At 49.5% G+C, this 55,013-nt stretch overlaps 1 protein-coding gene across 1 annotated transcript; it reads left to right on the top strand.

Moving 5' to 3' along the window:
- The first annotated feature begins 2,030 nt into the window (after nucleotides 1-2,030).
- On the top strand, nucleotides 2,031-51,256 carry Hk2 (hexokinase 2). The gene is made up of 18 exons (XM_021188778.2): nucleotides 2,031-2,569; nucleotides 17,299-17,461; nucleotides 27,985-28,133; nucleotides 32,480-32,599; nucleotides 33,329-33,424; nucleotides 33,994-34,093; nucleotides 34,289-34,472; nucleotides 36,949-37,104; nucleotides 38,464-38,697; nucleotides 40,155-40,459; nucleotides 41,561-41,709; nucleotides 41,944-42,063; nucleotides 43,916-44,011; nucleotides 45,184-45,283; nucleotides 45,395-45,578; nucleotides 46,557-46,712; nucleotides 47,302-47,535; nucleotides 48,919-51,256. The coding sequence occupies exons 1-18, from the start codon at nucleotides 2,507-2,509 to the stop codon at nucleotides 49,061-49,063; spliced, it is 2,754 nt and encodes a 917-aa protein (XP_021044437.1). The 5' UTR covers nucleotides 2,031-2,506; the 3' UTR covers nucleotides 49,064-51,256.
- The last annotated feature ends 3,757 nt before the right edge of the window (nucleotides 51,257-55,013 follow it).

Below are 55,013 nucleotides of genomic sequence, written 5' to 3'. Positions count from 1 at the left end.
CTCCTCCTCCTCCTCCTCCTCTTCCTCCTTCTTTTCTAGACAGCGTTTCGTTAAGTATCCCTACCAAGTCTACTTGCTTGGTAAACCAGTCTGTCCTCCAACTCAAAGATTTGCCTGCCTCTGCCTCCCAAGTGCTATGACTAAAGGCATGTGCCACCAAGTCCAGCCTTAAAAATTATTTCTAATAGTCATTCTTAGGAGTTTGGATTTTATTTGAAGAAATACAATGGTTTTAAGACACCCCCCCCAAAAAAGACAGTCTGGTATATATCTATCAACCAATCTAATTTTATCTCCTATCTATCTATCTATCTATCCAGTGTCTCAAGCTATTCAAGTTGGCTTTGAACTCCTGACTCTTCTGCCTCCACCTCTGAATCACTGGTACTACAAGTGTGTGCCACTACATGAAGCACTGGTTTGTATTTTAAACAAGTCTGAATGAACTTGAGTGAACGAAGGGTCACAGTGGTCAAGCTAGAGGTACCCAAAAATGACAGCTAAGTGACATTACACAGGCTTTGGTGTAGTCATCGGTGGCCTGGCCACGAGGGTCTGGTCTCTTTGATTTGCTAAGTTAGACTAACTGTTCACCGATGGTGTGAATAGATGTAAGAGCAGGGAGAAAACCATGGATGGTGACATCATTTGTGGAGACAATTGGTAAAGGAAAAAAAAAAAAAAAAAACCTGGGAAGTTCAGCCTAGTACATGTTAAGTGTGAGATGCTAGTCACCTCCACAGGAATGACAAATGACAGCTGGCTAAGAAAGCCAAAAGCCCTGGGGGAAGCCCTTGCTTGTCGATTAGGTTTGTGAGTTACCTGTGTGCGGATGGTGTAACTCCTAGCGATGGCTCTAGGAAGGCTCACCCAGAACCACATCAGAGGAAGTGGTAGCAGCTCAGCTGAGCCTTTTTGGGGCTGGGGTGAACCTCAGTTGGCAGAGTGCTTTTCTAGCGTGTACGAAGTCCCATGTTAGATCCCCAGTAGTGGTACATGCCACTCCGGAGGTAGAGAGAGGGCTTGGGGAGTGAGATTATTTGGAAATGGTAGGCTTTGTCTTCCTTCCATGTAACTTTTCAACTCCAGGCTTCCCATTCTCCACCATCACCAACCTGTCATCTGAGATGCTATTTCAATATTGATGGTGTCTACTCCTAAATGTACACTTACGATCTGGTGTCAGGTATGAGCTGAGGTCGAGGTGGGCTCTTCTCAGCACCTATAAATCATTTCACATCACTAGGGCCTAGGATCAAGCAGTTACACGTGCACTTTCTCCTCCCACCTATCAGTCCCAGCTACCGACAAAGTTTCTCTCCAGCCTTTTACTTTCCTGGCTTCCAGAAAGGCTGGGTAATATACCGGAGTGGGGGCATTTCAGAGTAAGACGTGTTCCTGTCTTCATCTACCATTTGTTAGGGATGTGACCTTGGACAAAACTCATTAACAGCACAGTGCCTAGTTCCCTAATCTGTAAAACGGTGTTAGTAAAATCCATATGCAATTGGTGTGATGATTAAGAAGGGCTGACTTTTGTAATGGCTTCGCTTCGGGAATCCGCTGACTCGTTGAGCTACAATTAAGATGAGAATCACTGTGTTTCAGACTTGTGACAGGGCAGTGGCAGCCCCTCACATGATCCCCAGATCCCAGATTATGGCGTGTGCTGCTACGATCACTTGTCTTTCCAGACGCCCAACGTCTCTTGGGTCCGCGATCACGCGCCCCCCACCCGAAGCTGAGCCTGACGCAGCGGTGGCTCATGCGCCCTGGAGTCCCGGGCTCTAGCCACGGAACACACGTCCCAACTCTGGCGCCCAGCTCCGCCCCTAGCCTCGGGCGGGTCTCTCCCGCCGCCTGCTTGGGTGCTGGAACAGCCGCGCCCGCGGGCTCTGGGCGCTGATTGGCTGTGGACCGCGGGCGGGCAGCCTGAGAGCGCACACACCCTCTTCCTGCAGCCAATGAGCGCATCCACGTCACTGTCCAGGGCAGTCCTAAGAGCCGGCAGCCCCTCAATAAGCCACATTGTTGCACCAACTCCAGCGCTGGAGTCTCAGGACACCACAGGCTACGCGGAGTTATTCTGCTTAGGAGATCCGAGGGCAGGAGCATCACGCCAGTGACTCTGATAGGTGCGATCGCCAGATTGGAACAGAACTGTCATTTTTTTCCGAAGTTGAGCCTTAGTGACCCAGTGAGTGAAGTTAGCGACGGGACGCTAAGCAGCTAGACCGGTCGGCAGGAGTGAGACTTAGGTGCCTTCTAGTAGTTGTGATTAAAAAAAATTGAAAAAAAAAAAAAAGAAAAAAGAAACCTGTTTCTGTAAACTCGAGGCCCTCAGCTGGTGAGCCATCGTGGTTAAGCTTCTTTGTGTGGCTCCTGGAGTCTTCGATCCCAGCCGGACACCCGGGCCTGGTTTCAAAGCGGTCGGACTGCCCTGCCTGCTCTATCGGTAGCGCTCGAGCCTCGGTTTCTCTACTCGGCCCCGACTCGCCGCGGCAGGATGATCGCCTCGCATATGATCGCCTGCTTATTCACGGAGCTCAACCAAAACCAAGTGCAGAAGGTAAGTCGGCACCGGCAGGAGCTGCTGGCTTGCTTCGTACCAAGTTATGTGCTCTCGGGAATCTGGAGCACGCAGAGGACCTGCTTCCTCCTCCTTCGGGGCTGGGGACGTGGAACCAGTCTGGGTAGCTGGGAAAGTCCTGAGCGCGAGAAGCCACGTCTGCTAGGCACCCTCGTGGCCCGGCCGCTCACCATCCATAGTCCCACCTACCCGGGACCTGCGCGCACCCTCCCCACCCTTAGAACCCCTAATTTCTGGATGGGACGGCCGCCCTGCACGTAGTCTGAGACTGCTGCGCCCACGTGGGAGGAGCCCCCTTCTGCAGCCCGAGTTCCGGCAGGAGCACGTGGGGGAGAATCCTGCGTAGGGGAGGAGGCGGGGTGGAAGCGTGTGGCAGCTGGGGCCCGGCCCTCTTGAACTTAAGGATGCGTTGGAGAGGCCATCGGTTCCTCGTGGCGCTCCTTGGAGGTGGATCGGGGGTGGGGTGGGGGAGAGAGCCACCCAGGAAGGAGCGGGAAAGGGCGCAGAAAGACTAGCCTGCCGCGCCCCCTCCCCGGAACTGAACTGCCCGGAACTGAGGCTCGAAAGGGGCGCCCCCTCGCAGCAGACCTTCCTGGGGACCGCCCCGCCTCTCGTCCCCGTAGCTGGCTTCCGAGTTGGGGGCGGATTTTGGATAGTATGTTCTGATTTGGAACTAAGTTACACGGAGTAGACTCATCTTCCCACCCCACGATTCCCAGAGTTCTTTTTTCTTTTATTTGTCTTTTGTTTTGTTTTCTTGGTCTCTGAAAATGAACCTTTAGTCGCTCTGACCCTCCTGAGCCCACCTCACTCTGCCTTCCCGGAAAACTCGAGTTTTCTAAGCGCGCCATTTACATAAGAAAGAGCCTCCGGCCCTGCTTGGAGCCTCACTCTCCCCTTCGGGCTAGGGAGGTGGGGGGGTGGACGGGAGCCAGGCCCGGAGTGCTCTAACTCCCAGGAGAATTGAGTTTCTAAAATACCCAGGATTACAGGATTGGTTCCTGTCCTGGGCCCTAGTCCAGGATTTAAGAGAGGGAATGGTCTAGTATGGGGCGGGGGCCGAGGGTGGCTGCTGTCCAGAGGTTTGTGTTAGAGCTCAGTTACACATTTGAAATTATGGTGTCTCATGGGAACAGATTTTAGGGAAAGTGCTTTGACCACGTTCCAGGCCCCCAACCCCTTCTCATGGTCCTGACTGCGTTGGAGAGGATGATAGGTTGCTTTTGATGTATCCAGGGCCCTGGCAGATGAACCTCAGATTTGAGAGAGGCACCTGATTAATTTGAGTTTCTCCGTTGGCTTTCTCTAATATCTTGGGACGCGGCCCTTCGCTTTAATTCGGTTTGTTTAGAAATTTGCCTTTAGGCGAATGGAGCCTTGCAGGCTCCATTGGGGCTTATCTATTGATTCGACCATCTCTTGACAATTCCTAAAACACAAAGTGGAGGAAGAGTGAATTTTCCTCTTGGACATCTGAATTCTTTTTATGAACTTTCTCTCCGGTGATGGAACTGTGGAAGCACGACAGACACCCCTAGGGACATGCGGTAGAGTCGTCTGTTCCCAGGAGTGGAAAGGGAATTAACCAGAGCATCTGGAAGTGAGTTCTAACTTCTGTCTTGTGGTTCATTCGCCATAGGACCCAGAGCCTCTTGGGAGGCCTATTCCTACAAGATGCAGGTGACTGTGCCCATCCCATTTTATGGTGACTGACTGGGCACCACAAAGTGAACCTTTTGTTCCTTTACGTTTTTTTCTTTACACTCCCAACCCCAGGACACTTGGATGTACTTCCTCTAAGTTACCAATAGGGGCAGAACTGAATCAGGCTTGTAACTTAAAAAACCAGGTGTCACAGGAGGGATTTAGACTCCCAGTTTAGACTCCCTGATCTGGCTTAGGTGTGCAAAGCTGTTTGATCCCCCTGAAGTTTGAGAAGAGACGCAGGGTATATTGGGAGTGTCTCTGAGCTGAGGAAGAATTAGATGATGAAACTCTGGTTTAGAAATGCTTGGTATAATTTGTTTTTGGTTTGAAACAAGGTCCCTCTACAGAGTCAGGTTGATTGTTCAATAACTCGCTGTGTAGCTCGGACAGTGTAGACCAGATCACAGAGATTTGCCTACCACCCTCCATCTCTCACTATCCCTGGCGGGGCTGGACACTTACCTGTAGACCAGGGTGGTTTTGAACTCAGAGATGCACTTTCCTCTGCCTCTGCAGTAAAGGCATGGCCACCGTGCCTGGTTTCTGATTGGGACTTTTCTGGAACCCCTCTGAGATTATCTTATTCCCCGGCTAGCACTTGGAAGTTGTAGGGAGTAACCAGCTACAGCTAGCCTCACTTGGCATCCTCTTTGAGCAAGTGCAGTATCTGCTCGATTTTGCTCATTGCTATTGTGTAATTCAATGGAGAGCACCTGCTCTGACGGCAAGAGTCCTGTTCCAGGTTCCAGACAAGGTTAGCTCATGAATATTCAAATAACTTCCCAAGATAAGTGCGTTTGTTTTGAGTGTTCTTTATTGTATTGGCAAGGAACTGAGGTCACGATTAAGTTGTCCAAGATCACTTAAGGTTATTTTTGTAAGAACACCAGGATGGCTTTTGCTCCTTGGTAAGGACAAATTGTTCTTGAACGCACACGCTTGCCTGCCTCTGGGGAGCATTAGGGCTGTGCAGTGTTCACTCACGGTGCTGGGAACCCTTTCACCCAGTGGTGTAGGCATGTAGCCGGCTTCCAGCTCGGCTTGAGCAATGGCGTCGGTGCCACCGGAGCCCTGGATTCGTTTTTATCATCATTCTTCTGACAGCTACGACCCTGTCAGTTGGTCTGTGGGCTCCTTGCAGACACCCAAAGAGTCTCCCAAGTTCTAGTCTTGGAGCCAGACTGGAATATTCCAGGAGCCTTCTTCTACACTCCTGTCTGCTATCCCTCATTCCAGCTTCATTTTTCTTGCAACTTTCTTGCAATTTGAAACTTTCTCTTCTCAGAGATGTAAGCTACCAGTCCTCCTCTGCCAGGCAGATTCACCCTGCTAGGTCTTGGGTTCTTCGTAGCCCTGAACATGGAGTCTGGCTTTCCTCTGTGTACCGCTTGCATCTGCCTGCCTCTTCATCGTGCTTCTATCTGACTGGCTCTGCAGGTCCCAAGGACTGGGTTAGAGATGGCGTTACAAAGTTTTCCCAACCTTGGAGCTTCAGATATTTTGTGCTAGAAAAATTTTGTGAGTGAGGGGCTATTGTAGTCTACAATAATATTTACAGTAAATAATTCTGCTTACCTTTTTCCTGTTTGAGACACATAGCTCAGGCTGACCTCCAACTCTATACACAGAGGATGACCTTGAAATCTTGATCTTCCAGCCTCAGCCCACATGGAGCCTTCTGATTTATGTGGTGTTAGAATCAAACGCATGGCTTTGTGTATGATGGGCAAGGACTTTACCAACTGAGCCATGGCCCCAGCTCCTCTTCCTCTTTGTATTATATACCTGGCTTGCCTAAAACTGCTATGTAGACCAGGTTGGTCTGGAACTCAGAGATCCACATATTTCTGCCTCTTGGGTACTAGGGTTAAAGATGTGCACAACCACACCCTCTTCGCTCTTTTCTTCCTTCCTTTCTTTTTTTTCCCTCCTACCCCCCTTTTTTGAGGTTGTGAGACCACAGCCTTCTGCAGAAGGTCCTAATATGAGACCACACCTTCTGCAGAAGGTCCTACCAGTCTCACCGGGCGGGACCAACTAGAAAGCTATGGGCGGTGCCCTTGTTCCTGGGAGCCATGGGGAAGATTGGTGCTCTCCTGGGAGTTTTCTACACCAGGTAGACATCATTCAAGCTGGGGGTGGGGGGTGGGGGAAGGGCTGGTGCTACCTTCCCGGGGACAGAGGCAGCTGTTTTTGGGAGAGGTTGCAAGATGGAGTCCAGAGTAAGCCTTGGCAGTTTGGGCCAATTAGGAAACGTTCTTTCACTTGTGTTCTTTTTGGGGGAAGTGACACCCATACTCAAAGGTCTTGACTTGACTGTCAGTTGGGGCACCCCAGGTTGAAGCATCTTCTCTTTCAGGGAACCCCGTACCTACCTTGAAGTTACTTTCCCAGGAGCAAAAGGGCAGAGGATGCCCAGGGCAGGTGGTAAGCTCTGGGATCTGGCTTTGCCTCCGGTGCTGGCTTCCCACTGGGGACTTAGAGGTGGGCTCACCACACTATGAAAGCTGTGGCTGCCCTGGATTCATGGTCCTCCTTAGGGACCAGAGGTGGCTGTCATGCCTTCATTCTTTTGGTTCAGTAGGATGGGGTCTCCCAGAACTACAGCAGGGCATTTTGCCCCTCATATTCAGACTGTGGGCTATTGAGTGTTCCTTCTTACTGACCTTGGGGAGCCCCATATTACTCATAATGCTGTAGTTAGTCTCCACCTTTACGTTTCCTTATTAATTTTTGAGGTGCCAAGGATTAAATTTCAGGGTCCTAGGCAAGTGCTCTATCACTGAACTTCATCTCCAGCCCCCCTGCTTTGTGTGTGTGTGTGTGTGTGTGTGTGTGTGTGTGTGCGTGATCTCATACTGTAGTCCAGGCTGAGCTGGAACTCACTATATAGCCCAAGTTAATCCCAAACTCATGACAATCAGTTTTCTGATATTATAGTGCTGGGTGTGACCCACCCCATCCTTCCTAGCCCTTGTATGCCTTGAATAGGTTTCATCTTCTTTGGTTAGGATTCGAGAGTTTTGGCCTGAAGAGCAGAGAATCTCATTTTATGGGTGGCCATAATTACTTAGTGCTTCTGTCTCCAGATCTCAGGACATTCCTTTCTTGAAACTTCATCTTGGAGCCTATCCCAGAAGTCCTTGGAGTAAGGGACCCACCCACCCACCTTTTCCCTCATGGTCTGTTACCCAGCATCCCTGCCTGTCTGTGGAGATTTGGTTGGGGGCAGTCCATGTTCTTAAAAGCCCTTCTACCCAACTTTTCCTTTTAGCATCTTTATTGCCTGATAAAGGAAGGGATAAAGGCAGATAAAACACCTGACTACTCTAATGGGGGTTCAGTGAGGGCACCTGAGGGTAATTTCCTTTCCCAGCTGAGAGGTTCCTTCCTACTGACTCCCCGAGTTTTTCCCGGCTCAGTGCTTTATACAAAGCCATCGAGACTCACCTGCTCCTTTCCCCTATAAAGCTCTTTATTGGAAGGAGGGTTGGGACAAGGTCTTACACTATAGCCCAGGCTGGCCTGGAACTCACTATGTGATTCAGGCACGCAATCCTTCTGCCTCAGCCTCCCTCTGGAGACCTGGGCTATTTTATGTGTGAGCACTGTGCTTGCTTTCCAGGGAAGATCTTATAGATAGACGCCATTTGTCCTTAGTAGAAGTTGGCATGTCAGACACAGCGCACTGGAATATCCCAGGCCACCGTCTAGCTTTACTGCAGAGGAGATACGGTTATGTCATTCAGGTGAAGACACCAGGTCAGTACCTTGCCCAAGGGCAAGGCAGAACTTCCACCCAGGCAGGCAGCCTCGCTCGAGAGCCAGGGACAACTGGAGATGGTTGGCTGTTTTATCAGGTTATGAGTCAGGTGTTAGTTGGAAAGGGACCTTTGGGATGATATCCAAGCCCTTTTATGGAGAAGACACCAGCTGCTGGGTACTAGGAGACAGGTCTAAACTCTCCCAAATCCCCGAATCTGGAACTCGGCTTCCCAGTCACTGCCCAGTTTCCTTCGGTGACCTCCTTGTGTGTTGGTTCCTTTAGAACAAAGTCCTGACTTGCTTTGTGGGCTGTCATGGTGGGCCCCCTTTGAGGGTAAAAGCAAACACTATGCATAATCTTGCCATTTCCACGGGTCGGCCAAAGGTGGTCTTGGGCATGTGGGCATGTCTGGGTGTCTTGCTTGGGTTGGGTGGGAGTTCTGGGTTGTACTTGGAGCAGAGAGACAGACCTAGAGAGATTTGACCCAGCAGGTGGACAGCGGCCACTGACGGGAATGAGAGGGGGATGCTGCCTACTATGGGGTCAGGAAGCTGCGCGGTAGATTGTCCCTGGCCTGGGGCTGTCTAGAGAGGGTGAAGTGTGACCCAGAGGACCAAGCATGGTTGGTAGATGAACATGGAGGAAATGGTGTCAGGAAACAGTGAGGAGTGGCCTGAAGAGCAGGGTCAGTCTGAAGTAGCTAGCTCTTCATTTTCCTAATGTCATAGTCCCACGCTGGTAACCGTAGCCAAGCCTTGCATACCAGCTCATGAGTACTGAGAGCTGCTGTGGTCTCCTGGATCTAGTGAGAATGAGGGACAGATGTCTGGTTAGCCTGGAGCTGAGATGTCTGCGCATTCACCTTTACTGCAGCATCTACTCACAGAAGACGAGCATCCCATATATGTATATATATATATATATATATATATATATATATACACACACACACACACACACACACACACCACTTCCCCCTTTGCTTTTCTCCCTCCAGCCCCTTTGTACCTCCCCTTGCTTTCTTTCAGATTCATGGCTTTTTTTTTTCTTATACATGAATTTTCTTTTATATATTTATATATCCATGCAAATATATGTGTGTGTAAGTGTGTATATGTGTGTCTATAGAGATATACATATATTCCCCCAATGCACAAATACAACATGCTCAGTCTGTATAATGATGTTGTCTGTATGTGTTTTCAGGGCTGATCATGTGGCATTGGATAACCATTTGGTGCGCTTTTCCTGGGGAAGTTAATATCTCCCACGCTTCAGCGTTCCCCAGTTGCTCTAATTCTTCTAGGGCTGAGACCTTGAACTCCACCTCCGGCCTATCATTTCTTAAGATGATTTAATATACACGGTTTTGTTTTTTTTTTAAAAAAAGAAGTTAAATGTGCCACCCACTCGAAATACTAGCCCTTGGGTGACCAGCGCATGGGAATTGCCTTTGGTTTGGGGGTAGCCTGGGCTACAGTCTCAAAACCCAGGCAAGCAAAAAGTGGTCGTAGCAAGAGGAACTACTGCTGTGTGTCACCTCGGGTTTGTAAGCATTTCTTGACTTACCTGCCTCTTGCTACGGACTGAGCTTCCTGTTGGCAGAGTCCGCCGTCTCCTTTACCCTGGTGTCTTCTGTGCCCAGCCCTGGCACACTTGGTCTGCTGTAATCAGCCCATGCGTAAATGGACCAAGCTAGTGTCAGATACACCTGGGACCCGTTGTTTGTTGCAGCGATGCCTCCCTCCAGGATGAAATATCTAAACTGGGACTGGCGGGCCCAGGCTGGGTATCCCCAGTGCCCATCTCCTGGCTCCTGGCAAGTGCTGCCACCTGGTCTGTCTCCTTCCACGTGGTTGGTGAGAGTAAGAACTGGCCGAACAGGAAGGCCTGTGACTCACAACGGGGCCACAGGATCTTGGAGGAGTGGCCCGCATGCTCCCTACTCTTCCACATTCACTGTACTGCTTCGGGCTCATGACCAGGCCTCACATCAGAGCTGGGGTCTCCCCAAGATGGCAGGGCTGCTCCAGCAAAGATCCTCCTCTTCCCCGTCTGAGGAAAGCGTTCAGCAGATCTGTTATTTTCCATCGGCTGCGTTTAGAAAGCAGGGGATGCAGGTAACGCTTTCAGCGTCTTCCCTGGCTTATCCCTTCCTCCTCGATTAGACACCCGTCTTCCCTCGACAACGGCATGGCATGCATTTGCGGTTCCCTGCACACACAGCCTTGGCCTGGCCGGGAGGAGCCTGAGAGCATTGTAATTAATGAGGACATGGATACCATTTGCCAGCTTTCCTGGGGGGACACACCTGTGCCCCAGGTTGGGGTGCCTAGTGGACTGACCACCTGAGGATGTGGGCCTTGCCAGGGACTAGGCTTGTGGTCTGGGGAAGCTTCTCCAAGCTGTGGTTTCCTTGTCAAAGCCTGGTGATAAAACATTGCCAAAGGAATAATGCAACAAACAAACAAACAAACAAACAAAACAAAAACCAAAAAAACCCAAGTGTGTGTGTGTGTGTGTGTGTGTGTGTGTGTATCTATATACACATATATGGAATTCCTTTGAAACTATGCAGCAAACCTGTGTCAGCACATGGTCAGTGGAAGGCTGTATGTGTATGTGTGTGTGTGTGTGTGTGTGTGTGTGTGTGTGTGTGTGTAGGTTTAAAGTAGGGCACCCCCCTCCTAACTGTCCTCTTGACCACTCCAGTCTCCTGGATGCTTTGACTGTGCCTAGCAGGTAGGCTAGGGACAAGTCCTTCGGTTTCTCCTACTGTCTTATACAGAGTCTTTCTATGTAGCCCAGGCTGGCCCTGAACTTCAGCTCTTCCTGCCTGAGCCTTCTGAGTCCTGGGATTACAGATATGTGCCATATAAAACAGTATCGATTATATATAAAATTAATGTACACAGCATGTATATATTTTACATTTTCTTTATCGTGTGTGTGTGTGTGTGTGTGTGTGTGTGTATGTGTGTATGCGTGTATGCATGCGTGATGTGGTGCATACTTGGAAGTCAGGACACCTTACTATATGGGTTCCTGGGGTCATACTCTGGCCATTCGGCATGGCAGCAAGCTCCTTTATCCACTAAAGCCATCTTATAGGCATGGTGTGTTTTAAATTTTTTTTGTACTATACTGGGGATCGAACCTAGGACTCTGAGATTGACTGCCATTGTAGCCCGTGCTGCCAGCCTCAGTCTCCCAGCTTTCTAAACTGAAGTACGATACACATGTGAAACTAAATACATCTGGATAACGCCTCCATCTGTCCAGATCACCAGAGCCACCCCATCGACTGGCACCCCTTCCCCACCCCAAAAGGGCTATCACTGTCTTTTTTATTCTTTGTTTGTTTTTTGTTTTGTATTCTTTGTTTTTGTTTTTTTTTCTCGAGACAGGGTTTCTCTGTGTAGCCCTGGCTGTCCTGGAGCTCACTCTGTAGACCAGGCTGGCCTCGAACTCAGAAATCCGCCTGCCTCTGCCTCCCAAGTGCTGGGATTAAAGGCGTGCACCACCACTGCCCGGCTGTCTTTTTTATTCTTAGGCAAGCTTTTCAGTATAGCCCAGGCTTACCTAAGCAAGGATGACCTTAAAGCCTGATTCTCTTGCCTCCTCCACCTCTTAAGTGCCAGGATTCCAGGCGTGCACCACTGAACACTGAACCTGGGACCGTCATGACTTGTATCAACACCACAGACCTGCTTTTGGATTCATGCAAATGGACTCCCAGGGTGGGTTGTTCCATCCTGAGCCTGCTTCTTTCAGGGATCATCTTGTGACATACATCTGTGTCTGTGTAGGTGGTGGCATGTTCTCATGCTGTGTGATAGATACTGCTTCATATCCCTTTGTCGTTGATCTCAAACAAGCAAGACCAAGCCACTTGCAAAAGGGAGGGCCTATCCTAACTGTCCTGTAGGAGGCCAGGCTGGAGCTGAGGCCCGAGATAGCTGATGTAGTTGTTTCTTCAGGATGAGCCTAAGTGATAAGAAGTCAGGTAGGCCTTGAATTTGAAGTGGTCCTCTAGAACCGCTGGAGGAAAAAAAATGTTCTAGATATTAATGGAAATAGCCAAGGACAGAAGAGTGGAGGGGGGTGGGGGTGGGGCATCAACTGTATTTCTGGGTCCCTTCATGCCTTTGCTCTGATATATTGAAGCTGGTGCAGTCACTTAACCCGTTTGATCACCTCAAGTCTCTACCAGGAAGGGATGCCCTTAGAGGATTTGGTGACTTGGGTCGGCTTTGGTAAAAGGATTTCTTGACCAAAGAGGCATCAGCAGGAGTTGAGTGCAGAACTTTGAGCTTCTTGACAATCCAGGCAAAGGGACGGGGCCCTTCAGGAATCGGGTTTTCATCTCACATACCAGAAAATATGGTGACTCTGGCAGACAAATGTCCTGACACCAGGGATTGAGTGGCCGAGGGGAGATCTGTCAACAATGTGGCTGATTTAAAATGCTCCAGCGATCTTTGCGTTTCTTCCTTCCCAAGATTTCTGTTTTGTTTTGAGGAGACCCGCTAGGTAGCCAAGGCTGGCCTTGAACTTGTAATTCTCCTGGCTCAGCCTCCTTGGTGCTGGTATTCTAGATGTGAAGCGCCCTGCCTGCTCCAGGCCTCCTCCTCCGTTGGTGTGGCTCTGGAGGGACATGAGTAATTTAAAGGTTAGATGATACCAGCTTCCCTTTTGGATGGGGTTTCTTTTCTTTAGAGTTTGTCCTGGCTCCACCTCTAACTCTGGAGGAAGAGTCACGTCGGGCTGCTGTCGTGGGAGAAATGAAACTGACCCATATTGCCCAATGAGGAGGAAGTTCTAATCTCTTTAGCCTTGCTGCACAGCTATCAGTTAGAAGTGCTATCTCTAACACGCCCTTGCCTTGGGTAACCTGGCAACCCTTTCTTCCCTGACCCCAGCCAGCTTTGCTCAGGCCTGCCTGTGACTTCCCCATCAGCAAGGAAGCCTTCTGTTTTCCGCCTCCTATTTAGATAGAGACCTAAAGGGAAGCACCTCCTCCTCCCCTCTGTCCTCCCCCCTGTCCCCCCAACCTGTCTGTCAACACAGAAGGAGAAGGGGACAGTCTGGGGGAACAAGTTCTGCTATTTTAAACCTTGAGTTTGGTTAAGCAGTGGTGAGAATTGCCTTTGGCCCTCTCAGCGTGCCACTTGGCAGAGGTTTCTTGAAGAGGAAAGGGCAGAAGGAAAGGGGACAGTCGGGGAGCTTTATGCTTGGCACCTCCATTCTGTCTTAGCTGTGGGGGACTCTGCACCCCATTTTATAGTGAAAATGCTGTCACACGTCTCAATGTTATAGGATCTGTGCTGTGCAGACAGGATTGGCCTGAATCCTGGTGCCAACTACTTAAATCTCTTCCCAGAAAGTGCCAGCTTTGTCTCTCCAAGTACCGCAAGTCTGGGTCCAATCGACATTGGTTATTTCACACTTGGCCTGCTGTCCCAACTGCTGGCTCTTTTCCTGTGTGTACATGCGTGTGTACATGTATGTGGAAGCCACGGGGCATTATTGTTACTTGTAATCCATTTTTAAATTTTTTTTTTTTAACAGACAATCTCTCATGGGTTTGGAACTTTCCAAATAGGCTGTCTGTCTGTCTGTCTGCATCCACCTCCAGTGCTGGGATTCCGAGTGTATATATTATGCTTGGCTTCTTCTGTGTATAGGTGTTTCATCTGTGAATGTCTGCATCATGTGCATGCCTGGTGCACAGGAGCGCAGAGGAGGGTGTTGGATGCTCTGGGACTCGAGTTACCATGTTCTGAAGTACCATAAGGATGCTGGGAATTGAACCCTGGTCCTCTGGGACAATAAGCAGTACTCTTAACCACTGAGCCATCTCTCTAGCTAACATCCCCTGGCTGTTTAGAATATGGGTTCTTGGGGGTGGAATTCAGGTCCTCTCTTTGAGAGGCGAGCACTTTTTCTGGTGGAGTTATCCCTGCTCCCCCCCCCCCCCATTGCCTGCTCCTCTTTTGAAAAGGCAAGTTCTTACTCTCCAGCCTAGGCTGGCCTAGAACTTACTCTGCAGCTGGGGCTAGCTTCCAGCTTGCTGCAGGTTTCCCCGCTTTAGTTTCCTGGGTGCTGGGATTGCACGCTTGAGCCAATAAGACTTGGCAGAATAGAAGAAAATGACCTAAAGCAACACTGACTAGAAGAACCTGTCCAGCCATGGTCACTTACTGACACTGCAGGAACCTGCCCACGAGAAGGGAGGGGATATTGGAACCCTCAACTCTAGGGTGTCCATTCGGTCAGCCTGGAACGAATGTTTCGAGCCTGGGCCATCCTCAAACTTTCAATGTAGCCAAGGATGACCTGGAATTCTGTTCCTCCTGCCTATGCCTCCCAAGTGCAGAGATCTCAGGCTGGCACCACCTGCACTTATGACTTCTTTAATAATAATAATAATAATAATAATAATAATAATAATAATTTTTATATACTTTGATCATGTTTCTTCCTCAACTCTTCCCAGATCATCCCCAACTCCTTACCCATCTTGTTTTCTCTCTCCCGAACAAAATCAAAATAAAAAAACCAACCAAACTAATATAAGTTTTTTTTTTTTTAAATTAACCCTTCCTGCCCCTCCCCCCCCCAAGCTTCTGAGAGCGTCTCACGTGATTCTGGATTGCAGCCAAGTCTGGGAACTCTTATCTCAAGTGGCAGGATGGAGACCAAGCAGACGTTATCAGAGACGGATTTAGCTGTGATTGAAGACAGGGCTCTAAACTGACCCAGAGTGGGACTGAGGGACTGAGGGACACAGCGGGCTGGGGGCAGACTCGAAAGCACTCAGTGCGAGGTTAGGGAACTCTTGGGGTAAAAGAGACACAGTCTAACGACTGGTCAGCCTACTAGGGCGCTCCTGTCTAAGGATGTGTTTTGACTGGTTGGAGTGTCACTGCTGTGTGTAAGACTAAAATCTAGGCGGGGGATGGGGGGCAGACCTTCCATGATGCCGGGTGGATGTGCATTTCTTCCCTGTGGCTGTGTGCTGGGGGAACGAGTGGAAAGATTCTGGAAACTGCGTTCACTTCTAGAGGCTGCACCTAGTTTCCCATTTCCATTTCTCTTGGTTGCCATTTATCCAGTGCCGGGCACCTGTCAAGCAATGAATGGGCACCCATGGCATGCTTAGGAAGTTGTGGCACTAGGATCTCTAACCCAAAAGACAACGGCCATCAAGTCAGGTGGGGCCTGAAGTGAAGCTATGCTAAAAATGTTTACCTACTGTTAATGGCTACATTGCCCTTATCATTTTTATCTGCTACTGAAGGGTATTCTCTGCTGAGCAAAGGGTAACGGGCCTCCAAAAAAGAGTGGCCTTTTAACTTCTTTCTTGGAGTTAAGAACCAGAACAATTAGCAATTAAAGCCTCAAAGATGGCGCTGGGGACAGCTCGGTTGGTAAAGCACTTCCCCTGCAAGCAGAGAGATTGCTGGGGAATTTGCTCTTCTGTAGACTTTGGAAGCGGCCGGGGGGACTCATCACCAGGCAGTGCAGGCTTTCCTCTGCCTCTTGGGCATTTCATCTCCCTCCTTGGCAAATGGTGGAGAAGAGGTGTCTGGGAGATTTCTGGATCTCTCATCTCCTTGGAATTAGTAAGGGCTCTAATTGAACATTTGTGGCAAGTCCAGAAAAGGATCAACTGCCCCTTTGACCTGCCAGGCCAACTGTTTGTGACTGTGTTGGAGGGACTGTGACATTCTCTCCCTTCTGGGAAGTCAGCTCCTAAGCAGCCCCAAGTCACAAATATGACACGTTTCTCCTAGCTGTGGTGATCAGGAAGTTAGGGTTAAAATGCCAGTTGGGCGGGTTTATCAGAGTACAACTAAGTTGGGAGGCCAGTAGCTTTATTTCCAAATTGTGGACTAGGTATGGGACAAGAAAAAGCTTGAGTCTTTGGGCTAGCCGGGAGGCCTAAGTGTTTTCTTCGGGAGGGCCAGGGCAGGTGCTGGAGACCGGTCTTCAGGGCTGGCAGGATGGGATGTACCTATAGATTCAGGGTTCTCAATGCTAGGGAGGACAGCTTGGACTTACACCAGAGAAAGAATGTCACAGAGACCAGAGACCTATGGTTAGGAGGTGGGCAGAGGCTAGCGTATGTGAGGCTTAGGATGTTTAATGGTTGTCTTAGTCACTGTTCTATTGCGATGAGGAAACCATGACCAAGGCAACTCTTACAAAGGAAAGCATTTCATTGGGGACTTGCTTATAGTTTCAGAGGGTTAGTCCATGATCATCATGGTGTGAATCAGACAGGCCTGGCACTGGAACGGGAGGGAGGGAGGGAGGGAGGGAGGGAGGGAGGGGAGAGACTGGGCCTGGTGTGGACTTTTGAAGCCTCAAAGCCCACCCCCAGTGACAGAATTCCTCCTATAATACCTCACCTGCTCCCACAGGGCTGCACTCCCTAATCTTCCACCCCCTGGTGACTAAGCGGTCCCCTGTATGACCCTAAGAGGACCATTCTTATTCAAACTACCAGAGTGGGAAACAACAGATTTTAAACACAGGAATCCTAGAGTAGGGTGGAAGTTGGGAAATGGATAGAAGAGTTAAAAATAGAACGGGGGATTGTGTAAAATGTGGGGAGGAGGTGATGGCTGCTGGCCCTGGGGTGAGGGTGACCTCACTGAGAGAACTGGTCATGTCAGGTGAAGGCCAGTTTAGGCAACAAGAGAAGAGGGAGGCCATGAGCCTCTGTTATGGGATGCTTCTGGGTGTTTTAATTTAACTTTGAAAATCTATTCCCCACTGTCTTCTTCCAGTTCTCTATTCTCTAGTAATTAACGTAAACATCGGTTTGTTTGTTTTTTGGTATGTCAGCCTCATGTAACCTAAATTGGACTCACCTGTCAGAGGGATGGCTTTGAACTGATCCTGCCTTTGCCTCCAAAGGACTAGAATTTAGGGGTGCACCAGGCCTGGCAGGTCTTGTTGGGTTGTCTTGTTTCCTGAACTGCTGGGGTTCAGATAATCCCGGACGTGGTAGGAAGTGCTCCAGCACAGGGACGTTCAACTGTCGGCTCAAGAGAGCACAGACAGACACAGGGTCTTACAGTGTTGCCCAGGCTGCCTTAGAACTTGCAATCCTCCTTGCCTCAGCCGCCCGAGTGCTTGGGTTACAAGCCTGACTAGAGCTTTTTGAAAGGCTGGGTTGCATTTAATAACATAGAACCTATTCTTGTCCCCTGCCCCCTTTCAGGTCGACCAGTATCTCTACCACATGCGTCTCTCAGATGAGACCCTTCTGGAGATCTCTAGGCGGTTCCGGAAGGAGATGGAGAAGGGGCTCGGAGCTACCACGCACCCCACAGCAGCTGTGAAGATGCTGCCCACCTTTGTGAGGTCAACTCCGGATGGGACAGGTACTGTGTGTGTGTGTGTGTGTGTGTGTGTGTGTGTGTGTGTGTGAGAGAGAGAGAGAGAGAGAGAGAGAGAGAGAGAGAGAGAGAGAGAGAGAGAGACTGCCCCAAGGATCTCTGAACTGAAAGTCCACTGAGACATAGAACTAATCTCGGTCAAGGCCTCTTGCAAGGTTGAACCCTTAGTCAACACAAGCTGATGCAATCACTGGGAGATGGATGGAAGGCTATGGAATCGGAGGGGACGGCCGTCTGACCGCTTGGACAGCCAGCGTCAAAACTCTTCTTTGTCAGCCAGCCTTCCCTGGGTACCGCTGACAGCCATTTGTTTTCTGCTCTTGTGCTGAGCAGAGCTTTTTGGCTCGGTTTCGGTTTCCCAGTCCCACACAAATAGCACATGGTGGTGGTTAACCATGTCGACCATGGTTGATGGGCACAATCTGTAGGCATCAGTGCCATTCATAGTGTTTCGATTGTTTCATGGGCTCCGTTGAAAAGTCCTATAAGTTAAACTAAACTGGAAAGGATGTGAAGAGCCATTGTGTCTATTCCGGTAACACTTCTTTAAAATATTCATTTTATTCTTATGTGTGTGAGTGTTTTGCCTGCATGTATATCTGTACACCACATAGGTATCTGCCGGAAGAGGCCAGAAGGCACCAGATCCCCTGGAACAGATGGTTGTGAGCTGCCCTGTGGGCGCTGGGAATTGAGTCCAGGTCCTCTGGAAGAGCAGCCATTATTACTCTTCCCTGCTGAGCCGTCTCTCCAGCCCCTAAGACTAAAGCAAGAAGCTGTTGGTTGAGGTTTGTTTAATCTCCTATTTGGATAGTCTCTCTTATGGTGCCACCAAGCAATAGATTGATATTGGAAAGAGTGTTATCCGACTTTTGGGGGAAGACAGACATCCAGCCTTCCTGGTGCCCAAATTGCAGACAGCTGCAGAGTCTCCTCCCGACAGCATTTGCTAGTGTTTATGTAGCCTTGGGGAGAGGCTTTTGAATTTGTGGCCTCCTGGTCTTCCTTAAATGAGGACTAAATCCCAGAAAGCCTTTTACGTGGGCCTGAAATGAGGCGCATCCTTTCGCTCATATGGTGGAGGTGATGGAAGTGTCTGAGGGCATAAACAGAATCTCCACACCCACATGAGTTCATCAGCACTTGGGTACCTGGGAGACATAGTCACGGCCTAGTGGGGTGGGGTGGGATGGGGTGGGGGTTTTGATGGACAGCGGACACTCAAAGCAAGTGCCTGGAGGTAGAGGTGCGACCTGGCATTGGCAGAACCTACCCATTTGCCACCGCGACAATCATGTTCTAGATTGGCATTTGTGGGGTCCATAACAGTGGGGATACTAGTGTGAAGTCTTTATCTGGGGGAGCAGGGGAGAGAGTGAGCTCAGGCCAGTGGAAGATTCAAGAAGCAGACTCTGAGAGCCTGAAGGAGGGACTGAGCAGCTGGCCAGGGTCTGTGGAAGGCGGGTCTGTGTTGGGACCTGACCTTGGGTCCCTGCATGCCCTTGAGGAACGAATACCTTTTGAGAGTCTCTGGGATCTGGTTTAACAAGACTTTGTACAATTCCTAAAGTAAGAATATTTGTTGACGCCTTGTGACCTGCTTGGCCCAGCACTGAGCATGTGTCCTTGTTCATGAGTGTGTGTGTTCCCAGACCTTCAAAGAGTCTCCTGAAGTGGGGAGAGGGGACCCCGTGAGTTCTGCTGTGCCCTCTAGAATGGCTCATTTACCGTCCTCTGTCCCATTCTGACTGGAAGCCACATCACATCTATGTTTCAGTGTGATATTCTGGTAAATGTATCAACTTCTGAAGGGCAGCCTGTTATCTCGCTAAGTATGCACCTCAAATGTTGAAAAAGTGCATTGTGGGAGCCCTGGGCACCTAACTACCTAGTAAGCTTAAAAGATTTATTTATGTTTTTATGTGTGAGTATGTTTTTGCTTGCATGCCTATATGCTGTGTGTATCTAGGAGCCCTGAGAGGTCAGAAGAGGGCGTTGGGTTCACTTGAACTGGAGTTACAGACTGTGAGCCACACAGTGGGTACTGAGAATCGAACCTGAGTCCTCTATAAATAAGAGCAGTAAGACCTTGTAATTGCTGAGCCACATCTAGCTCCAATTCATTTACTTAAAACTTGTTTACATTTTGAGGTATATGTTTATGTTTATTTTCTTGTGTGTGTATGTGTGTACTTCAATGAATCTGGAGGCCAACTTGCTGGAGTAGCTCCTTCCTTCTACCATGTGAGTCCTGGGAGGTAGAACTCAGCTTGTCCGGTTTCGCAGCAAGTACATTTCCTCAGGCTCCTCACCAGCCCCTAAAAAGAGATTTTTATCCTCCTTTTTTAAAATATGAAGCTTGGATGGTCAAATAATTTGCCCAAGTTCACACAACTGATGATAGGCTGAGTCAGGAGCTAAACATGAATCTGCCAAAATCACCAGGTGTGCGAGTGTGAGCATGTGCATGCCTACGGCTGTGTGTGCGTGCAGCTCTGGGTGGTATAGGTTGTGTGACAGACAGGTGACAAGCGGTGTGTATGACAGTTCGACTCTACACCTTCTAAGTTCCCATATTCCCAGCAGTGTTTACAGTGCCTCCATCCTGGAAATGTACCTTTGCCTGAAGGAGTCCTGCACGGCCCCTTACATACATGAGCATACTTAAGTACAGATCTCACAACATGATGAGTCAGGAGAAGACACTGGATACAAATGAAACTCCAAGCGTCCTTGCACTAGGTCATTGAAACAGAAACTAGACCGTGTGTATCAGACAACAGACAGTTCTGTGCTAAAGCCCTCTTAGGGTCTCAGTGGTAGACACCTACAGAACAGGAGAGTCAGTTTACAGAGAACAGTCCCCTAGCAAGCAGGCGGCGAGACTTCAACTTTGGGGCTGGTCCGAGCGAGCCAGTGCCCAGCCCTGAAGCACACCACCAACGGCATGTTTTATTTTCCACGTACCTCCCACACGACTAGCACAATGCCTTCATTCTTCTTTTGGGAACTCTGATTAGGTTTGATCCACAAAGTCCTCTCCTAGGTTCAGCCATCTGTGAGGCTGTGGTGTGCCAAGCTCCCGTGGCCTGCCTTTGAAGAGTGAGAATTGTCCTTAGGGAGATAAAGCTTACGCAGATGACACAATTAGAGCGTGATCCTGGGCCCTATAATGCAAGCATGAGGTGTGATAAAGGGAACCCAGCTCCATGATAGGCTGGCTGGTTGTGTGCAAGCTGCCAAAGTCCCTTATCTTGGTTGCTGTGTATTTTACCAACATCCATGCGGCGGAGGCCTGAGTGAACCGCAGCACACAAGCGAGTTAATAAGGGGGTTTATGATGTGCTGACGACCTAAGCCGAGATTGTACTGATGCCCTCTATAGTGGGCGGCATTTACGTATGTTGGGTCAGACACCTGAGTGTTGTTGTATTGATTTTTTTTTTTTTTTTTTTTAAAGATAAGAGCCTCACACAGCTCGTGCAGTCCCCAGAGGCCACTGGCAATAAATAATTCTGTAGGGCAGATACGGGCAGGCCCCTTTCTAGGGGCACAGGTTTGTTAAAGTGACAGTTCAGAAACTGAACATGGAAGTCTACTTGGTGAGCTGGAAGCACGTGGCTGTTTGCTGCTTCCGGCATTCGGTGGCCAGAAGGTCTGGGAGTCTTGTGAGTCAGCCCAGTACAATCCACTTGTCTAGTTTAGTTAAGCTTAAGATTTCTCCAGCGTCACCACTATTAGTCCCATTACCCCTGTACACTGAGTAATCCAGTGCAGGAAGATGACGCTCTTGTCTGGCCCTTGAACCCAGGCCCCTGCTGCTGTTTGGCTGGGCTGCAGCATCTCCTTGGCCCAAGACACATCCATCCCCTCCAGGTTACTCACGCACAATCCTATCTGCTTGGGAACCAGACAGTTCCCTCCCAGTGACAACTTTGACAATGACATTCACTAGGTGCCTGTAGCCCCATTGCATCAGCTCTATGCTGTAGCTGACTTTGACGTGACGTATTTTGGCAGCTATAAATTGCTGCCATGTTATATAGTTATGTCCAACTGACATGCTGACACTTAACTATGCTGTGAACTTACATGTATGCTGACCCTCTCTCCATCTAGAAGACTCACGCTAGCTAACTCCCGTTGCCTGTACCTGAAAGGTATTCTTGTAGATCAGAAATGACTCATACCATTCTCTTTCCTCCTGGGTCAGTCTGTTGCCGGGTGGCAATCAGAACAACTGTGGCGCTTTTAGGGGTCGTCTTCCATTCCCACTGCTGTAGCAGGGGATGACCTGATTCATGATGACATAATTTAGTTCTTTCCAATTTTCATTTTTGTGTGTTTATTTTTTAAGACTGAGTAGCCCTGGCTGGCCTGGAATGTGCTATGTAGATCAGGCTGCTACTGCCTCCCAAGTGCTAGGATTATAGCACATTCTACTACTCCTGTCCCTTCTATTTATTTATTTTTTAATAATTATGTATATGCTTAGAGTGTGAGTTTGAGCACATGAGGGCAGTGCTCTGGGAGGACACTAGAGGGCGCTGTTCCTGGAGCTGCAGTGAAAGGTAGCTGAGAGCTGTGCAGTGTGGATGCTGGGAACCAAACTCAGGTCCCCTGGAAGAGAGCAAGCAGTGCATGCCCTTAACCACTGTGCCTTCTAATAATCCCCAGGGGTGTTTTGTTTTGTTTTGTTTTGTTTTTTAAGTACACTGTAGCTGTCTTCAGACGCACCAGAAGAGGGCGTCAGATCTCATTACAGATGGTTGGAGGAGCCACCATGTGGTTGCTGGGATATGAACTCAGGACCTTCGGAAGAGCAGTCAGTGCTCTTAACCACTGAGCCGTCTCTCCAGTCCCTCAAAATAAATTTTAATCATACATTTTATACAACTGGCTGTAAAGTCTTTTACTAATGTGAAATAGTATATGCAAAGCAGAAAACACAAAGGTGTTGCCTTCTTCTTAGCGATATAACAAAAGGCCTGCCTGTTCGTTGCCCCAGAGCATTGACAAAGCGAGCAGGGCGGAGAGTCTAAACTGGCTGAAGGGCATTGTAAGTGGGCAAAGCTAGGGGCCTGGATGATCACCGGCTCTTTGGACTGTTAAGGTAGTAAGGCTCGCACCATACCCACTACTCTCGAGTAATCTCTGTACTCAGATGCTTGGGGGAAGGTGCTGAAACAGGAGGGTTGCTGTGAGTTTGAGGCCAACCTGGCCCAGAGAGTGAGGCCTCATCTCAAAAATCTAAAACCAAGGCAGATGGCTCAGTCCATCCGGGCAGCCCAGCTCACCAAACTGAGTTCGTTTCCTGAGGCCAGCACCATGGAGGGAAAAAACAGACACCCCCACAGCTGCCCTCTAAAGACCATATCCACACGACATAAGTAACTGTAAACCAAGCATCTCCTGAAGTGATCCCCACCTCAGTTTTCTATGGGCCCACCTCAGTGTTAACTCTAACTGAATGAAGTCTTAGGGCGCAGAATGAGAAGAAATAAAACTAGTGGCGAAGGCGCGGGAGGTGAGCTGTTATTTGGCCTCCCCTTAGCCCTTGCTCCAGACAGACCTTGCCTAGAACCATGGGAGCTCTGTGGGGTGCCCCTTATTTAGAAGGGGTTCCCAGACTCATCATTTGTAAATCATCTGTGTAATTATCTACAGTTGGGGCTGGAGCATGGCTCCTAAGCCCCAACGCTGACTCAGGAGGACACTTCCATTTCTCAACATACTTGCCTCAGAAGAATGGGCAAGGCAGCTTCAAAATACAAGGCCAATCACCTTTTTATTGCAAGACATTCGTAAGAGGGCTGGCCCAGCCTACTGCACTGATGGGAGGAGCAGGTGGTGATCTATTTTAATTAGTGGCAAGTACCTAATGGTTGAAAATAGAACCTGTTGGGACATTCAACTGGCCCCTGTCCCTCAAGCTTAAAAACCAAACAGAACAAAGTATGCACACACACACACACACACACACACACACACACACACACAGCCAAAAATCAAAAACACCCCAGCTGTCGCCAGGTACCAGATCTCGTAGAAGCTTTTAAACAACCCAGGAGTGATGAACTACCCCTGTCATGTTACCTCAGGTGACACTGACTACCATGTTTACATGGCTAACTGCCACTTAGTGCCCAGTCTTTCCCTGTGACAGGTGAGTTCCCAGGAGAAGTTGGAACTCTTTATCTCCCTGACCTTATGCATCTGATAACTCTTATCAGTAACTCTTTAACAGTAAGTGTGCTGCTGGTTGTGCGGAATGAGAAGTGAGTCTGCAAATGCACGGTTGGAGCGAGCAGCTTCGCCCTTCCCTGTCGGGCGACTTGATGAAGGGTACCACCACCCTCTGTCCCTCTGTCACCAGGATCTGAGCTGTAGACAGAAGTATTTTCTGATTTATTTTGTATGTATTATTTTATGTGTGTGGCTGTTTTTAAATGAAGAGCATCTTTCTTAGGCCTGAAAGTGTCCTGTAAGGTGGGTACAGAGGCTTGGTAAAGTTATAGGAGAGTGCCAGTTTATTCTGTGCCTATGCACACAGCCTGCATCGGCAAGCTTCTGCAGCAGACGCTACTGTGAAGAGGGCTGGGGATCCTGTCTTTGCTTTTCTTTCTTCTCACTGCTCTGTGGTTTCCAGGAATGGGAGCCACGGAGAGGAAGCTGTGGTCCCGCAGGCTTTAGAGTCAGGAGGCTTGGCGTCAGTCAAACTCTAGCTCTCTCTCACCCCTTTGTGACCCTAACCAAATGACTCAACTTTAGAGGGATCACTTCCTGACACCCAGCCCAGCTCGGGGGTGCTGTCACCTCCGGGTTTTTCACTCTTGGCATTGTAAGAGAAGAATTTCCCCTTTCAGGGCTTACAGCTTTCCAGCGCTTACTTATTGCTCAACAGAAAACTCCTTTGGCTAGCCAGCCCTGCATCTGAGTCTTCGCTGTGATCGAAGGTGCTGGACACCACTCCCGTCATATGTTAAAGGTTTTATTACATTCATTGTTTGGTGTGTGTGTGTGTGTCAGAGCAAATATGGAGACCCGGGGAAAACTGGCAGGAGTGTCTTTCCTTCTGTCATGTGGGTTCCAGGAATCAAACTCGGGTTGTCAGACAGGGTGGCAGTCACCTTTGCCCAGTTAGCTAACTCATCAGCTCTCATTTTATTTTTTTTTAAAAAAGCGAAAGTTAGGATCCAGTGATAACTGCACGGTTAACAGTAAGAAAAAGTCATGAGACGTGATCGTATAAAACCCAGTCAGACGTCTTATTTAATGAGTGACCCATTAGAGAACAGATTCAACACGAGGTGGTAAGTTGCTTCACATTCCACCTGTAGTTACTAAGAGGAGCAGTCTCTGTGAACCTACTGGGTTCTTTACCTGAAGTTTTTGATATATCCTTTTAAAAGTGTGTTTTATTGTGTATTATTTTTAAATTTATATTATTATTAATTTTGAAGTAGGGTCGCTCTGTAACTGACAGTCCCTGAATTCACCATTTAGACCAGGCTGTCCTGAAACTCACAGAGAATCTGCCTGCCACTTCCAATTTAAGGCACGTGCCACTAAGCCCAGCTTAAAAATGTACTTTTATTCCTTTGTGTGTGTGCCTGCATGTCAATGTAGTGCTTATGGGTTCTAGAAGAGGGTGTCTGCTCCCTTAGAACTGGGAGTTTAAGGTGAGGAGCAGCCTGGTGTGGGTGCTGGGAGCCCACCTCATTTTCTGTCTTAACCCAGAAGTAGGGTCTCTCTTCAACCCAGCTTGTATGATTTCTTAAGAAACTTCACTGGACTGAAACTCACTATGTGGTAAGACTGACTCCGGTCTCAGCCTTCTAACAGTGGGATTACAGGAGCATCGCCGAGCTGGGCTAAGACGCCTGCTCTTGGTGTGTTTTCTTGCATCAGAACCTTTCTCCTGCCCTACCCACAGATGCTTTTACCCTTCACAGTCACGGTCTGTCACATGCTTCCATGAATGCTATTCTGGGACTCTGGAATGTCTTGGAAGAAGCCCAGTGGAGGTAGGGCTTGAGCTATGACTAGTGGTAGCATGTAGATTCAGAGTGGCCAACAAGAGTCAGGAGAAGACCTTTCAGGCCAAGGGACGGTGACAACGAAGGATGACAAGGACGGTGGCACTTTACTGACGATGATCTGTGTGTTGTACATGCATGGGTAACTTAGTCTGTATTCCATCAGAACCTTGCAAGTGCCTTGGCAAGTTAGCATGATGAGCTGTGCGTTCTGCAGGTGAGGCAGCATACCTAGGGAGCCTGGTAAAGTGCCCAGGCCACCACTGAGCCAGAATTCGTGAGTCCTGGCCACCACGTGTAAAGTTTGTCACCTAACCCCTGCTCTGTGGGGAGTGGTCATGCAATAGAGAGAGATTAGGCCTCGAAGTTTCCCTCCCTTGTCCTGTGGGGTGGGTCATCATAGGAGTCACTGTCTCAGGGTCAGTCCTTTGGGGCTGTGAGGATGTGTGGGATATGTGCTGAGGAGTTAGGTGTATTCTGAAGGAGCGCATCCCAGTCCCTGCCAGCACTCTTATTATTTGCAGTCCCCTTCGGTCCACCAGAAAGTACAGCCGAACCACATTCCTGATGGACCGACCATGCTGGGCTGAGTCCAGCTGGGCTGGCCTTGGATGATAACCAGCCAGAGACAGTGCTGGCCACCTCCGTCCCTCATGGTCACTGATTCAGCGGATCGTGTGTGTCCCGGGCCTCAGAGTGCTGATGAAGCAACTCCCCCTTGATTTTCTCTTTCATCCCCCTGACAACCACCACATAGCATTTCCTAGAATCTGGATGAGGCCCCATGGCCAGTGGAGGTTCGGACCTCGAGTGTCTAGAAAAGTCATCCGAGGCCACGGAGAGTGGGTGGACAGTGTCCCTGAGTTGAGGCTGGCGTTGCTGTAGCAAGCCTTCAGTGACCAAGCATCTGGAGTGAGTAGTGGTGACTCCTTCAAAAGCCCAGTAGGGAGTGGAAAATTTGTATCTGCAGGAGGAATGCTAAGTCACCTGGCCTGATTGCAGAGGCCTTCCCTGGAAAGGCATCTATTGTCTCCCTTGCTGTTTGGGAGACTGGCCTGAATAGGTGTGAGACTGTGTTTGCTACGAGCCTGGTGCTTACAGTGTCTTTTTAGTTCTTGCTATAATTCTGGGTGATTCAAGAACATTACTCAATTCTCTCATGACAGTCCTGGGAAGTATGATGCTCCTGTTTCAAGAGATCAGAGGTCAAACCAAATTTTATGTGCCTGACGTAGAAGAGGCTCTAGGCAAGGCTCTCACATTCTTGACGTGGGTTTCAGATGAACGTTATTTAGACCAGCACTGCACCTGACCAAGTGTGTGGGGGTGAGCAGCCAGAAGAGCAAGCACTCACCCCATCGCAGCCTCTCCCAGCCCCCTTCTACCCCCTTCACCTTCTCTTAAGAGGAGAGGGCTCAGGCTGGAGAGCTGGCTCAGCGGTTAAGAGCACTGACTGCTCTTCCAGAGGTCCTGAGTTCAATTCCCAGCAACCACATGGTGGCTCACAACCATCTGTGATGTGATCTTGGCGCCCTCTTCTGGCATACAGGCATATATGCAGGCCGAACACTGTATACATAATAAATATTAAAAAAAAAAAAAAAAAAAAAAAAAAGAGGATAGGGTTCATTTCTAGGTAGAGGAGAGGGGACTCGCTAGTGTGCTGGTCAACCCTGAGCCTCTTGTCTGGTTGGGAGGATCAAAGTCATGTTCTGACTTAAAGGATTTCATCTGTGCCCAGGTCTCCTGGACCTCCCCTCCCCCATGTCCCTGAACACAGTGTCCAACCAACCTCAGTTGGTTGATGCCTACCCAAGTTTCTGCTTTGCATTGAAGAGACCGTGGCAGGGCTCCTCAGCACGTACTTTCTTTCTGTGACTCCCCACAGCCAGCTGTGTTACGATGAGCATCTGGGTGCTTCCCGTAGGTGCTTCCCATCCCATGCCTAGCTTCCTGGTAGGTTACAGCCTACAGGCCAATCTGATTGGTGGTGTTTTCTCAGTGGAGTTTTTTTCTTCCCAGATAACTCTAGTAGTTTTAGTCGTTGACAAGCCAAAAGCGACAGCTGAATGATGAAACTATCTCATGATTCATGAGAATTACAAAGTAATAAAAACATCTTATCATTGAGGAAGCCCGATATAAAGCTGGGTGTGATAGGACATACTGATAATCCTAGGACTCTGGAGGCAAGCCTGGGTTACATGGAGACTGTCTGAAAGAAAGAAAAAAAGAAAAAAAGAAAGAAAGGAAGGAAGGAAGGAAGGAAGAAAGAAAGAAAGAAAGAAAGAAAGAAAGAAAGAAAGAAAGAAAGAAAGAAAGAAAGAAGAAAGAAAATCCAGAAGAAGTGAGCCAGTTGCCCACCCTCACCCACCAGTGACTGGTACTGAAGTCTTAACTGCTTTTCATGAGGCAGTTTGATCTTGTCTTTCCCCAAATTGACAGTGGCCCTCCTTTGTCTGTCTACAGAACACGGCGAGTTCCTGGCTCTGGACCTTGGAGGAACCAACTTCCGTGTGCTCCGAGTAAGGGTGACAGACAATGGTCTCCAGAGGGTGGAGATGGAGAACCAGATCTACGCCATTCCCGAGGACATCATGCGGGGCAGTGGGACCCAGGTACAGCCTTGTTGTTATGGCCACTGAGTTACCAATGCCTATGGGACACCCTGCATCTTCTCCCACCACAGAAGGGCAGTCAATAGGACATCCTGGACACTGTTTCAGCTGTAAGGTTTCCCGTGGCGGGAGCCCTGACTATTCCTGCCATATTTTGTGCCCAGAGGGCACTTGGTAATAAAAGAAGTTTACATGCACATTGGATGGTTGGAAGAGGTGGGACCTCAACAGCCTATTTGACCTTTTCCCACAGATCAGATTCATCCTGGAAAAAAATGAGTTTTGATTGTGAGCTGAGCCAGCAAGGGGGATAGTATCAGATCCCTTGCTTGCCCTGAGGGTCAGCTTGCCTCCTTTAGGGGCTGGGTATCTGGGACTGTGGGCGTTTTAGTTCTCCCGAAGGTGTCTCATGGTCGTTGTGTGATGTCAGGAGGAGCACTGTAGAGGTACCGTGGTGGGGTGTTGGCATAAAAGGCTGGATCTTGTTTTGGGATGATCTCTCTGTATGATTCTGGGCTAAAGGGTGTCACTCAGAAACACCCCAGTCTGTTTGTAGAGGAGGGGGATAGGGTGCTAGTTAGGTCATGGGCTGAGAGGGGAGGAGCTGTGGTGACTGCCACACCTGGCAGGCTCGCTGGGGCCTGCTGCTCTCCACAGGAGCGTGCCTGGTCTTCAGATTGTCTTTCTGCTCTGTGTTGTACCTCAACGGTGTTGTTCCCCCTCGTGGAGAATGTGCTAGCCTTTTCTCCATGTTGCTTCTGTCTCATTCTGGGCCCTGCTCCCAGATGACAAATATTTGAGAACCAAGTAAGACAATGCCAAAAAAGCACACCAGAAATTTGGCTGTGGTTGTGAAGAACCACATTGCAATGTCTGAGCAATGTGCTGGGCAAATCTCCTGTCTCCATAGACCTCTTTCTTCTATAACCACAGGAAGGGCCCAGGCACCCCATTGTCCTGACAGCTTTCCCTGCAGAGCCTGGCCAGGGCTTGCCACTTGAGTTGACATTTGCAGTGTACCTGTCAACCTAGAAGGAGAATCTGTTTCAAACACTCAGGACCCCAAAAGTTCAAATTTACCTTGAAATCTCAGACTATCAGGGCCAGGTGCTCATCTGTAATCCTAGCATTTGAGAGGCTGAGCCTGGAGGATTGAGAGTTCAAGGCCAGCCTGGGCTATATTATAGTGTGACCTTGTTTCCAAATGAAAATCACACCTGTGAAAATAATTAAAATGTGACACCTAATAATAAAAACATCTCAAACCACCAGGATTAAAGAAAATCATTTCTATTCTTTTTATTTTTGCTACATTGAGAGAGAGAGTCTGTGTCTGTCTGTCTGTCTGTCTGTCTCTCTCTCTCTCTCTCTCTCTTTCTCTCTCTCTCGTGTGTGTGTGTGTGTGTGTGTGTGTGTGTGTGTGTGTCTGTGTGTAAAGGTCAGAGGATAATTTGTGGGAATCAATTCTCTCTACTATGTAGATTCTGGGGTTCACACACAGGTGGTCAGGGTTAGTGCTAAGTGTCATCTTACCAGCCCAGTTTTAAATATTTTATTTAAAAAGGGGAAGAAGTAGATTTTAAAAATGCAATTTCATTAGATCAAAAGCTAAATTATCACGCCTCAGACTTGCAAAGGTCCTTCAGGAGCTGTGGGCCTGGCCGGGGAGAACTCTATCTTCTGCTCACCAGTTTCTCAGAGAACTTGGTACCCCTTCCTCCTCGGCCTCCTGATGCTGGCCCCGGCGGGCGCCCGCACACCCTGCTGAGGTTTTTGAGGTCTATCTCAGGACAAGAGGAGTGAGTACATCCTCCTGTCAATAAGGAAAAGGAAATGTGTGGAGCACAGCGCCGGCAGGCTGATGCCCTTTGAGCCTTTTTATGGCAGGAAGGGGTTGACTTCTAGCATCTCATCCCCCAGCCTCAGATAGCAGGAAGAGAGGGTTGGTCGGTCCTCCAGTTCAGGGGAGCAGTTGTCTCCTCTTTTCCTTCTAGGAAGCGGGTAGGCTTTTGAACTTGCCACTTACTCAAAACCTTTTCTCAGTGGACTCGCCCTGTGTGAAACCATGAGTCACATGAAGCATGGGAAACTGAATGTGACCGATAGACTTGATATCAGGCTCTCAAGGAGTAGCCTAGGCTGGCTCAGCCTCCCTGGATGCAGGGACTTTTTTCTTACCTTCTGTGGAGAAGGCCGCTGGGAAGGAACAGAGGCCAGAGCTGGGGACTGGGAAGATATCTCTTGCTCCTCGCCTCAGATTAAGGTTCCCCCATGAACCCCATGACTGCTTGATGTTTATGTGCGTTGTTTCCTTTGGATAAAGATACGCACCCTAAAGACTGATACAGCTTAGTGGTAGAGAGCTCACATACCACGTGTAAGGCCTTGGGTTCAGTCCTCCGCACTGGGGAAAAAAGGGAAAGAATAAAGAAAAACTGGTGTATCTATGGATTGTTTAGTGCGCCCATATTTGTTTCAGAATGAGCAGAACTTGCCACTCTCTCCAGGAGCCCCATTTGTATGTTAAAATTCTGGGTAGCTCCAGGGAAGGTAGCCTGTCTCCACTGATGCCCGCGTGGTGACACGGTGTCTGTGCTCTTGCCTTGGACTGGAGGTTCAAAGTTCAGCATCAACTGTGGGTAACCTTGCCTGGGATGAGACAGATGGGCAGGATCCACGTGGGCGCTCAGCCAGCGCTGCCTCCTCCTACATTAAGCTGCCTTCCTTCCTGACTCTACCACCTGCCCATCTCCCAGACATCAGGGAGCCAGTGGGCCTGTTAGCCCCATCCCTTATTGTTGAGATCTGCTTCAGACTTGTCAAGAGCTTGCTGGGTCTCTAGAGGGGTGTATGAAGGCCTTAGGACAGCACAGAGCAGTCGGGCTTTCTCTCTAGGGGTTAAACTCAGGTTGCATGCTTGGCACCAAATGCCAACCCTCTGAGCCATGTCTCTGGCCCTTTGCTCCTTTCTGGGAAGGAACACGCTTGTTTGTCTTCTGTTCCTCTGCTCCTTCTTCCTTGCCTTTTCCATCTTGCCACTTGGCCCTCTTTCCTCGGACTCTGTTTACCCTCTCCATATATACCACATGCCCTGCCCTCTGTCTCTCAACATCTGGAGAGCTAAGCTTCTCTTTGAGGGTGCGGAGTAGGTGACAGAGGACGGCTCAGTTGGTGGGCTCTGACTTGACTGGAAGCCTGAGTTATCAGGAGTGCACCCCTCTGCAAGCTGAGGTGGCTCTGTTGGTCCTGCAACCATTGCCCTGTCTTTCCTTTTGAAACTGGACGTCAAAAGTAGACCGCGGAGATGACTTGCTAGTTAAAAGCAGTTGATGTTTTATTAAGGGACAAGAGTTGGTATACCAGGACCCAGATCAAGCGACTCACAACACAATGGAGAACTAATAACTGCAGTTCTCCATGGCCATGAGTGTGACCGCATGCATACACATGTGCACACACACACACAAATTAAAAAAAAAAAAAAAAGAAAGACAAACAACAAACCAAAAAATAATTTCCTTGAATTGCCTTCAGGGAATTTTTTTTTCTTTTACAGAGGAAAAATGGAAAGGTTTGGTTGAGTTGGTTCATAGAGCGCCAAGGGAAGGAATCCTGTCAGTCCCCATCAAGAGTCAGGGGTGCCAGATGGGCTTCTATTCGGCAGGATAAGCTGGGCTAACATGACGGCCAGCAGAGGATGCTCTGTTCTCTGATGTACAAGAACTCTGTGATAACCACGACGCCCCCCTGACTTAGGGGGTTCTTTTGAGCAAGATTAATTTAAAAGTCGTAAGTGAAAGATGCCCTCTAATGAGCACTAATTAGCATTGTGCCTTTGTACACATTGCGTGACTGAGCCCAGATGTCATTTTGAGTGACAGTCCCGATGTTTCTTTTTCAACGGGAGAGCAAAAGATGACATAAGTTCTACCAGCTCATCTTTATATGTCACTTGTTTCTGTAACAGAAGTAACACTAGAAAGGGGGCTTTTATTTTGGCTCACAGCTGGAGGGTGTATAGTCTGTCATGGAAGGAAGAGGACAGACATGGCAGCAGGAGCCTGAGGTGCTGGTCATGATTGTGTCCACAGTCGGGAAGCAGAGAGATGTATGGATCCTGGTGCTCGGCTCAGTTAGCCTCCTTTTTAATCAGGCCATGGCTCCAGCCTGTGGAAGGCTGCCACAGATACGTGGGGAGATCTTCCCACTGCCACACAAGCATGCTTAGAGGTTTGTTTTCTAGGTCGCGTTAGGCTGTGTCGCGTTGGCGGTCGATAGAACCTATCACCCCGAGTCTGTCTCCCGTTCTCCTGCCGTCCTGCTCACCTTTCTCTTTGTGCCCGTAGCTGTTTGACCACATTGCCGAATGCCTGGCCAACTTCATGGACAAGCTACAGATCAAAGAGAAGAAGCTCCCGCTGGGCTTCACCTTCTCGTTCCCCTGCCACCAGACGAAACTGGATGAGGTATGGCGGGTCGAGATGCTTTCTCGGAAGGGGACTCCTGAGCCACCTGCAGCTGTGGTGGCAGTGGCGATGAGGGGGTTTTGCATATGAGCTTTCAGTACTGAGACTGGGAAGCTGTGTGTATGCGTTATGTGTAGGTGTGGAGGGTGGTGATGGAGTAGGAGAGGCTGTGGTGTTCTGCCCTGCCCCCAGGCAGTGCTGTTCTGTTCCCCTCCCCCACATACTTTGTGGTATCCTGTCCACATTAGCAGGAGTGAGAAATTAAGGTCTTCTTTGATCTAAAGTGCTATGAGAAAGACCCATGGGTGAAAGAAAGATCCCCAAGAAGCTGGGGCTGTGCTCATGTGGTAGGGTGCCTGCCTAGTGCACGCAGAGCCTTGGGTGCTGTCTCTAGCACAACATAAACTGGCCACAGTAGTAGCTACTGAAATCCCTGCCCTCAGGGGGTAGAGGCAGGAAGATCAGAAATACAAGGCTGTATATACTATTTACTGCTTCTTTCCACTTCTTGGGCAGGGAATCACAGTAAAACTCATGCATGAGCTTTCCTGTCCTGGTGTTTGGGCGGGGTCGGGGAGCGGAGTCTCCTCCCTCCTTCCTGGGCTAGTTAGGGGACAATGTACAAATTTAACCCCGACTTTAGGCCTGAGGTAGAGGGCTCTGCTGAGGAGTAGTTGGAATGTTGCTGTCGCAGCTGTGGGAAATAATTATCTTTTGGCCCTATTCTAGAGTTTCTTGGTCTCATGGACTAAGGGGTTCAAGTCCAGTGGCGTGGAAGGCAGAGATGTGGTAGATCTGATCCGGAAGGCCATCCAGCGCAGAGGGGTGAGTAAGGGGTGGGAGCTCAGGGTCCCCAGGCTGCCTGAGATCCTTCCCTGTCTGTCTTTGGATTCTATAGGACATGGTCTTGTAGAGCTTAAGGATATGTATTCAGTATCCCTGCCATGTTGGCCTGTGATTTTTGTATGTGATCAGACACCTTTGGGGATTTGAGATTTGCTTGATGGACAGTAACTTTGGCCTTGGTGCAGGAAACACCCCTCAGTCCTTAACCTCAGGATTCTCCTTGTCAAGTAGGGATGTTGGCATGATTGACATGAGTGGGGAATGAAGCAGGAGATGGCAGGCTAGGTCTGTCGGTTGTGGGGGGGGGGGGGGGGGGGGGGGGGGGGGGGAAAGCAACAAGATGAGTTCAGTCCTTGCTGCTGTCTGGAAAATGGTCCTTATTGGTGAAGACAAATAGAGAATAGGTGGATGGGAAGTCGGGGGTGATCCCCACAGCTATCCATGCGTGGCCATGGATTGGGTTAGTTGCACACTTGCATGGTGTGTCTTGCTCTTTCTCACACCTGTCTTCCCCTGGTGATGATGAAGGCCCTTTGATTCCCCTGCAGGACTTTGACATTGACATTGTGGCCGTGGTGAATGACACAGTTGGGACCATGATGACTTGTGGTTATGATGATCAGAACTGCGAGATTGGTCTCATTGTGGGTGAGTGAGATCCCGGTGTGAGGACCAGTGCCGTTTGAACTACTCACTAGCTTGGGTGTTTTCTCCTGATGTGCGGAGATAGTGACTCAGCGACTTTAGGTCAAGCCAGGACTTACGGGGATAAGCAGTGAAGAGGGAGCCTGCTAAGACGACAGATAGCACACTAGGCACTGAGCAGTTTCTTCCTTTGGCCAGGTACTGGCAGTAATGCCTGCTACATGGAGGAGATGCGTCACATTGACATGGTGGAGGGCGACGAGGGACGGATGTGCATCAACATGGAGTGGGGGGCCTTTGGAGACGACGGTACACTCAATGACATCCGAACGGAGTTTGACCGAGAGATCGACATGGGCTCACTGAACCCCGGGAAGCAACTGTAAGTAGCATCTTCCTATGGGTGAGTGGGTGTGGAGCTGAGTGGGGACTGCCACAGCAAGGGCTTGTTTCCACGCTTCCTTTGCATTATATCCCCAAAGGGTTGTGGAGGCACACTAGTTGTGGGAATGGTCAAGACTGCAAAGGGGCTGAAAGCAGAGAGAAGAAGCCCTTCAGGATGGTCATGTTTTTGCTTGGGTTCTTCCCAATACAGAGTCATGGTCAGCAGCTCTCTGTGTAGCCCTGGCTCTCCTGGAACTCACTCTGTAGACCAGGCGGGTCTCGAACTCAGAAATCCGCCTGCCTCTGCCTCCCGAGTGCTGGGATTAAAGGTGTGTGCCAGCTCACCGCCCAGCTCTTGACTCTTTTTTTAAGACTTTGTATTTCTTTTCTTCTTCATGTGTACTTGGTGACTGGAGATTTCGAAGAGGGCATTGGAACCCCTGGAACTGGAGTCACACATAGTTGTGAACTACCATGTGGGTGCTGGGTATTGGATCTGGGTTCTTTTCGAGAGCAGCCCCTGCTGAGCCATCTCTCTGGCCCTCCTTTTGACTCTTACACAACCTTGTTTTCTTGAATTTGCTAAACTTCCCTGTGGAAGATCTTGAAACAGGATTGGCAGCTGCTGCAAGGGCTAGACGGCAGTTGCTTAACCGTTTTGAGCAATGAACCATTTATCTCTGTGGTCCTCTTGGTGCCGTGAGTGTTTTAGAAAAACTTAGTTCTGATCTCTATTTGGAAAAGGGGCCCCAGAGCCCAGAGAACCCAGCTCTCCACACTGGGGCAGTGTAGAGAGCTTTTTCCTTAAGTCACAGGCTTCTCCCCTCGGTGTTGAGATGTGAGTCTGCTCTCGAACTTTCTTTAGGATCCTGTGGTTGTGTCTGCTCTGGGTGCTGAGAGATTAGCTGAAAAGCCATTCACTTGGTGCCTCTTCCCTCTGTGGGATGAACCCAAGTCACTGTGAGAAGCCACATGTCCTTGGGAGAGTCCAAAGATAAAATGAGCAACAGCACTGGCTTAGCCATAGATGACTGACAGCGATCGGAAGGGAGTCTTCCAAACCGTCCACCGGGGTGACCTTGAAGTCTTGCTAGGCAGTCATGCTGTAAAGAGCCACTGGTGGAGGACTACCAGGGAGGCGCGGTGTAGACATATAGATTTCTACAGTGCTGAAGCCAGGCTGTCACTTATCAGGAGCAGCTGCTGTGTTGGAGCTTCGGGTTTTTGCTTTTTGAGGACAGCTTCTCATGTGACCCTAGCTGATTTTGGACTCACTCTCTGAGATGACCTTGATTTTTTTTTTTTTTCCTGAGACAGGGTTTCTCTGTAACAGCCCTGGCTGTGCCGGAATTCTATTTGTATCCCTAGTACTGGGGAGGCCAGAAGAGGGCGCTGGATCCCCTGAAGCTAGAATTACAGGTGGTCCTGAGTGCTGGGAATCAAATTTTGTTCTGCCAGAGTGGTACTCACTCTTAACCATAGAACCATTTCTCTAATGTTTGAGATAGGGTCTCACCGTGTAGCCTAGGCTAGCCTGAAACTTGGTCCTCCTGCCTCGGCCTCCCAGATGTTGGCATAGCTGGTGTCTGGAGCCATGTTGCCAGTGCTCCTTTATGTAGCCTTACTCTGAGCAAGTCCCATCTTGCTGACTGAGGAGCCTGGCTTTCAGTTTCTGCTAGGTGTTCTGTGCCACACCCCTGCTGGGCCTCCTGGGTGGTGTGGCCCATCCTAGTTAGTACACAGACCATTATGCTTCCTGTCTGTTAGACTCCGCTCCTTTATGAGCCATCAAGGGGTTTTCTTTACCCAGAAGATAATCCCAAGGGTTTGGTTTCTTCTGTCACGTGGGCTGAGGCAAAAAAAGAGCAATCGCTAAAGAAAAGAGTGCCACCTAGTGGTGGAAAATTAAATTGCTGGACTTCCTTAAGTGCTGGCCCTGACTTCTCTTCCTTTGGCTTTCACCACTAGATTGCTTTTGTTTTTTATTTGTTTGTTTTTTCGAGACAGGGTTTCTCTGTGTAGCCCTGGCTGTCCTGGAACTCACTCTGTAGACCAGGCTCACCACTAGATTTTTGAGCTCTCTTTTAGCCTGCCCTGGAACTTTACCCCAATCTCTGTCCAGGTTATTGGCTTTTTCTTTTTTAAAGACCAGGCTAGCCTTGAACTAACAGAGATCCACCTGCCTCTGCTTCCCAAATGCTGATTACAGACGTGTCTGACCACCTCCTAGCCTCTGCAAGGTTATTGTCACCCATTTTCTTGAATTCACAAGTTGGGGAAGGCACTGTCGGTGGATGAGTGGGAAGATCTGTGCCTTGATCTAATTATAGCCATCTTGTTTCCTATTGGGAACTTCTGTAAGCCTTGTTGTTGTTGTTGCTATGATACGTTTTTTTCTTGAGTGTTTGCCCTCCTCTGGAGGAGAGAGGGTGTACATCTGTTGATGGTGGGATGTCACTGGTCTGACTCTGCAGGTTTGAGAAGATGATCAGCGGGATGTACATGGGGGAGCTGGTCAGGCTCATCCTGGTGAAGATGGCCAAGGCCGAGCTGCTGTTCCAAGGGAAACTCAGCCCAGAGCTCCTTACCACTGGCTCCTTTGAGACCAAAGATGTCTCGGATATTGAAGAGTAAGCATCTAGGCCCACTGCCTCAATGGTTACCAAGCCTCCATGAGTAGGGCAGGAACTGGGGAGGGAAATAAGAGGCATGGCCTGGAGGGGTGTCTGTGTGTGTGTGTCTGTGTGTGTGTGTGTCTGTGTGTCTGTGTGTGTCTGTGTGTGTGTGTCTGTGTGTCTGTGTCTGTGTGTCTGTGTGTGTCTGTGTGTGTTAAGCCTTGGGTATGTGTTCTGCAAAGTGTCTACCTTTAAGACAGACTTCTCAGTGGCCTGGAATTTACTAAGTAAGCTAGGCTGACTACTGAGCCTCCAAGGGTCCACCGGCCTCCACCTCCTCGGTGCTCTGGGATCAGAGACATACCACATCTGATTTTTTTTTTTTTAAGATTTATTTATTATTATACATAAGTACACTGTAGCTGTCTTCAGACACACCAGAAATGGGTGTCAGATCTCATTACAAATGGTTGTGAGCCACCATGTGGTTGCTGGGATTTGAACTCAGGACCTTCGGAAGAGCAGTCAGTGCTCTTACCTGCTGAGCCATCTCGCCAACCCAGATTTTTTTCTTTTAGACATAAATTGTGGGGATTGGACTCGGGTTCTTGTGTTTGCCAAGGATTTACTTTTCTCAGTGAGCTTGGGAATGGGAGCAAAGCCAATTCTTTCTTTCTTTCTTTCTTTCTTTCTTTCTTTCTTTCTTTCTTTCTTTCTTTCTTTCTTTCTTTCTTTCATCTCTAAACAATGTTCCAAAGATTTGGGTCTACTGTTTTTGCTTGAGATTTCTACTTGATTGAAGGGGATCTTATAGTTTCAGGGACGTGATGGAGCAAGGAAGTAGTTTTAGTGGCAAAGAAAGGCAATGAAATAGTTCAAAGAACTTTGCTAACGAGGACCCTTGGAGCAGTTCTGCCTGCTCTTTGTTAAGTCCAAAGGGAGATGAAGGCGTGTGTTATAATGGAGGCATGGGGCTCCTCAGGAGAGACTCAGGTCTTACCTCCAGCCTTTTCCCCATGTCTTCAGACACAGACTGGCTTTTGCCGTTGCAGAGAGCAACAAGTGGGGTCCACACTGGATTCAAGTACTCAAAGGTTACCATTCATATACTTTAAGGGGAACAGAGAGCAGGTACCCACACGCTCGCTCGCTCTGCATGTGCAGTGACGAAACCAGGGTCTTGTCTTTATAAGATACACACAAAGGAACTGCAAGGTTTTCCTTGTGGAAAATAAAAGAGTGCCAACAGAAACCAGACCTCCCTCTGTGTGTGTGTGTGTGTGTGCGCGCGCGTGTGTGGGTGGTCTGGGAGAGGAGCCTTGAACTGCTGGCCACAGTGAATTCAACACCACTCATACCCTGTCTGTTTCCCAGTGATAAGGATGGAATCCAGAAGGCCTACCAGATCCTGGTGCGCCTGGGTCTCAGCCCACTGCAGGAGGACTGTGTGGCCACACACCGAATCTGCCAGATTGTGTCCACGCGCTCGGCCAGCCTGTGTGCAGCCACCCTGGCTGCGGTGCTGTGGCGGATCAAAGAGAACAAGGGCGAGGAGCGACTTCGCTCCACCATCGGTGTGGATGGCTCTGTCTACAAAAAACATCCCCAGTGAGTGAGCGGCCTGGGGCTGGGAACAGCAGGGTCCCCTGGAGACTCCATGAGGCAGTGCTGTATTGCTTTCCAGACTGCATAAGTGTTCTCCAGGGGACACTGTTGGTATGGGTGGGGCTGCTTTCTGAAGGCAGCTGATGGCTTGCCCTCTGTTTAGAGTCCTTGGCTTGCTACCTCCTCCTCTTCCACTCTGTTTTGAGACAGGCTTGTCCTCTAGTCCCTCCCAGGCTGGCCTTAGACTCACGCTGTGCCCGTGGGTGAGCTTAAATTCTGATCCTCTTGTCTGTCCCCGCCTCCCAAGTTCTAGGATCACAGGTGTGTACCACCTTTCTGCAGTATTTGCGATCAAATGCTCTGTGCGTGGCAGGCAAGCACGTCACCACAACAACCCAACATCATCCCTGGCCGCCTCCCTCTTTTTATGAGTTACTGATTCATTCCTTGTTCTTCCATTACTCTGGCTGTTTCAATTGGGTACCATGCCCTCTGTTAGTGGCCATCCAACCTTGAAGACGCCAGCCTCTCCTGATTTTGGTGTCAGATTGTTCCCACCCAGTCATGTCTGTTTGTTCGTATATTCGAAACTGTTCGTAGCTCAGCCAAGATCCAGAAGAGGTCTCTTGTGTGCCCTTATTTTTCCGTCATCTTCTCAGCATGAGTGCTAGGTCAGGCAGGGCACCTTTAACTGAGCTGGTGGCTGCCCTCTGGCCCTGAGATCCATCCCCAGCTTTCCAGCCCAGGGCTGTAGGAGCATGGATAACCTGGGAATGCAATGACTGGGCGAGGCTGACTTTTACAGTGTCCAGCCTGCAGCAAGGCTGCTTGCTGTGGATGTGGGTGTGGGTGTGGGTGTGGGTGTGGGTGTGGGTGTGGGTGGTCTGGGAGAGGAGCCTTGGAATTGCTGTGTTGCACTCTGCTAGCGCAGCAGTCTGCTCTCCCCGGGAAGCTGCAGGGGCCGCCACCCAAGAGCTTCTCCCTAATTAAACATTCTCACTGTCTCCAGTTGCTCCGATGCTTCTGAGACCATTGGCAGGAACCGGAAAGAGAAAGGCCACAGTCCGGGAGATACTTGTAGTCATTGTTGAGCGTTTTCCTGGGGGCATCAGATAAAGTGAGCCTGGATCTCCAGGGGCATCAGAAACATTTGATTCCCGTCATCTGCCCTAGCAGGGGCTGGCTCCATCTGCTAAACAGAGGAGCTGAGGCCTCTTCCATGAGAAAGAGTGTGTCTGTGTGACTGCATTCAGGGGGCAGTAGCTTTAGAAGAACCAGCTAGGGCAGCCATGATTGAGTAGCTGGGCCTTTATACAGTCACCCTAAGATGGGGGCGGGGGAGGGATGGAGAGAGGAGATACAGACACCACTTGCTTCTGCAGGGGCTATGGTCTGCTCTGTGGCCGTTTGTACCACAGACTGTAACCATGGACACCTGTCTCTTTCTCTGTGTGTCACAGTTTTGCCAAGCGTCTCCATAAGGCCGTGAGGAGGCTGGTGCCCGATTGTGATGTCCGCTTCCTCCGCTCTGAGGATGGCAGCGGCAAGGGGGCAGCTATGGTGACGGCAGTGGCTTACCGTCTGGCTGACCAACACCGGGCCCGCCAGAAGACCCTGGAGTCTCTGAAGCTGAGCCATGAACAGCTGCTGGAGGTGAAGAGAAGGATGAAGGTGGAAATGGAGCAGGGTCTGAGCAAGGAGACGCACGAGGTCGCCCCTGTGAAGATGCTGCCCACTTACGTGTGTGCCACTCCAGACGGGACAGGTATGTGGCATCGGTGCCCCGTGTGTGTGTGTGTGTGTGTGTGTGTGTGTGTGTGTGTGTGTGTGTGTGTGCTGTGTGTCATGAGCCAAAAGGTACCCATTCCCCCGGAGCTGAAGTTAGGGGGAGTTGGGAAACCCCTGATGTGGGTATCAGGAACTTAACTTGGAACCTCTGCAAGAGCAGTGTCAGCTCTAAACTGCTAAATTATCTCTTCAGCCCCATTAGTTTTGCTTTATGAAATGGGTCTAATGTAGCTCAGGCTGGCCTCAGATGGAGTCCAGGATCACCTATGCTAGGATTGTTCATGTGTGCAGACATTCAGACCAATTTTTTTGTTTATTAAAAATTGGCTCTTTGGCAGAGAACTGAAACCAAGAGAGCCTCGTTCAAGTTCATACAACCAGTGTCAGCTGATTTTCAAACCTAGGAATCTGCATTCCAGAGGCAGCTCTCAAATACTACAGTAGTTGGGTCTACTTGTATTTCCTGTTTGGCGCCCTACAAAAAAATTTCTGGTCCATGATGGTTCATGGTTGGCACAGGCTCCCGAGGCAGAAGCTAGGGTTTGGTACCCTGGGTAATATGGGGTCTGGCTCCATTCAAGCACCCCTCAAAGATCACCTTTAAGAGGGAAAAGGAATGTGTTGGATTGCCTCGGGGTCTTATGTATAGCCCAGGTTGGGTTTAAACTCACCGTGTGGCTAAGGCTGGCCTTGAACTCCTGATCCTCTTCCCAAATTCCGCATCCCACGTTCTGGGATTGCAGACATTCCACTTTCCCCGACTTCAGTTTTCTTTGAAGAGTCCCTCTACTTTTCCTTCTCTTCCAGAATTGTACCCTAGGTGGCATTTGTCTTGGCTCAGATGTGACACTTAGAGAGTTTTAAGTATACGGTGTTGGATTCCCCATGTTCTGACTTGTGGCGTTCCACCAGATGGGCCCATTCGGATCTGGTCCTGAAGAGTTTGCTTGCTTAACTGCCAGGTGGCGCTCACGCTCCGTCTTCTCCCAAGACTTGAGTTTCACAGTGTGTCTTCCACAACCCAACAAGGGAGATATATTCTGTGACCGCAACTCATCATCCCGAGTTCATTTTCCAGAGAAAGGAGACTTCCTGGCCTTGGATCTTGGAGGAACAAACTTCCGGGTCCTGCTGGTGCGCGTGCGTAATGGCAAGCGGAGGGGCGTAGAGATGCATAACAAGATCTACTCCATCCCGCAGGAGGTCATGCATGGCACTGGAGAAGAGGTGAGGCGAGGGGCCGGAGAGAAAAGGGTGGTAGCGGCAGAAGCGATATGTTAGGGAGGAGGGGAGGACACGATGGGTTGTGCTTCTGGGAGGATCCAGCGACCTCCCCAATTTCAAAGAGCACCCTTTCTTGGCTCACCCCTGGCTTGAGGGCAGTGATTCAGAGCCCTGGCGGAGTTGCTTCGGGTTGGTGCTGCCTGAGCTTGCATCTCTCAATGCCCTTTGTTTTTACAGCTCTTTGACCACATTGTCCAGTGCATCTCGGACTTCCTTGAGTACATGGGCATGAAGGGCGTGTCCCTACCTTTGGGTTTCACCTTCTCCTTCCCTTGCCAGCAGAACAGCCTGGACCAGGTATCGACACCCTCTGGGAGGGCTCTCCTATGGGCTTCCTCGACCCTAAGCTCACTCCAGTTTACAGGAAAGAGAGTTGCTCTTAGAAGAGGGAAAGAGGGTATAAGTGAGCTTGGGTGAAGATCTTGGGAGAAATTGGATACCAAAGTGTCTTGGATATACAAATAGCAATAACAATCAAGAATATTAACTCATTTTGTGTGTGTGTGTGTGTGGCCGTGTGTGTGTGTGTGTGTGGCCACTTGCATATATGTTCAGATAGAGGTTATCAACTTTGTTTTTGAGACAAGGTCTCATTAGCCTGGAACTCACTTTTTATGCAACTGTCTGGCCACCAGACCCTAGAGATCCTCTTGTCTCCACCTCCCCAGCTTTGACGTGGGTGCTGAATATCCAACGGAGGTCCTTGTCCACATGAGTAGACCCTCTCTTTTCATGCCAACATATGCTGTTTGGTATAAAGAGTAAGCACAGGAGGAGCCAGCAGTGGCCCTGGCTCTAGTGACATCACCTGTTTGATGAGGTTTCAGCAGGTGTTAAGAACACCTGGAGGCCCAGAGGTCTTTGGCCACATTTGTTCACCACCGGTCTTGGGCAAATCTCCCTGGTCATTGAAGCCCAGTGTTGTCTGGTTATAGTGATCATCTGGAATGAGGTTATAAACACTTTTGCCAGAGGCTCAGGCTCAGCAGCAGATGAGAGAGGAGTAGAAGAGACGAGCCTGCCTTTGTCGCTGTGTGGGTGTAATTAGACAGGGCTCCGAGCTGCTGTGTTTTGTTCGGAATCTCTCAGGATCTCTCACCACAGTGTGACACACCCTGGTTTATGGGATACCCAGCTGATTGGGCATATAGCATGAGCAAGACTTGGAGACACCATGCAAGTGGGTGGCCGTGATTCCAGCCTTTTGCGAAAGGGATCTGAGGGCACTGGTTTGTCCTGGCTGCTTTAATATCAAGAGCAACGAGGAACAAGCCCGTTTTCTCCCATGTACAAAGCAAATGGGCACCTGTGTCTAGATGTGCCACCACATAAAGGAGGATGCCCTATAGAGGGCTCAGGGGGCTGGCTCAGATGGTAAATTGCTTGCTTTGTAATAATGAGGATCTGAGCTCAGATCTCCAGCACCCATATAAAAGCTGGGTGTGGTGCTGTGCCTGTAACACCAGCACTGTGGAAGCAGAGGCAGGCAGGCAGATCCTGGGGGCTCCCTGGCCAGCCAGTTGTAACTCAGTGAGTTCCAGGTATGATGGCAGATTCCCACAAAGAATATGGAGGACAGCAAATGGGGAAGGCATGTGACATCAGCCTCTGGCCTCCACACACAAGCCATGTGCACAGCTCTGTGCATGCATGTAGATGTGAACAAAAACATGCGCGTGCACACACACACACACACACACACCCTTACCCTTCTCTTCTCTCCCCCCCTCAGGGTCTGTAGAAGACTCCGAGGACCTCTCTAGTTTGTCACCCAGACAACTGTTCATTGAACTATGGAATTAAGACATACACTCTGGCCCGCTGAAGGAAATAATTGTTGGAGCATTTGCATGGTGCTTGAGCCATGAGTCACTGGGCTAGGGTGTAATCTAGATCTCGGGCAAATCTGTTCAGTGCCTTGATTTCCCACCAAATCATGATAAAGCTCTCACAGTGGTGGTGAGGATCAAATGATGTAACCAAGTCAGTACCTTAGGTACAGGCTCAGGATCATTTGTGGGTAATCTGCTCTGCAAGGCTGAGAGCTAGAAGAAGCAGAACCAGGCTCCAGGAATGACTGCCGATCCCCTCTCGGGTATCCCTCCTTTGTGTGATTTTTATTTTATTTTTTCTATTTATTTATTTTCAGAGCATCCTCCTCAAGTGGACAAAGGGATTCAAGGCATCGGGTTGCGAGGGCGAGGATGTGGTCACCCTGCTGAAGGAAGCGATTCACCGGCGAGAGGTGGGAGATGTGGTACAAGGCTTGGTGTATATGGAATCTGGGAGGATTACCACATGTTACTGCTCTGTTGCGGGGAAGTTAACTTTATCACTCAGCAGTGGTTGGTTAACTGCTAGAAGGCCGTATGCCAGTAGCAGGTGCTGCTGTAAGGGCTTTGAGGAATGGGGAGAGCAAAGAAGGGTGAGCAGATAAGTGGCTCTGTGTGTGTGTGTGTGTGTGTGTGTGTGTGTGGCCAGAGGGCAGCCATAGATGGCAATCCTTAGGCATGGCCTCAGCCTCTGAAAGGCTGGGAACCAAAGGTATATGCCACCATGCTTGGGTGTTTTTGTTTTGTTTGTTTGTTTTAAGATTTATTTTGGGCTGGTGAGATGGCTCAGTGGGTAAGAGCACCCGACTGCTCTTCCGAAGGTCCAGAGTTCAAATCCCAGCAACCACATGGTGGCTCATAACCATCCGTAACGAGATCTGACGCCCTCTTCTGGAGTGTCTGAAGACAGCTACAGTGTACTTTCATATAATAAATAAATAAATCTTTTTTTAAAAAAAAAAAAAAAGATTTATTTTATTTATCTGAGTACTCTGTAGCTATCCTCAGACCCACCAGAAGAGGGCATCAGATCTCATTACGTATGGTTGTGAGCCACCATGTGGTTCCTGGGACTTGAACTCAGGACCTCTGGAAGAGCAGTCAGCAGCTCTTAACCTCTGAGCCATCTCTCCCGCCCCTTATCTTGATTTTTTGAGACAGATTCTCTCATTGGTCTGGGACGGAACAGTTAGGCCAAGTTGGCTAGCCAGCGAGCCCTAGGAGCCTCTTGGTCAGTCTCCATTTCCCCAGTGCAGGGATTGCAAGCATCACGGCCATGTCTGTCTCTTGTTATGGGTTCTGAAGATCGAACTCGGGTTGTCATGCTTGTAAGGAAAGCAAGCTCTGCTCTCTGCCGACCGATCTGTCCTCCCTATTCAGAAGTGGTGCTCTTAATGTCTTGGCCAGTGGAAGTGTAGGTCTTGGTCTGAGCAGAGACAGGTGAAAGGAGGAACGGGCCACGGCATGTACCATTTGGGGATGTGTGTGTGCCTGTGCCCGCATGTGTGCATATGTGTCTTGACGATTGGGACTTGTGGAGTAGACATCTTTCTCTGTGGAGTAGACATCTTCCTCTTGCCATCAGGAGTTCGACCTGGATGTGGTTGCCGTGGTGAATGACACAGTTGGGACTATGATGACCTGTGGCTATGAAGATCCCCACTGTGAAGTTGGCCTCATTGTAGGTAAGGAGACGATTGGTCCTCCCCACCCCCACCCCCCCACGGTGGGGGTGCATGGCTCTGGGTGGGTGAGTGGCTGGTGCTGAGTGAGCATTGGTGGTCTCTGATTGACAGGCACTGGAAGCAATGCCTGCTACATGGAGGAGATGCGCAATGTGGAGCTGGTGGATGGAGAGGAGGGACGGATGTGTGTCAACATGGAGTGGGGAGCGTTTGGGGACAACGGCTGCCTGGATGACCTGCGCACAGTGTTTGACGTCGCTGTGGACGAGCTCTCTCTCAACCCTGGCAAACAGAGGTAAGCAATCACCTGTGTTTGGAGCTAAGACCCAGAACGGGACCTTAGAACTGGGCTCTTCATCACCGTGCCTTTCCTCAGAAAGCCTGTTCTCTTAGGAGCCTAATGGGCTTCTCCTCAAACATACCACAAGGTGTTGGAGAGTATATTAGAAGCTAGGTCTGAGATTGAGGAAAACCGGGTGGGAACTGGAAACACACACACACACACACACACACACACACACACACACCTCCCAGTGTGAAGAAGCACTGTTGTGGCTCTGAAAGGAGGGACCACTTACTTTCTGGTTACTCAGCATCCCAGTGTTACAGAGCCTCATACAGTGTAGGGGCTGGGAGCTGAGCAGAGACCGAAGATCTGCCACTCTCCCAGATAAGATGTTATCCTAGTGTTACCAGACTGAGTTTGTGGTCACAGACGGGGACCTTTAGAATACACTGGGCAGTCTATCATTATTCTAAACTAGAGAATCTCCCAGACTGAGATACCTCTGCGAGCCAGGCAGGCAGCATTAATGAAGGAAGCAGGCTACAAAAAGAGGTAGGACAATGACAGTGTCTTCAGGGCACCTTGGTCATGTCATAGTCATGGTTGGTTCCAGACGTGAGGAGGGTGGGCAGGGGTGGGTTCTGCTGTTGACAGCAGTTACTTAAGGTCCAAGACAAAACATGTAAGCTGCCCAGTGGAATTAAGGAAGACTCGGCTATCCTCCCCTGCTCCTGGAATTGGTTGTGTGTGTGTGTGTGTGTGTGTGTGTGTGTGTTTTCCTAATAAGCCTTGTGGGCCTCAGATATCAAGTGGTGAGTTTTGCTGAATGTTTGAAAGGATTCTTGAATGTTGCCGGCATGACTCCGTGTTCCTTCTCCCCCCAGCCCCACAAGAGTTTTTTTCCACCCACCCCCCTCGTCTCCCTCCCCTGGCCTGGACACATCTGCCCTCTTCTAACCTCCGTGGACAACGTCCCATTGATTGCAGGTTCGAGAAGATGATCAGCGGCATGTACTTGGGCGAGATTGTGCGCAACATCCTCATCGATTTCACAAAGCGGGGGTTGCTCTTCCGTGGCCGCATCTCAGAGCGCCTCAAGACAAGGGGAATCTTTGAAACCAAGTTCCTGTCTCAGATCGAGAGGTAAGGATGGGGGGCTTGGGAGGAAGGTGAGCCGTGTCCTCCGTTTTTGTCTAATGACTAGGCAAGCTAAAGGGTTTCCGCAGCTCCTGTGAGGCCAGGATGCAGAGGCAGGTCTGCCCCTAGTGAGTTACCCATTCCTGACACTCTCCAAAGAGCCACTCTGGGGATGGGGGTGGTCCGCATGTAGCATATGGATTGTCTTTGTTTTCAGTATAGTTTGGTGTTGGCTTTCTTGAGGCAGGTCTCGCTGTGTAGCTAACTAAGGTTGCCCTTGAATTGGTTTCAATTTTCCTGCTTGAGGCTCCTGGCAGCTGAGATTACAGAGTGACTGACTCGCCATGCCTGTGGGCTTCAGCCTGTAGTAACAGTGCCCTACCTTGGATGTAAAACTGAATGAAGGGCCACTGGTTTGTAGCTCTGTCACCTTTAAGAAGAGCAAGTGAATGAGTACTGTTCAGAGCCAGAGACCCCCCTCCCCACCCCCACCCCCCACCCCGCTGACCCCATGGAACCAGGGGGGCTTTAGGGAATGCAGGCCACTGAGCCTCTCTGCGCATTATTAACCATGTACTGTCCATCTCCCATGCAGTGACTGCCTGGCCCTGCTACAGGTCCGAGCCATCTTGCGCCACCTAGGGCTGGAGAGCACGTGCGACGACAGCATCATCGTGAAGGAGGTGTGCACTGTGGTCGCCCGGCGCGCCGCACAGCTCTGTGGCGCAGGCATGGCTGCCGTGGTGGACAAGATAAGAGAGAACCGTGGACTGGACAACCTCAAAGTGACGGTGGGCGTGGATGGGACACTGTACAAGCTTCATCCTCAGTGAGTGCCTGACCTTGGGGCTGCCCTGTCTTCTCGCCGTTCTCTCGGCCTCCCCAAAGAGGGTTTAGTGCAAGTGGCGATGACCCTTTGGCTGGTGTGAGAGTTTCTGTGCAGGTGTAGTTAGCTAATTTCAAGGCTGGATCGAAACTCTCTTGGTTTTAAGCCAGGATAGCCTTGAATTCATTATGTAGCTGATTAAAAATCTTCTGTCTCCTGGGGTAGGACCACAGAAGTTCACTAATACCAGAGATCATATTTCCCAGTGATGGATTGTATCCCCGATGTTTCTGTATTGGTGTGATGTCTATTCTCTATGTTTTGAGAGTTTGGCTGTTATGAGCGGTGCTCCTGGGAATATTCTGGTAGACTTTACTAAAGGCTTTGTCGGAGCACAGCCGCGCCCATCCCAGGCATTGACAAAGTATATATTTCTTGCTGAGATGGCAGAGTGGTCAGGAGCGGGCACCTGGCTCACGGCACTGAGACATGTATATGTTTCAGTCTCTGTGGGGGTATTACCCAAGAGTGATGGTACCCTTGTAGGCTGATGGCTTGGCACCGGAGTTACAGGCAGTCGTGAGCAGCCTGACCTGGTACTGGCGATCCAACTTGGCTCCTGGAAGAACAATAGATGCTCTTAACCACAGAGCCGTCTCTCTAGCCCGTAATTTACCTTTAAAGGTCACTTGAATTATTTGTGTATGGGATAGAGGAGGGAGGCGTGGAGAAGTCGTGGACATGGGTACAGTGCCTACGGAGGGCAGAAGATGGCATTGGGTTCCTAGGAGCTGGAGTTGCAGGGAATTGTGAACACCATTTGAGTGCTGGCAACTGAATCTTGGTTCCCTGCAAGTGGTTTTGTACTTCTCAGTGTTGAGCCATCTGTCCCACCCCTTGCTTTGTTTTTTAAGCTAGAGTCTCTTGTATCCCACACTGGCCTTTAACACATAGCATCTCCTTGCTATGTAGCCAAGGGTAACCTTGAACTTTCGATTCCCTTGCTTTTTGTTTTCTGGGATACAGACATGGGTCATCTACCATGCTTGGTGGATGCTGGGGGTGGAACCCAAGACCCTCACATGTTGCTAGGCAAATACTATCAACTGAGCTACATCCCCGGACCAACTGACTTGTTCTGAAGAAAGTTCACCAGCATCTCAAGACATTTGTGCCAAAACTTGAGCCTTCTACTCATATGATTGGCCACTGTGGTATAAGGCTTGGGTGTGGTCCTAGCCCCTGCAAGCCTGTCTGCGGTACCGAGTATGAAGTAAATGTTTGTTAGTTTGTAGGTGCCATGCTCCACGCCTCTTTTCTCTTTCCTCTTTCCAAGCTTCGCTTGAGGACACCAGCCACTCACATCCCCTTTTTCTCTCTTTCCAGCTTTGCCAAAGTCATGCATGAGACGGTGAGAGATCTGGCTCCGAAATGTGACGTGTCCTTCCTGGAATCCGAGGATGGCAGTGGGAAGGGAGCAGCTCTCATCACTGCTGTGGCCTGCCGCATTCGGGAGGCCGGGCAGAGATAGAACCTTGGACCAGATGGGACTTCACTGCTTCCTCACTTTCCCGTTTTAAATTATGAGGAGATGGACCTCTTGGCGTTTCCTTGGCAGAGAGGACCCTAAGAGACTGGGACTTCTGTCCCGATATTCACTGTAGAGTTTGATACCCAATCCTTGGCCTTCCTGAGAATCAGAAGTGAGGAACTGTTCATAAGTTGTTCCTGCTGGTCACCTCCTGGCTTGGTTCCTCCCCTATTCTACTTCCTGTACAATCCTATGGGATGGGGACAGTCTGAGAACATGGTTGCCTCATCTTGGAGATGAATGTGAATTTGTAGGTGGAGAACATCTTGAAATGTTGATGCTGCTATCATCAGAGGCAGATGTTGGGAGAGAGGGAGGAGGAGGAGAGGTATGGAACGTCCCCTGCCCTACATGGCTGTCCCTCTTCAACTCAACCTTAGGCATCACCCTGCTGGTTCTAAACATTTGCTGTCCCAGAATAGAGGAATCCAAACCAAAGCTAGACTCGACACCCCTTCAAGTGTCTGTGGCTTTACCTCACACGGCTCAATGTGTCATCCGTGAGCAACAGACCTTGGGGGCTAGGGGTAGCTTGGGTAGCTTTTCAATTTCTTTTTTCTTTTTTTTAATTTATGTTTGAAATTTATTGAGTTTGAAGCAGGTCCTCTCCTTCATCGTGTAATGGTTAATTGTGTAAGTAATGTATTTATATGTTCCTTTGTTCTGTATATAGCTGGCCAGGGTCTCCTCTGACTCAGCCTCGTGAGTAGATAGATCATTGTAGTTCAGGATATGAGGTGGAGACACTGACTGGCTCTAGAAATACCTCATTCACCAGCGGGAAGAGGGGAGACGCGGAACCTCTTGGTGAGTGATGGGCAGAGCGAGCGCCAGCCTCCTGGCTTCATCTTCCTCTGCTCTGTGAGGTGTATGCAAGGCAGGGATGGAGACTGAGGGTGGTCCGCTGAGGGAAAGAAGCCACGGCAGCTGGCTGTTCAGTCCATATGCTTTCCTGAGTGAGGTCTCACCCGGGATGTTAGCCAAAGAAAACCAAAGGATTTATTTCAAGTTCTCACTGCATAGAAGACGTGATTTGTAAGTCAGTCAGCGTTTCAGAACGGTTTGACAAGTTAAAGGAAGCCACTGAAAAATGTTTTTAAAGTCACATCTGATTGTCGGAGCAGACCACAGGAAGCATTAAGAGAACTCGACCAAACCTCAGGAGCGTCTCGTGGTGTTTGTACATTTATTTGCCCTCCTAGCAGATCCCACCTCTGGTGTGTCTCGTGTTTTCCACGAGACGCACGCTGTCTGTCTGCTTCCTCAGACTGAGCCGCGTCGAGCTGCTGACTCGCCTTTCTTTTTATACGTGTTATTTATTCCAGACTGTTTGAAGAACGGGAAGACACCAATGCCCTGTTCTCTGCTCTACCAACACAGTTCACTCTGAATCCAAAAGTTCACTTCTCCCTTCAAAATATTAAATTGACCACCCACGTTAAACCCGGATAGGTCGTAATAAAGAGGGAACAGCCTTGTAACACTAATAAGCAAGATACGGGGGTCAAAGCAGAAAGACCAAGAGGAAACTCAACATCGTGGCAGCCAAGTTTTGGACATCTTTCAGACTTGTGCTGAGCAGAGAGAGCCTAGCTGCAACCGAGCAGGCTGGCGTACAGTGAAATGAAGGCTGCCCAGGTCCTCCCGGGATGCCCGGAGGGAAGGTTAAGTGATTCCTGGCTGATACTACTTCCTGTCTGGTGTAGCTTCCTCAACCTGCAGTTAGCGAAGCAGACCACTGAAAGCTGAAGCCACCTAGAGATGTGTGCAGCACTAGAGGGTAGCCACGGAGTGCAAATGGATTCTGACTACATTTTTGAATCTTGAATTTTAAACATTAAAATCAAGCACCATCTAGAAAAGGCTTTTTTTTTTTTTTTTTTTTTTAAGGTGGAGGTGTGTGTGTGTCTAGCTTTTAAGGAAGTTGGCTTTCTATCCAGAGCATGAGACAGTGTGCTGTGCTGCCAGCGCTAGGTTGACAGCCCTCTCTGCGAATGCTGCTTTGTGTGATCTTCAGTGAACCTTTGACTCATCTTAAATCCCTGGGCACTCGGGCTAGTGAGCGTTTTGTCACCATGTACAGTAGAGAACTAGTTGAATTAACCATGTGATGTTAACTATTAATAAATTTTAATTTTTTTTTTTTCAAAATATTCAGTGTGTGGTTGGCTCCTTAAAATGGGCATTTTTAAGAGTGGTCATCTCTGGGGCAAGTTAGGATTTCCTGGTCAGTCTGATCAATCATTAATGGGGTCAATCCATTTGGAGTGGCGTGTTATCTTTCCATGTGGAGACGGATTCTGGGATACTGAAGCCCGTAGGGGGTCAGATCCCGTGATGGCTTTCTATGGCAGAGATAAACGCTATAAAGGATCAGATGCTGAGAGCAGAGGCTGAGGCTCAAGCCAGAACCAGTAAAGACAGATTGGTGTGAGTCCTTAAACCCTCTGCTGCCCCCAGTGACTCATTCCTCCAACAAAGCCACACTCCCTAAGCCCCACCAAATAGCAGCACTAATTGGGGACCAAATACTCAAATGCCCGAGAGAATGGGACAAGTGTTGAGCATTGAACCCAGGGCCACCCTAGGAACCCTGTCAGTGGACTTCACCCCTGGTTCTCCCAACACCATTTTCAGGTGGGGTCTCATATAGCCCAGGCTGGCATCGGACTCCTGGACCAGCTTTAGCCTTCCAAACGCTGTGGTTACAGGCATGTGCCACCACACCTGCCTGGCCACACTTGTTTTATGAAACACTGGGTCGCTCAGTGTAGCCTTGAACCCCTTGTAGCCCCGCGTGCTCTGCACTCTGGTCTTGCAGTCTTAACCCTCCTGAGAAGGTGCACTTATAGAGAGTCCTCTTTTTGAGACAGGCCTTCACTGTGCACCCCCAGGATGACCTGCATCTTGCTGTGTAAATCAGGCTGGTCGTAAACCTGATAGTCCTGTTTATCCTTCCAAGAACTTGGAGCTACAGGTATGAGCCACTACAAGCTCAAGAAGTGACAGGAGCAGGACGGTGAGAAGGTCCAGACGGTCTGCCCTTGTGATCCCAGGGCTGGGGAAGCCGACACAGGTGGATCCCTGGAGTTTACTGGTCTGCAAGCCTAGTTTGCCCAACAAGTTCCAGGCCATAGAGACCATGTCTCGGGAAACAAGGTGGACAGCTGAGGAATAACAGCCAGGACCCCATCCTCTGACTTCCTCACATGTGCCTGTGAGTGCAGGTCTGGGACTTTGCTAGCCTTTACATTTCAGAAAACATTGCCTTAAAAATGTGATAAGATTGGCAAGATAGTTAAGTGCGTAAAGGAACTTGATATGCAAGTCTGATTTGATCCCTGGAGCCCACCACAGAAGGGGAGGACTGGTTCTCACAAGTTGTTCTCTTACCTACACACACACACACTTGCGCGTGTGCACACACACGCGAAGGTCCCTTTTTTTTTTTCTTCGAGACAGGGTTTCTCTGTGTAGCCTTGGCTGTCCTGGAACTCACTCTTTAGACCAGGCTGGCCTCGAACTCAGAAATCCGCCTGCCTCTGCCTCCCAAGTGCTGGGATTAAAGGCGTGCGCCACCACGCCCAGGCACGGAGGCCCTTTTTTATCCTACACTGAATCTGAGTCCATGATCAAGCCAGGCTGCGTTTCTTGGTGCGCACGTGGATCCTTTGTTTTCCCTCCCTCCCTCCCAGCCTGGCTTTCCAAAGCTCCTCCCACTGACTTAAGTATATGAGGATGGCCTTGAAGTGATTCCATTGCCTCCACTTCTCCAGCACTGGAATTCCAGGCATGTGTCACACACACACACACACACACACACACACACACACACACACACACACACACACACAGCTCACTGGCCTCTGACTTTTCTGCCTCAAAGCAGATTCTTTCAGGTTCCCCACTCGGGGCCTCTGGGCTTTGCGGCTGGCTTGTTCCTGTCTGCAACCTCAGTCGTACTGCTCAGCACAGTGCGGGCACCTCTCACTTTGGCCTCTCTGGCAGTGGGACGGAAAAGCTACATTCGTTACTTCCCATGGGTGGGGGTGGGGCACAGAGAGCTCCGCACAGACCCTGACATTGGTATAGTAGGGAATGTTTTAGTACGATTTTCCCTGCGGTGAAGCCCTCAATGTCCTGGATAGCAAGTACCTCTTCCCTAGGCTGACTCCCTGCGGATTCCCCATCCTCCATCCCACCCAAGGAAAAATTAGTTTCCTTCAAGCAAGCGGACTGTCTGCACTCACGCCGCTCCCAGCTTGGAAGCGGTTTCCTAGTCAAACCCCAGGCAGCCTGTCTCTGTTTTGTTTTCTTCGGCTGGGCCCCAGGCTCAGCAGGCTGGAACGCGGGCACTCCGGTGTTGAGTGCGTGAGTGCGTTTTCTAGCCTTTGTACAATCCGCTTTTACTTTTCTGTTTTCCAATTTCCCTCTGAGCCGTGTCTGTTTTGTTCTTCCCTCTGAGCCGTGTCTGTTTTGTTCTTCCCTCGCCATCGGCAGTCTGAGCACCCTGCTTGACGCTACCTCATTTCTGTACGAGCCTGGATGAGGCATACATTGTTTTGTGCAGTCTCTGGTTTTCTTTATTTCCTTTTCTAAGGACATGGATGAAATAACAGAGGCTGGAAAATGCTAGGTGAGTGCTCTAGACTAAATGATAGATCCTTAGTCCTCTATGATGCTTTAATAAAATGCACAAAACATAGTTACCTAAAGTCTTTTGTGTACCTCTCTCAAAGCAGGTTTTTTTTTTTTACATATTTTTATCTATCTATCTATCTATCTATCTATCTATCTATCTATCTATCTATCTATCTATCATCCATTGTGCGTGTGCGTGTGTGCGTGCATGTGTGTGTGTGTGTGTGTATGTGTGTGTACATGGGGAGGCCAGAAGAAAACCTAGAATCAGCTTCTTCCTTCCATCCTGTGGGTCTTGGGATCAAACTTGTGTCGTTAGAGTCATAGGCCAGTGTCTCCACCCACTGAGCTACCCTACTAGTCTGGCACATCTCAAGGCCCATAGGCATTGCTGTGTTTGCATCTATTTCATTACTTCTAGTAGCTACAAATGTCTCGTTCTGTGTATGTCCTGTCTGCCCATTTGTTTTCTCATGGGTGAACATGTACCCCTGACTCGACAATGGCTACACAGACACCTGGCTTTAAGCCCTTGTAATGGCTAATCTTGGTTGTCAACTCTGCTTCATTTGGAACAAACTAGACCCTAAGAGTCCAGGCACTCTCCTGTGAAGGGTTTCTTCATCAGATTAGTAACAGCAGGAAGCCCCGCCCTCTGGTCCAGCCCACATGAAAGGACTAGGTGGGGGGAAGCTTTCCCTTTGGCCAGCCTGCCCCATTCTCACCGAGATGCCCATCTATGCAGTTGCTACAGCCAGGACTAAGCTCAACTTCTTCAAGATCCCAATGTAGACTGGAGCTCAGCCGCTCTCCAGGAATCTCCCAGGACTCCAGAACAGACTGGAACTGCTAAGACATATTTCCAGAGTATCGGACAGGCATTGTTAGACTACCTGAGCTATGCTGTTTGGAAGTGTGGTCTCCTGGCTTCATGCTTTGGCTGCCTGCTGCCGTGGTTGTCCCTGTCATGATAGACACCAGTCTAACCTTCTAGAACCCTGCTGAAGTCCTTGAGGAGAAGCCTTTCTTCTGATGACTGTTCAGGGCAAAGAAATTCATCAGAAGAGGATTTTTTTTTTTTTTAAAGCAAAGGTTCACCAGGAACATACTTGCCTGCCTCTCAAGATCCACTTTCTGCCCAGCCCCACTCTAGAGATGCTGGGGATGCTGGTGCTGAGGGAGGGTAATCCCAAAGGGAAAGCGAGCAAAGCGGGGCGGAGCGATGTGAGGGGAGGCGGAGCGATGTGAA

Source organism: Mus pahari, chromosome 2, assembly GCF_900095145.1.
Source record: "Mus pahari chromosome 2, PAHARI_EIJ_v1.1, whole genome shotgun sequence".
NCBI lineage: Eukaryota > Metazoa > Chordata > Mammalia > Rodentia > Muridae > Mus > Mus pahari.
This window is presented reverse-complemented; position numbering and strand designations above follow the sequence as displayed.

What these genes read in the sequence shown, in the direction of transcription:
- Hk2 (XM_021188778.2), top strand. Translation starts at nt 2,507, where the DNA reads ATGATCGCCTCGCATATGATCGCCTGCTTATTCACGGAGCTCAACCAA. An exon ending in TGCGGGGCAGTGGGACCCAG is followed by an intron (nt 28,134 to 32,479) that starts GTACAGCCTTGT and finishes TTGTGCCCGTAG; the next exon opens with CTGTTTGACCACATTGCCGA. An exon ending in AGGCCATCCAGCGCAGAGGG is followed by an intron (nt 33,425 to 33,993) that starts GTGAGTAAGGGG and finishes ATTCCCCTGCAG; the next exon opens with GACTTTGACATTGACATTGT.